The sequence below is a fragment of the Amblyomma americanum genome, chromosome 2 (assembly GCF_052857255.1).
Source record: "Amblyomma americanum isolate KBUSLIRL-KWMA chromosome 2, ASM5285725v1, whole genome shotgun sequence".
Classification (NCBI taxonomy): Eukaryota; Metazoa; Arthropoda; class Arachnida; order Ixodida; family Ixodidae; genus Amblyomma; species Amblyomma americanum.
In genome coordinates this window covers 38,323,972-38,384,919 of record NC_135498.1, presented here as the reverse complement: position 1 = coordinate 38,384,919, position 60,948 = coordinate 38,323,972, and the positions used below count along the sequence as shown (strand labels likewise).

At 49.5% G+C, this 60,948-nt stretch overlaps 2 protein-coding genes, 1 long non-coding RNA gene and 1 other non-coding gene across 4 annotated transcripts in view; 3 read left to right on the top strand and 1 right to left on the bottom strand.

Annotated features, from left to right (window-relative positions):
* The first annotated feature begins 1,383 nt into the window (after positions 1 to 1,383).
* On the top strand, positions 1,384 to 21,365 carry LOC144121033 (ribosomal RNA small subunit methyltransferase NEP1). Its single transcript, XM_077653937.1, has 6 exons — positions 1,384 to 1,551; positions 1,667 to 1,768; positions 2,187 to 2,328; positions 5,212 to 5,270; positions 11,154 to 11,306; positions 21,161 to 21,365. The coding sequence occupies exons 1-6, from the start codon at positions 1,417 to 1,419 to the stop codon at positions 21,272 to 21,274; spliced, it is 705 nt and encodes a 234-aa protein (XP_077510063.1). The 5' UTR covers positions 1,384 to 1,416; the 3' UTR covers positions 21,275 to 21,365.
* LOC144118490 (uncharacterized) lies at positions 12,894 to 16,034 on the top strand. The gene has a single exon (XM_077651416.1). It carries the CDS (start codon positions 13,014 to 13,016, stop codon positions 13,935 to 13,937), a length of 924 nt encoding a protein of 307 aa, XP_077507542.1. The 5' UTR covers positions 12,894 to 13,013; the 3' UTR covers positions 13,938 to 16,034.
* A 33,218-nt stretch (positions 21,366 to 54,583) lies between the features above and the next one.
* Positions 54,584 to 54,709, bottom strand: LOC144122265 (U5 spliceosomal RNA). Its single transcript, XR_013312872.1, has one exon. It is a non-coding gene; the product is annotated as a U5 spliceosomal RNA (small nuclear RNA).
* Positions 54,710 to 55,166: 457 nt separating this feature from the next.
* Positions 55,167 to 60,948, top strand: part of LOC144121032 (uncharacterized) — a 137,187-nt gene continuing 131,405 nt past the window's right edge. The window contains exon 1 of the long non-coding RNA XR_013312514.1: positions 55,167 to 55,419. This is a non-coding gene — a long non-coding RNA (uncharacterized LOC144121032). The remainder of the gene's footprint in view (positions 55,420 to 60,948) is intronic.

Below are 60,948 nucleotides of genomic sequence, written 5' to 3'. Positions count from 1 at the left end.
GCTCTTCCCAGGTGGCAAGGTCTGGGATGCTTTGTGATTTAGCCGCAGGAGAATCCTGACAATCCCAAATTAAATGATTTTGCAAAGTCATTCTGTATCAGCTACTGCAGAGCTCAGGCTCCCCAGTGTCTTCATCGTGTAGTATAGAGTACGAAAAGAATCTGTTGACCTGAAGCCTCCTCGAGGCCCTGCACTCCTTTGTAGTGAGTGACCTATCCGGAAGTTAAAGCGTTCTCCTATACAGTCTAGGAGTTTCGGTTACTTCTTTGTACGTTATGAGAGGGTCTTTATTCCCACTCAGGGGCACTTCAAGAGCAGCTCGGATGTACAATTCTCGAGCGAGGCTGTGAGCAGCCTCACTCCCCGGAACGCCCTCATGAGCAGGAACCCATATGAGGGAGACCCCTCTGCTTGAGGGGTATCTTCGTAGTAATTTGGCGGCTTGAGTGGAGACCCCCCCTACAAAAGTTGTGAACAGCTGCCTTACTGTCAGACAAGATGATATTGGCTTTGATACTGACACACGTTAGGACAATAGCAGCCTCTTCTACGACTAACGCACTCCTAGTATTAATCGATGCTACAGTCACTTTCTCCCCATTCCCAACAACTGCGTCAATGACGGAGGCGCCATCGGACCCACAAGCTGCGTCGCAACGGGCTATGTTACCCAGCGCGTCCCGGCCAAGATTGTTCATTATTGTTCGAGCTCTATGTCTTCTCCTTTCTTTATCATGCTCCCGGTGCATTTTCTTAGATATATTGGCAATTTTGAGATGCTTTCGTATGTCTAAGGGGATTAGCTCTGCAGTACACGGGGGCTTCCGCTCGCTCTCCCCTAGGTCATTGAGTATCTTCCTGCCTGCTATTGAGGAGCTAAGCCTCCAAATTTGCGCTTCTCTTACTGCCCTGGTGATCTCCGCACAGGTATCGTATGCTAAGCAGTTTCTGTGTTGAGGAAGGAGTTCGGTGGGATGCAGAGGTCTTTTGTATGCATTTCGTATTAACTTGTCTATTTTCTCCCCCTCTTGCAACTAAGAAGAAATGTAGTCGCGTATGAAATTCTACTCACTATGAATGCTTGTATTAACCCCGGGAGACAGTGCTCTCGCAGACCTTTGTTTCTGAGGGGGATCCGCCTAAAGATACCTATGATCTGTGTGACATAGGTACTGAGCTTCTTAATTGTGGTTGTGTTACGTCCGTTCGTCTGGAGAAAGTATCCAAGGACTCTTATAGTGTCAACCCTAGGTACTAACCTACCACCATCGACAACCTCTATCGGTAAGTCAAAACATGCGTTGAAATTCTTTTGAATTTACCGCTTCATGGCACGTAAATTGCTATTACAACGCTAAGGTTAGCGCATTTTTGTGCTTCGGTTGCTTCGGTCGGCAACAACAGCGCATTGTTGTCATGGCGGCGAAGAGGAAGCGTGAAGCCATCGACGATGACGGGGAATTCACTACATTTAATGTCCCCAAGCACATAAAAAGTCAGGAGAAACGTCTCATTGTTGTGCTAGAAAAGGCTAACCTCGAGTCTATTAAGGTAAGCAGTGGGCTGGCAGCTTCTGTGTCGTTGCCCGCTATACACGTGGGAACAGCATGGATTGATTGACGATGCTTGACGCCGGCATTGGCTTCCTTTTCTCCTGACCATTCAGGTTGGAAAGTCGTTCGAGTTGCTCAACTGCGATGACCACATACAGCAAATGCGAAAGTTCAAAAAAGACCCAGCCTTTTGCAGGCCGGACATTACTCACCAGGTCAGTCATTACTTCACGTCGTGGGCAAGACGTGGTTTTGTTTTGACCGAGGTTTCCATTGGTGTGGTTTTCGATGTGACGCTGGTCACTGTATGCATTATGCCTCGGACATGTGTAGTTGGGATAACCTTCCGATATCTGCATGGCACTTTTGTCGGCCTACCGTTCTGCTTGGAATGAACAGACTTTTAAAGCCCAGCTCCTAGGCGCCCGTTCCCGCGTTCCGTGTCGTAGTCGGCGGCGTAGTGCGCGTAACGTGCCACCTGCGACGGCGAGCACGGAGGGTGGCCAGCAGCGTAACACGCCGAAAATACGTGAAGAGCAGCGCTTAGATTTTGCATTAGGGACTGTCGTAGTTGTATGTCCTTTTTTTTTTTGTGCTTGACAGCCATTGGCGACGTTGATCTTCTCTTCGCAGTGCCTCCTGATGCTGTTCGACAGTCCGCTGAACAGAGCAGGGCTTCTCCAGGTCTACGTCCGCACAGAAAAGAACGTGCTCATTGAAATCAATCCTCAGACGCGGATACCAAGAACCTTCAAGCGGTTCTCCGGATTGATGGGCAAGTACAGAAAAAAATTGTCGCCACTTCAAGTGTAAAGGGGCTGGAATGCAGAAAAAGAAAGTTGTTTTATATATATATACACAGATCTCAAGTATGATATTTCAGGGTCATGGGCGTAATACTTGAACGAATGTGAAAATGCCAACAAGGTTACAATGTTGATAAAATGTTGGAAAGTTTGTTTGGCCTGGAAGCAATTGCGGATGCTAAATGTTATGCGATTGTGCTCAAAAAAGGTCAGACGTAGTTTTTCATCTCAAGCATGTGCAATTTTTTACCTTTATTCGGTGGTGGGTCCCGACAGGTCAATCTTTAAAGAGTGGAGGTACCAAATATGGTTGTTTACACTTTTGTAATGATGCATAAGGCATTAGTATGCACGGATCACTTTATACATGGATCACTGGTAGTGTTTTCTTGTGACCAGCAAACAATTTACAATTTAATTTTTACCGTTGTGCTTTTTTGAATTTAACAACTGAATGGTGACTGTAACATCGAAGTACAAGTCACGTGAGGCACACAAAATAATGTAATATAATCACTGCTTTATCATTTTAACTAAATACAATGTCAGCATGGCTCAAGAGCTAGGATGACAAAGAAGCAGCGATTGTGCCGCAGTTTTTTTTTAGCCCTCATGTGACGTATGCTGAACTTGCAGTTACCTCCATTGTTTGGCTGTTGAAACCAAAACTGAGACAGCATGAGAGAAAAAGTTCAGTCACTAATTTTTAACTAGTCATAGGCGAATGCCACATGGTGGTCCGTGTATGCTAATATTTTATGCATCATTATGCCGAAGAAGACAGGTAACCAAAGTTCGGTGATGTCTACACTTCAAAAAAATCATGGATTTGAGCAGAGGTGCTGCTCGCAGTGTTTATGTGCAGGTGAGATCAGCCTCAGAGTATATCTCATGGCAGCTGCTATGAGACACACTGTGCAAAAGTTCAAAAGTTGCAAAATTTCATCTCCTAATCTCCCATCAGGCCAGTGTCCTCTGTAAACTTCATGAGGCTGCATGAACGACTATGACCTCTCAGCCAATGTCAACAAGAAAATATACTCGATGTATGTTTCTATGTGAAGAACAAACAGTCCAGTTTCATAGATTTGACGTAAGGTTTGCAGCCTATTCCATAGCCAGAACTTGAACAATGAATTGGCTGGAAATTGCTGTAGAGATCTGCATTTATTTGTGCACCCACTGCTGTAATTACCACAACCTTTCTCACTACACATCCTGAAAACTTTCTTTGTGTTGGCCAGGATCATTAGCTTCTTTTATAGCGCATGCTGGTACTGATTGGCTCATGGTTCAATCAGCACAGCGCTGGTCTTAGAATCAAAAGGTTTGCATTTTGATTCCTTAATACTTCTTGAACTGTTGTGCATGGTTTTTCTTGCTTATTACTTAATTCATGAAAATGAAGTATTGTTGGGTGAGGCTTCGCAAGGATGGAGAGAATGCTCAAAGGCTGTTGTCATGATATGATGGGGCAGGCAGCATCTGTAATGAAGTAGACAGGCCGTGTGAGTAGTTCTAGACATAAGTCTCTTGCAGATGCAAAGACAGTCTCCACATGAAGTCTGGCAGGTGGAAAAAAATTTGTGCACGAAGGTGTGACCAGACTTGCAGCATCCACACTAACGTGCTGTTGGAGGTGACAGAGCTGCTATGAAGGCTTAGTCACTAATACCCGTGTCACCCGTGCACCGCAAAGGCCTTTAAGAATCATGTCCTTATATCCAAAGGCGTAAGGTTTAAGGCGTAAAGGCAAGGTGTGCAGCTACACGGCACAAATGTTGCACCTTTGCCACTAAGGGCCTTGGAGGCGAACGCGCTCGTCAGAGACCTTTGGAGCCCAAAGGCGCGGCCTTAGAGAACCTGCGATAGTGCCATACAACGTCAAAAAGTTAAAGCAGTAAAAAATATAGATACAGCCAGCAATGTTTGAAAACATTTTTTTTTTTTTTAATATGAAAGGTGTGTCTGGCTTTGCTTTTGGTGCGGGTGTTTATATTTTATGCCCAGATTTCAAGACAGTGAAAGTGTTGCAGTAACACCGAGTGCCCCTGGTGGCCAAGGCAATACACAAAACTTGCTGCTGATGATGAGAGTAGCTCTTGCATTACTTTTAAGGAAGCTGTCAGAATAAAAAAAATTGTTAACATTAATTAAAAGGCTAGCGCATAAAACTGGGACGCAGACAGAGAAGAAGACAGGACGAGCGCTGGAGCTCAACGAAAAAAAATTGTCTGAGCTCAACGAATGAACAGAATACCCCACTTTAATTTTAAAACACTCACTTCAGCCGCCTCGAGCACAGCAGCGGGTGCTAAGCCTGAATGACTGTTTTACCTTTGGGCTGCACCGTGTAGCTGCGTCGCTGCTTTGGTGAAAAAAAGTGCCTTTGCTGGAAAGGCCTTCGAGGATTGCCGTATGACAGGGGTACAAGTTCCTCTTCTTATGTCCAACTGCTTCATTGGTGCTGTTTTCATGGTAATGTGCACCATGCGGCCTTAAATGGCAGCGTATTTATATATTTTATGGCTGGAGCGTTAAGAATGAAGTTCCAAAGTTTCGTGATCTCGAATTCCGTCATGCGTTAGAATGGGGACCTCAACCACATGCAAATGCTGTGACGCCACACCCATGTGCAGTTACATTATGCTTTGGCATCAGGGCTATCAGAAATGGTGGGCAGAATGTGAAGACATTTTGCTTAGAGGGTACAGCTATAGCTACAAGTCGGAACATTCTGGGCAAAGAGGAAAGGGATTTTATGAACATGTTAAAAGCTGTCATTCTTTCACCTTGCCTGCAGTGACTACATGCACTAGAGCCATACATGAACATTGTTGCTGCCTTTTCAGTTCAGCTCCTGCACAAACTTTGCATCCGGGCCGGAAATGGATCTGTGAAGCTCCTAAAAGTGAGTAATCACCACTCCACATAATTTCTGTAGCCTTGTTAATCTGCATTTAGCAGTAGTGGTATTTGGTTGTAATGTTCCACAGAATTTTCCTTTCTTTTGTGCATCTACAGTGGTGGGAATGCTGCCAATTGCGCCAACCTGTGCAGTCACACGTTAATTTTTAAATCATGCAGGCTTTATTTAAGCTTTTAAAAAAAAAACAGGCTAAAGTGACATTGAAGAAACTACTTAAATGGGCGTTTCTCAACATTCTCTGCAACTTCTGTGCAGAAAAGTTTGTGCTGGTACAAAAAAAACACTCAAAAAACACAACCCTGCTTCATTGAAATCTTCATGCTGCATGCTGTCATTATTTAAACCATGGCACAAGTTAGTTCAAACACCCTTTATAATTGCATTTTTACCGATCTTACTGTTGAGCTTTTGCTGCAAAACACGAACAAGCTGCTCCAAATTCAATTTTTGCTTGCTACAAAGCCTGCTGCAGGTTTCTGATAACCGTTCCTGCCACTGCATCTATCATTGGCAGTGCCAGAGTCCTTAAGTACCTTTTTACTGGCCATGAAGCTTCTGAGGAAGTTTTATATGGGGACAGAAACTGCCGCTAGGTGCGCAGCTGCAAGTCAAGAGGCAACGAAGCGGCGGCGGCACTGAAGGGCTATGGCACAAGCTACTGCTGTAAAAGGCACTTGTATTCATTTATGACTATTTCCTAATTTTTGTCATGTGAATATAGGTAAGCCACTTCCATAGAACAAATATTTCATTGCGCTTTGAGCAGAAAAGAAATATGGGAGACAACTACGCACTCAAACAATGCTTAGACGCTTTTCATTACTCACTGCAGCTCCGAAGTGTTGTGGTCACTACTTAGCATACTTTTCAACTTTGTGCAGTATTTCTGGGGAAGAATATGTTCGGCAGAACCTGGTTGAATGGCTGCAAGGAGTGTAAAATTTTACCGCAGAGCTTTGAAGTCCTCCATCACATGAGCAAAATTAAAGCAGTACTGCACGACCGTTCTACGATGAATTTTGACAGCAGGTACGAAGCAATTGAATTTTTATACAGTTACAAATAATTACTTGTTCCCGACGAGCACAGGTGTTGAAAATATACTGACAAGTTATAAAACAAACACTTATGCAAGCATCAAATGTTAATGAATCATTTATTTTCACCCGACAGCGTGTTACAAAACATTCACAAATTATAAAAAAAAATTCCACACGTTGATTTTCTGCCATTGACAGTAAGTGACAGCTGCAGGCGTGCTCTCTTCCCGTTTTTGCCTTATCGCACAGTTATTTGTGAGAACAACACTTGGCAGAGTTGAAATGCTGCTTACGCAGTAGTGCTGTGTTATCCACTTATGCAGTACCATGTCACGCCACACCCATATCTTTTCTCGTTCTCACCTGTACCCATTCCCAGCAATAAAAAGCAAAGCTCAAGTACAAACATCTCCTGTGTCCAAAGCATGAACCTAATAAATAAATAAGTGAGCGGTAAACGAAGCGCGAAGCTGGTATTGCCTTGGTACATTCTAACGTTCATCGTTTACATCAGCTGCGCTGGAAACATTTGAGCACGGGATAGGCACCACTTTCCATTGTGTCCTGATCGTGTGGTGGATCTAGACGCCATTCTCTGAGTTGCTGGCATGTCAATGGGAAAGAAATCTATCCCTATTTCGACAAGCACACTGGGAGGGCACACCGATTAACAGTCAGAGCAGTCAGGACTGCGTGTGTCCATCCTGTATTCCTATAGGAGCAGCAAGTTTCGCCGGCTTCTGCACTGCGGCAGCCAGCAGCCTGGACATCAAAAATGATATCACTGATGTCAAAATGGTTTCTGTAGACGTGGACGTTCAGAGAGTCAAAAGAAACAACCACCATTTCCTGCCATGGCGTGGCCCATTACAGCGCACCATGCTGTTCGCAGTCCCACGGCAATATGGACGGCGACGCATTTTTGTGTGTTCTGCAGCCGAACTGGCAGTGCGGCGCACAGCACATCCTCAGTATTCATCATCACTATCTCACACAGCATTTCACAAGTTCAACGCAGAATGAACTGAAGAAATTGTCAGTTTGCCATGGTGCCACCACATCACCTCACTAGCGACGATGGGCACCTTCCTCGCTTGCCCTGCCACTCAACTGCTAGCACTGCACTGCGGCCATTCCTGGCAGCGCACAAAGCGTTACGCAGAAGCTTCATGACCAGAAAGCCATTGAAGGAATCTGGTAGCGCTTCCCAATGATGTAGGCTGTGGTACCTGACATCATGCCGATGTTTGCATGACCACACCCTTGCTGGCGTGCATGGTTATGAAAATTAAAATTAGTTTCCCCATTTGATGATGGGTAGCTTTGTTTAAAAACAATGAAAACTGCAGTGCCGTTGAGGCTACCTCTGTCATGGTGTCTGAGCTAGCATTCTTTTTGTGGATGCTGGTCAAACTGTAATAGTACAGCAAAATGCACGAGCACGGCAACACATTTGACATGAAAAAAAAAAAAAACGGAGAATAGCCATCTTGAATTGTCTTTTGCTTTCCCATCTCCTGTTGCTTTCATCTTGGTCATGACGAAACAAAATTAAAAACAAAACAAGGTGTTACTGAATATGGCCCCTGTGCAAATTCACCATCCAGCACTGTGCAATTGAAACTTTACTCTGAAAATGTACATAAGAGTGAATCGTCATCCGCCCTAAAAAGGCAGAGGTGAGAGGTCGGTAATTTTTGTTAGCTGGCGTATCAGTCTTGCAGTCGAATTGTAAGAAATATTGTAACGGGTAATCCCTGGGCAGACGACGTAGAGGAGGTGCCTGGGCGGTCAGTAGAGGGTTTGTGGTTTGAGTTGTTGATACAGCGTCACCTCCGGGAGCTGCATCATGTAGTTTTCCCAATGGGAGGGACAGTAGGAAGCAGCAGCCGAAAGACGAGGCGACTGCGGTGAGTGAGAGCGACAGACTAGCGGCGAAGGCAAGGGGGAGGATCGGTGCGGAGGTTGAGCGGCAGCCGCAGACATCTCGGACGGGCTTTGGGGTGAGAAGAGGCATGAAGAGTTTGACGGTAGTAGGAGGGGAAGGCATCGCGGGAGGTTCAAGTCTATGTGCTGCGGCAGTGGCGAGCTATGTGGCTGATGAGAGAACGTTGGAAACAGATGGGGCGGTCGTCTGCCGTGCGCCATTCATTTGGATTGCGGTGGCTCCGGGGTGAGTAATATGTTACCGAGCTTCCGATGGCGTACACCGCTGGAGGGAGGTTCAAACAGATGGGTTCTTGCCGCACGACGGCCTGTATAAGCAACACTGCGGGCAAAGTGGTACCTGGGGTGGTCGATGATGGTACCACAGGTGCTAGAGGCTCGAGTTCACATGGAACATTACGTGTGATTTTGTCGGTGACTGGAGGACAGCCTGAGGGCATTTGGGAAGGAAGTCACAGCTCTTCATAAGATGATGTGGCAGCTGTGTTCGGAAGATGGGAAAACTGTTGCGGAATGCGACGGCTCTTCACCTGCTCAAATCGACGGCACTCTTTGATGGTGGTGTCAACAGTAGTGCAGTCATTACAGACGAGTAAATGAAACGCATCGTCAGCTATGCCTTTCAGCACATGGCCCACCTTGTCGGACTCGCTCGTGGTGGCATCAACTTTGTGGCAGAGAGCCAGTATGTCGTGTATATAGGCCACATAACTCTCCATCGACTACTGAGCACGAGAAGCAAATCATTTTTTGGCGGTGAGTTGTCTATTGTCAGGTCTTCCAAACAGCGTTCGCAATTTCTCTTTGCACACATCCCAGCTTGCGAGTTCTTCTTCGTTGGTCTCATACGACACCCTCGTACCATTGAGATAGCAAATGACATTCGCGTGCATTAATGTAGGATCTCACAGGTGCTTACTCGCTCACAAAGGCTCAACCAGTTGTCGACATCGGTGCCGTCAGTGCCAGGAAAGGTACCGGGGTCATGGGGGGAAGCCATGACCACGAAAAGAGTGGCAGGAGTGGTCTGCGACTCGCCGGGTTGAGCTATGGTGATAGTGGTAGTAACCCCAGCCAGATGATCGCTGCAAATCTCTGTGGTGTGGAGATCGTTACCCGGCACTCTCCACCAAAGATGTTACGTTGCCCGAAGGCTCGTCAGACGCAAGGGCAACCAGGGCGCAAAGCACAGATCACAAGTAGCACTGTACAAAGCGCACGCACCACCCAGGGATTAAACTTTGCATGCTATATCACTTACGATGCTATATAGGTTTAGGCTATATCACTACAAGAACAAGAAATGCTGTCAGCAGTGCAGGCTTATATTGCCAAGTCTTGCAGTTGAATTTATATGGCCTTGTTGTAGGAAACGATTATTGCATGTATTAGATTGGATTATGGGGGTTTAACGACCCAAAACAACTCATGCTATGAGGGACGCCGTAGTGAAGAGCTCCAGAAATTTTGACCGCCTGCAGTTCTTTAACGTGTGCTAGCATTGCACAGTACACGGGCCTCTAGAATTTCGCCTCCATTGAAGTTTGACCGCCGCGGCCGAGATCGAACCTGCATCTTTCGGGTCAGCAGCCGAGCACTATAACCACTGAGCCATCGCAGCAGCTTTTTTGCGTGTTTTTGAAGCTGCTCTTTTGTGTTGAGTATTCCCCTGCATATAAGTTGGGATGTCCTGCTCATTGTCTTCGAGTACATTTTCTCGCTGTCTTATCTTGTTTTGGTGTTGGTGTGGAAGCTGAAAGTAAGAGTTACATGATGGGGACACTGAATGCCTAATATGATTCAAGTCACTGGTGCATTCACATGTCAGTATGGTCTGTGTTTTGGATCTACATTTAGTTTGTCTTAGCTCGGTGCTGTCTTGCTGTGATTACTACACACTGGTAATCCAGGCTGGGAAAGGAGGCAACAGAGCTGTAGTTTTTGCAAGAAGCCTTATAAAACTTGCAGGGAACTTGGTGAGACTGGAGAACAACATTTCTATCTGTAGTGTAGAGGACCCCAGGGTTATTCCAGAGAGTAGCATATGGATCAGAGGGGTACAGGCTGGGAGCTGGGCATTAATGCCTGCAGGGATTCTGCAAATTCAAAATACTTCAGCCGCACACGGCTTCGAGGGCGGTAAAAATGCCGCAGCTCTGTGTGTTCTGGTTGCAGAAGTAGCCAGCCATGCTGGTAAATCAGAACAGGATAACAAGTTTAAACTAGTCCCCAGGGGTTTGCTCATTGTAACATTCATTAAACTGCCATGGCCAGTGTAAAAGCTTGTTACACTTAACCTCAATAATTGTAGTGTGGTGTTCAGTTCAGGGGTCATCTTGCTACTGTTGGTGTTGAGAACTGTTGAGTCACGCATTCAAGTTCTTTTTTCCTACAGTTGAGTGAATGACTTGGTAGGGATGACCATTTATGTGATTCTCTGCGAAATTTATTTTGTAGCGATAGCTACATTACGGTAGCATTTCGAGCCTTCAGCGTGGCAGCCCGCCACCCTGTGGCTGCGCCGCCACACTGTCACGTGGTTGGTCATGTGGTGCAGAGCAGCTGCCGGCGGCGCGGCGCCGTGGCTGATCACGTGGTTCGTCACGTGGTTCGTCACGTGACCAAGTTCCACTCAGCCGGGTGTAGCTATCGCGTCACTACAGGTTTAACCAGAGCTAAACCACCGCTAATTTTTTCTTGTTTTCATCGTGATGCACAAGCTGCTATGGTTTTAACTTTTGCTGGCACTATTTTAGTCGTGGTTTATCAAAGCCTGGTGTCTTTCCATGTATCACAAGCAGTCAAGAGTGTGTGGCAGTTAGAAGAAAGAGCATAAATTTTCTAATGAATGGTAACTGTTTACATGTCACAATCACAGGTAATCAAGAACCCCATCACAGACTGGCTTCCTGTGGGCTGTCGGAAGATATCTATGTCTCTGCATGCAGATAAACTAGTCAGGCCACGAGAGCTTGTTCCTGAAACAGATGAGCCAATTGTTGTGGTCATTGGAGCCATGGCTCATGGTTCGGTAAGTCTGTTTGGCACTTCTTGCATAATCTTTGTCCTATTTTAGAGCCATTTTTCGCTCGAGGTTGATTTTACTTTCTTATTGTACATTCTGTCTACCAGTAATATAGGATTACTATTCATCGAAATTATTTTTTTTGCAAGTCTGTCGTACTAAGTAAAGCCAAAAGTTGGGTGAGTTGGTGAAGGTTTATGGTGTAAAAGAAATAGTGCAGAGGAAACACGAGAGACGTGTACAGGAAACACGTCTGTGTCGTCATGTTTCCTCCGCGCTTTTTTTTTAACATCTGTCATACTAGATGGAAAAAGGAAAAATTATGCTGCTTTCAGCAGGTATGACAAATGCCTGTAACTGATCATTCTGTGATGATGCATTAATGCAGCGGTGGCTTATGCAAGGGAAATGCATTGACTGCAAAAATTTGTCCTTCGTTTTGCAAGCCAAAACTGCAAGTCATGGTGAAATTGGTTTCGAAGAGCTCTAGTAAGACCTTCCTCAAGCGACTAATCACATAGTATTGTGGATTATGTAAAATATTCTACCTGCCATGGTAGCTTAATGCTGTTGGCTATGGTTGCTGAGGCCAAAGATTGGTTTCGAATTCCTGTTGCAGTGGCTGCATTTCAATGCCAGCTAAATGCTGAAAATGACCATATGCTCACTTTGCATTCTAATAAATACAGTACTATATCGTAAAATGTTCTCTTCAGCACAATCAAACCAACACTCACACCACCTGAGCACTTGTCCCTTTCGTAATTGCGATAAATGACCAATTTATGGACAAATTTTTTTGCCCTCAGACTTGAAAACCTTTTTTATTGATAATAATTATTCGTGCCACTGTAGAAGAAGTAGAAGCACCTACAGTCGTTGAGAAAGAAGATGGTTCTCTCTCGCTCGTGTGCTCGGACCACTTGAGGACCGCCGCAGTTTTACGTCTCTTCTCCGGAGGTTCTCCTTCGAATTGCTCGTAACATTTGGTGGAGGTGTTGGGTAGGCTTCCCGACCACCGTACTCCATACAGCATCACTACGGACCTCACACCTGTCCACCAGCGACCCAGTCGCTGTGTCTGCAGAGAGTCGCCTGAATTTGGGCCCCTTCCTCCGCCCACAAGAACGACACAGCCTCGGCCACCGAGTCTTAACTGACATGGCCACTGACACCAAGTCCCCGGCGCCGACCCAGCCTAGCCCGTTGAGTCCAACCGCCATGACCACTGACACCCGGCCCCTAGCGCCGATCCTTTGCCATCCACCGCAAACACCGGCATCCTTTCACGGTGACGTGTTCAAAGACGCTGAGGACTGGCTGCAGACCTTCGAGCGGGTCACCCGCTACAACGGCTGGAGCGACGAGCGCAAGATCCACAATGTATATTTTGCTCTGGAAGAGTCTGCCCGGACGTGGTTTGAAAACCACGAGACTACCCTTCCCACCTGGGAGACGTTTTGCCGGAAGCTCCTGGCTACATTCCCCAACACCGACCGCTGAAGCTGCGCTGCACTCCCAAAATCAGCGCATGAACGAAAGTGTGCACATGTACATCGAGGACACGGCCCGTCTATTTAAGCGTGCCGACCCCAATATGATGGAGGAGAAGAAGCTTCGCCATCTTATGCAAGGGGTTAAACAGGAGCTCTTCGCAGGCCTCTTACGCAGCCCACCCCGCACTGTAGCGGAATTCTCACCGAGGCGACCACCATGGAGACGACGCTCCAACAACGGGCCCGCCAGTACAATCAGGACATCAACAGCATTGTGCCCGAAACCTTTTCGTCGTGCCACGGTGGCAGTGCGGACACCCTGCGCGAGCTGATTCGGTCAATTGTCCGGGAGGAACTCCAACGGTTCCGTCTACCCCAGGTAGCGCCTGCGCTGCTGCCAGTACTGACAGAAGTCGTCAGGGACGAAGCGCCGCCTCAGTTCGATGCCAGACCCACATATGCATCCGTTGTATGTCGCACGGCTGATTACGGTCCCACTACTCTGACGCCTGCCATGAGCAGCATCGGCACACGGCACGCAACCGCACCTGGCTACGGTATCACCTCGATGTCTCCCGTCAGTAGCACCGCTCCATATTATGCAACTGCACCTGCTACAGTTGAGCCACGTCCTCGGAAGTCTGATTTGTGGCGTACACCGGACTGTGCGCCAGAACCATGTTCACTCTGGAAGGCGCGAGTCCCTTTCGCCTTCGCCTCTCCGCTATCGTGCTTCCACCACCGGCCGCCAGAGTTGCTCTGCTGGCCGTCGCTCGCCCAGTCCGCCTCGGGAAAACTAACACCAGCGACCTCTGCAGGCAAGGCTGCTGACGTCATGACGTGTCAAGATCCTGCATCGCAAAACCATCGAGCCGACGATACCTGGACAGAGAGTGGCAACGACAGTACCCGATACTCTGCATCCAATTTGTGGGTGACAATTGATGGCACTGAGATTACCGCGCTGCTCGATACCGGTGCTGATTATTCTGTTATGAGCCGTGCCTTTGATGGAGACCTTAAAAAGGTTCTGACACCGTGGACGGGGACCCACATGCGCACCGCTGGTGGCCACATAATTTCCCCTGTAGGCAAGTGCACGGCTAGAGTTGGAATTCATGGTTTCACCTACGTTGGTTAATTTGTCGTGCTCTTCTAGTGTTCCAGAGACTTGATTCTGGGGATCGACTTCCTGCAGGCGAACGGCGCTGTGATTGACTTTAAGGTCACACGTGTCACGTTCTCGACCAAACAGGCCGTGGCCCGCTCTAGCTCCTGAGATCCTTGCAGCAACGCTCTGCGCATTGTCGAGAATGATGTCATGGTGCCGCCGCAGTGCAGTGTCCTGGTGCTCATGTGGAACAACCTATTTGACGACTACAAGGGCCTGGCGGACGGCCATACCCCACTGCTGCATGAGTGGGGCCTTATCATTGCCCGAGGTCTCGTCCGACTACGTGACGGCCGTACCGATGTCCTCCTGACCAATTTTTCCAACGAATATCAGCACCTCATCAAAGGCACGGCTATTGCCTTCCTCCACGACGTTGCTGAGGTCCCAGGTTTGTGCACCGTGGGAGGACCCACTAATGCTAGCCCACACCATGTCCATCAGTCAGTCAAAATAAATCCGGCCCTGCCATCGGTTCAGAAGGATCTTCTGTCGGACCTCTTGGCAGACTTTGCGGACTGTTTCGCTATGTGCTCGAAGGTCGGCCGCACTCCACTCAGCAAGCACCGTATCAGCACTGATGCGACTATGCGACCCATCTGCCAGCGCCGCCCCTACTGTGTTTCCCCGATGCAGCGAGAAGCCATGCAGAATCAGGTTGCCGAAATGCTTGCTGACGACGTCATTCAGCCGTACACCAGCCCATGGGCATCGCCTGTGGTTCTTGTCAAAAAAAAAGGCAACACTCTACGTTTCTGTGTTGACTATAGAAAACTTAACATGGCCAAAAAGGACGTTTACCCACTGCCCAGGATAGACGACGCGCTCGTCTTCGGGTCATCAGTTATGCCAGCCAAACACACACGCACTCCGAGACCAATTACTCTACGACAGAGAAAGAGTGCCTTGCAATGATATGGGCCATCAGCAAGTTCCGAACGTACCTCTACAAGCGACCCTTCCGTGTGGTAAGCGACCACCACTCCTTATGCTGGCTGGCGAGCCTCAAAGACCCCTCAGGGCGCTTGGCTAGATGGAGCTTACGCTTGCAAGAATACGACTTAACAGTCGTCTACAAGTCGGGCCGCAAGCATCAGGATGCGGACTGTTTGTCGCGCGCACCTATCACAATCGGTCCCGAAGAACCCGCCAATGATTTTCCTTTCCTGGGCACTGTTGGTACCACCCGAATGGCGCAGCTTCAGCGGGCAGACTCGGAGTTCGCGCCGCTCATCGATTACATCGAAGGCGTCGACCCTCGCATCCCGCATGTTTTTCATCGTGGGCTCCACACCTTCACTTTACAATCTGGTGTTCTCTACAAGTGCAACTTTGCCAGCAACAAAGAAGCGTTCCTGCTTGCATACCATCGCAGTTGCGGCCAGAGATTTTGAGTGCCTGTCATGATGCACCCTCCGCCGGCCATCTCGGAGTAAGTCGTGCACTCGCGTGGATTAAACAAAAGTATTATTTGCCCAGGGTACTCCCATCGGTGCAGGCCTACATAAAAACATGCCGTGACTGCCAACGTCGGAAGTCTCCTTCATTGAAACCAGCCGGATTTCTTCACTCCGTCGATCCACCAAAGACCCCTTTTCACCAAGTGGGCATGGACCTCCTTGGCCCTTTTCCGAAGTCTTCGTCTGGAAAGCGTTGGATCGTCGTTGCCACTGACTACCTGACAAAGTATGCTGAGACCATGTCCCTTGTCAAAGGCACTGCGGCTGAAGCGGCGCAGTTCTTCGTCCACAACATTGTCCTGCATCATGGAGCCCCCGCCGTTGTTGTTACTGACCGGGGAACTGCTTTCATTGCCCCCTTGACCCAGTCCGTGATGACTCTGATGCACACCAGCTATCGACGTGCTACGGCCTATCACCCACAGACAAACGGGTTGGTAGAGCGACTCAACCGCTCACTAGCCGACATGCTTTCTATGTATGTTGACGTCGAGCATCGAACTTGGGACATCATTCTGCCATACGTAACGTTTGCGTACAACACCGCCCTGCAGAAGACAACCCGACTGACCCCCTTTCAGCTTGTCTTCGGTCGGCAAGTGACCACTGCGTTGGATGCTATGTTGCCCGTTGACCCCTACTGCGACTCTGACGCTGACCTCAATGCAGACACCTTCATTGAGCGCGCTGAGGAAGCGCGGCAATTGCTACGTCTGCGAATTAACCGTCAAGAGGAGAGTAATATAATATGGCAATGATGTAATATAATGATATATAATATAATATTGTGACGAAGAAGACGACGAACTGTGCAGTGGCGTGGGCAGGAGTGCTCGCGCTATGCCAGCAGCCATTAAATCATCTCATTGCCATCGATCATCGCGTCTCCTTCTTCGGCTGGCCGCCACGTAACATTTGGTGGAGCTTGCGGGGTACCATCGACATCCTGGTCCGGGGAGCTTCCGTGTCCTGCGTCAGCTGTGGTCGTCAGCTGGGAGTTCTTGGTGTGCTTCGCTCGGCCATGCCCCAGCCTTTCAGACCCGAACGTACCTCGCCGTTGTTCCCCCCCCCCCTGCCCAGACCACTCAACACGACGAACTGAACCTGACGCAAGGACCTGACTTATCGACCCCCTTCACCCGAGACGCCGCTTACATCTGAAGACACCGTTCCCCTGCCCAGGCCATTCGGTGCGTCCTGGGGCCTCGACCGTCGGCTCTTGGCGACCTGCGGCCTGGAAACTTCGTGGACCAGGAATCGTTCAGCCATCTCATTCATCGTGGTGGCCAGCACCTCACCCCTTTCTCATCCCTGTCCAACCGTCGTCTTAAGCCCGTGACCACTTCGCACGTCTCTTTGTCACCGATCGGGACGATCGCACGGTGGCCCCGGGTAGTGTGACGAAGAAGACGACGAACTGTGCAGTGGCGTGGGCAGGAGCGCTCGCGTTAGACCAGCAGCCATTAAATCATCTCATTGCCATCGATCATCATGTCTCCTTCTTCTGCTGGCCGCCACGTAACATTATAATATGGAGATATAATATGGCACCTACAGATTTATTCTTAATCTTCTTATCGAAAAAATGTTAAGCCTATGGCAGAATGCTGTCAGTATCACTTGGTGAATTTCTTATGCTTAGAGTTTACATACCCAGAAATGCAGCGGTTTGACTTGATGTGGAGCCACTCTGAAATAGCATCCCAGCTCACCAAATCTTCTGTAGCCATTGTTACCAGAGACTTTGCTTGAGGTGGTGTTGCACTGTGTTTCAAAACAGCTCTGTGCTACTTTCTTCCACTGAGAAAGAAATTGAAAAATATTGTTTCCTGGCACTTCCATTCACGACGGTGAGCAGACTGCATTTTTTGTTTTGCACCACCGTAACAGTCACCAACAGAGCAGCCAAAACTCACAAAATGGAGCACCTACTGTTCTCTAATGTGAAGAACTGTCATCAGTTGTTTTGCTATTTGTGCAGCCTAGTTTTTGGAGTCTGGTGACTTGCTGCTTTCTGAATACATTGCACATACAGTGATGCTTCACTTCTCTTCCGATCTGCGAGAGAAGCACAGACTTATGGGAACCAGTCTGTTATTCTGATGTATTTTGTAAAGTGGTGATGAACCACTTGGATGAAAGCCTGATAACGAGGGCATAATTTCGTGCCTCTACAGAATGAAAGAAAAGGTAGAAGACAAAGGAATGTGCCAGGGATGGCTTTAAAAGCACTTCGAACAAATTGGCAAAGCACCAGGCATATTTTACGATTGGCACTACACAAAGTTTAAATGACAATTTTTGAAAATGCCTTTTTTGGGTATTTAAGAGCATTTTCTCATCAACGTTGGTTGCAACGCACTGCAGCAAGCCGAAATGGCGATCATCGCCGCTGCAGTAGCGATTTGGGGATCTTCAGCTTATTTTTCTTGTTTTCCCAGCGCTTTCGATATGTAAGTGCCAGCGCACGTCGCTGCATGACACGATAAAATTCTTGCACGCGATTTTTTAAAATATTTTTTTTTATTTAACATACTGTTAGTCCCACTGGGACTGTTACAGGAGTGAATTTAAAAAGAAGAAGATACAAATTAACAGGCAATAACAGAAAGGCCAGCAATCAGGTTTAAAGAGACAAGGTAATGAAGCATTCATAAGCGGTCAAATCGAGTGCGGCATATTTGACGAAGATAGTCGGCAATTCTGGTCTTCAAAGCATGCGTTCAAACACATCTCAAAGAGTTCCTTCGTACAGTAATACACCGGGTACACATCGAGCGAGCAACAACAGAAAACCAATACAGACTGAACATGATCATCATGTCTGGCTTGTTGACAGGACTGATAAGGCTGCGAGCTCAGCGAACTTTTCCAAGGAACCCTGCGAAGTTATAGATTTATCTAGGCCGTTCCATTCTCTTAAGCGAACTTTTCCAAGGAACCCTGCGAAGTTATAGATTTATCTAGGCCGTTCCATTCTCTTATGGCTCAGGGCCTGTCATGGAAGCAACTGGTATCTTGAACGGCGTTCAGCACAGACCGCAATGACTTGTAGGATCACTGTCACAAAATATGTTGCCTGGTCGAATGTACGTATTAAAAGCTTTACCGAAGCATACCTGCCAACCCTCCCAATTTGCCCGGGAGACTCCCGATTTTTAACTGAACTTACCAATTGTACGACCACGTCCTTATATACCCCGAAAAGCAGTCTCTGCCCGGGCAAGAATGGTTTTTGGGAAACCGGCGCCACACTATCTGCAACCGCGCCGTAATCGCCAGCATCACCATCAACGGTCGCGCTAGCACCATCGGCATCATCGGCTAAGCAGCCAATCAAAGCCAAATCAAGCAAAGCTAAAGTACCTGTGGCTAGTTAAATTTTTCATGCATGATTTTGTGCTTGCTGTTGCTCACTGTACTGTTGCTGCTGCTTGTGTATATGTTTAGGGTTATCTAGGCCGTCTGTGTGCGGTGCGCAGCAAATTCTCCTGTGCTTGATGTCATGGCGCTATCAAATCCCAAGAAAAGATACCATATTTACTCGCATAATTTTTGCAGCCCCAATTTTTTACTCGGATTTAAAAAATTTTTACACGCATATTTTGTGCACTTTGTTGCTCCAGACCACCAACACGTACATGGCTGCGCGCAAGGCAGGTTTGGGAAGACTGGCGCAGCCGCGTCGCATAGTGTGGATGTGAAAAGTGCGACTGACGAGGGCACGGATTGTGTGCAGTTTAGCCAGCTCGCTCGCGTTGGCAGTCTCTTTCCCAGACGGTCAGTTGCGCGCACGCCCGAATCCGATACTACAGAGCAGTTTTCTGCTTGGTTTTCCGCTAGTGAGCTGGGTCGCTCGCGAGGGCGCCGTTTTATCGCACCCATTATCTCCTTTGCCTCCCACAGCTATCTTTGTGATTGTATTGTTGCTGGCGTATTGCTCTGAGCTGCACACGCACCATCATGCCATCCCATGGGGAACTATGTAACGTGGTGTGGGGAGGAGTATGTATGTTATATATGGAGTTAATTTTTTTTTTTTTTTTTTTGGCCAGTGAGGGATGTTAGATGGGGGCCAGGTCTACTTATACAGTATATGTTGCGCGTTATGACCACTGTAGCGTTTTTTTGAGGTCGTGTTCAGAAAATGCTACCTTAATTCAAAGCAATTTATGTGAGTTGCACAATTTTTTGCGATCTTTACTTCTGAATTTGGTATCAAGAAACAGTGAACATTCCCCCCCCCCCCCCCCCTGCTTTCTTTGGCGCGAATAAAAAAATCTTCCAATTTTTGATCTCGCCAGGTTGGCAGGTATGCTGAAGTCTTTTGTATTCACTTCCCCGCTTGATTGAAATGGCATTGATGGTGCCAGTGAACAGGAAACGGCTTGTTGTCGAGCTTAATATCGACTTCTTCGAGTGGGTTCCCTCTCTCGGTCTTCATGAACGTTGTTGCCCCAGTAAACCAACTCTGTTCCCATTTCGCGCAGCGCTCTGCCACCGCATGACCCGCAGTAGCGTTGCACAGTCTGGTATTGGTGGCATAATGTGGTGCGGACACGATTAAAGCTTGACTCTGGCTTGAATACAGTCCAATATTATCGCTTGAAAAGTGAATTTGGTAAACAGCGAAGTTCGAGATTTTTGGAGCCATTTGTCCACATTAAATTGATATTTTATATATTCACGATTTTCTTATATAGTTCGACACTAGCTTTGATGGCAAGTGACTCTTACTTGCACTGAGAGCATCTGGACAAAATAAATTTGTCTTCTGGCAGCAACAGTCTTGAAGGCTGACTTTTAAGGTTATATTCCAATGGCCGTGATGGATTGAGTGAAACTGGAATCTGTTAGCAGCACTTTTCACTGGCTTATGCCTCGGTCAGAGCAGTACAGCAATCTGTGTTAAGTTTCCTGAGTGATATGTCACTCCTCCAGTCACCTCTTTAAATAATGCGCAAGGTTTTAGAGATGTTCTCTTTGCATAACATAAAAAGAAACGATCCCAACGAAGTGTAGTTTAAATTAAACATGGCAAATACTGCTTCTGTTGACTTTTGGTCTGAGTTGAATTCACAGGAGCAATTTGCTGATGCGATTGGCACACCACTGTTGTTGAGTTGCAAGGCCTTTGTGTATATATACTCAGTATTGACAGGTAATTAGGCCACATCTTTCAAGTTGTTCGCAACTTTTTCCTTTCTGTCACATGTCTTTTTAGCATTTGTTTTGGTTTTTTTTTTCAAAAGATTTTTAACACTTGCTTGCCTATGAATTTTGTCTGCTTTTCATGAACAAAAAAAACTGATGATTTCAAAAGGCCACACTCCTATTTTTGCTTTATTGCTACTGTTGTTAAGAACATTTTGAGAGAGGGGTGGAAGGAACCTTATTTTGGTGTAGCACTGAGTAGTGTGGCTTACAAAGCACTGGGTATGCGTTACTTTTACCCACGTCCTTACACCCCTCCACAAAGTTAGGCTACCTGTGGCATTCTTTGCTTGAGGTACCCTTTTGTGTTTGTGTTTTATAAAGCAATGTTTTTTATTCTTATTTCAGTTACATTGAAATCTGGGATTGGTGCCATCTTGGCCTTAAAAGGAATTCATTAGTTGGATTGCTTTCTTGTTTGAATTGTTCTGTAACATAGCCCTGGCTTTTATTCAAATTCTGCCACCATGTACGATGTCTTTCATATGTGCTTATTTTTTGGTGCAAATATTGTTCCAGGTTGATCCTGACTACACGGAAGGCTCCTTCTCGATCAGCCAGTATCCCCTTTCAGCTGCACTTACATGCTCAAAGCTGTGTACGGCTTTTGAGGAGGCTTGGGGCGTGCATTGAGTGTACTTGTTAGAACTGGACTCATGCTGAACGTGGCCTTTTATTGGCACATGGTAATGGTGCGGATTAAAACATGCATTATTTTTCAGTGCTCCTGTACTCATCAATTTTTATGGCATTAGAACATTCATGTTTGCTAGAAATAATGTGGTTGTCATAGAAGAAATCAAAGGCCACTCAAGAATGCAGAAATGTAAAAATTATTGGCATCTACACTGTTACATCTGCGTAGTAATGCGCATGCCATAATAAACTGCATGTGGTCATGTTGGTTTCACCAATAGCCAATGCTCTTAGGTAAGCTGACCTAACTGAGCCAAACATACAGTATTTGTCACTAGTAATACTACCAAAGCTCACCCATGAAGTTACTTTTATATAGAAAAATGCATCTTGGCATGCATAAATGCAGTGAATGTGCTGCAAACTTCTAATGAATTCTTGGGCATTGATAGATTGCGTTCATAGCCTGTAGTGTTGCTTTGATCTGAAAAAAGTGTGCAAATGTCGCATTACTTTTTAGTAATATAGTTATAACGCAGGGTCAGTTTTATGAGGGATGCAGAGGGGATGCTCACTCCCCCAAGCGAGGAATTTTACATAGGAAAACTATGGTTAACCCCATTTTTTGTACGAAACAAAGGCAAGAAATGCATGGTCTAAATGGGGTCGCCCTCTCCGAATGTAACCCGTGGTCTTCCTATATAAACTTTCTTGCTTGGGATGGGGAATCGCCCCATCCCCTCCCCTAAATCTGCCCTAGGTAAGCATAATTTCATATGTGTTGTTGCCAGGTGCATTTTTGTAAGATTGGCATGGCAGGATCTCATTATGCCGTAATGGGGCAGTAAGGGCAGTAAGTATTCGATCTTCAAAAATTTGCTGGCATTTTTCTCTCTATGTGTATATAAATGACGAGAATAGTTGCGTGACATTAATGTACTTGGCCTTTTAAACACTATGTAGAAAAAAATGCAAAAAGGCCTATGCAGCCTTGTGTAAATGCCATGTATGTGCAGTGATGATGCAAGGGACTGGCAGTCCAAGAAATTCGCCGAGTAATGTTGAATGCTATGTTATCGTTGCCAAATTGGAGCGACGTGTCTCCGAACAGTTAAAAGAGCAGTCTACTCTGTTGGTATAGGCAGCAAGCATGATTCGTACCTGTTTGACAGGCATCTCAATTTAATTTTGACCACTTACTAAAGGCTGATATATGTCAGCTTGTGGATGGACTGCAAGCTTGGAGAGCTTTTCTTCTGTTTAATGCTTCATTGCTTGCAATCAATTTCAGTTTTCTCTCCTTTCTAATCTGTGTCTCGCACATTGAAGAAGATAAACTAAGTTCTTTCTTACTTGATGACAGCTATGTGTGCTTGTATTCCAGTCAGATTATTTCCCTCTTTACCACATATTTTTTATAGTGTACTGTCATTTTCTTTCTCTGTGGTGGCTCACCTTCAGCCATTCCGGAAGTTGTAATTTACTGCCTGATGTGTACTTCAGGCAAAGAAGTCTTGGCAGGATGAAAGCATACAATGAATGGTAAACATAAGTTTTGGAGGATTCAGAAATCAGTTTTAATTTCCTTTCACAGCGCATTAATTGTCAAACTAGTAACAATAAAATTGGTAGACATTGTTGAACCCTCAGTAAGTTAATGTTTTGATTGGCGGCGCAGCAGCCGCTAGCTAAGCTTTTCGCATTTCCATGGTGGTGCCATGCACTGTGTAATGTCCGGGCACAGTAGAGAACGCCAGGTGTTTAATCTTGTGCCCTTAACTACAGCCACCTATTTTATCTTTCAAACCAGTCTTCATCACTTGCTTCACTCCACGGTTGGGATATTCACTAAAAAGTGAGACACTTACTGCATGATGCGTGTCCAAACTGTTTATTTATAGGCTAATCTTTAAAACAGACATGGAGAGCAGCAGTCAGCGGCGTTTTCTTGAGTCACTGGATAAATTTTCCATTTTGCTGTTGTAAACCAATGCTCACGCACCAGGCCTGCTCTGTCATTCTTACGTACAACAAGAGAAGAGTGCAGCGCTGTTAGGTGTGGGGCTTCTCTCCCGTAGCAGGCCACCGGTGTTGGGGGATTGCGCTTCGATCCCACCGCTGCCACCAGTTGTTAGAGGTGGGGCTCCATCCCGTAGCAGGAAACCGGTGTTGGGAGATTGCGCTTCGATCCCACCGCTGCCATGGGACCCCCTTCGGGCTATTCATCACTGCTGCCTGGAGAGCGCGGAACATAACTTGCCTGAAGTGGCAAGGGTGTGTTGTTGGGGGCGTCCTGGAAGGCGGACCCTAAAGACTGGACACGTGATCTACATCACAGTGATTCGACGGATTTTTAATGAACTAGATTCCCCAACTAGGGACCTGGGGACAGCGGACCCTATTTAAGCAGCAATCTGGCGTGTGATCAGCCAGCTCCCGATTCACTCTTTCGAACTATGTAAAAATGTAAATAAATCCTTTCAGTCTCTCCTTCACCTCGAAGACCCTCTCATCTCTTCGTCACCCCCACAACAGCAGTCTCCCGATCCGGAACCCGGGGACACCGACCTTGGCGAGATACGGCACAGGCGAACCAGGGGCCCGCATCTAACAACTGGTGGCAGCGGTGGGATCGAAGCGCAATCTCCCAACACCGGTTTCCTGCTACGGGATGGAGCCCCACCTCTAACAACTGGTGGCAGCGGTGGGATCGAAGCGCAATCCCCCAACACTGGTGGCCTGCTACGGGACAGAAGCCCCACACCTAACAGCGCCTAGAGATTCCTAAGTTCGTAATAGATGGCTACATCTCCAAATAAGGAAAAACCATAGGAGGAGGAGGAGGGACTTTAATTGAACAGGAGAGGTCTGCCTGATTGTCGGCCAGGCATGCTGCACCAGCGAAAAACCCAAGATTTATGGATAAATCATCGGAGTTGGCATCACTGCACCGCTTTATGATTGCTATCGAGCGCCGCGTAGCTCCCTTGGCCTTGGCGGCGAGAGGCGAATCAGTCGGGATCGTGCGGAGACTTCTTCAGCCGTGTTGGGCTCGCTTCGTGCGTATTATTCTAGTGCTTGCAAGTTTACCGACTTGTCCATCTGTGTGAAAAGCTGGAAGTCGTCGTTGTTCTGTGGAGTGCCACTACAATTTTCACAACGCGAACTGGGAAGCACCCGTGAGACTACCACTTACCAGGAAAGTGATGCTAATTAGCAGAGGCGCGAAGCGTGGATGGAAGAAGCCCGCGGATCCAAGAATTCGCTTTGCGGTAGTATCGGCTTAATTGTATCGCGTAGCAGTGCTTTAGTCGTACTTACGACTCGACCGACTCGCTCACTCAAATGGTGGATAAGCCCTTTTTCCGTGCGAGCGAAGGCACTGCATGTTTTAGTAGGAAGGTTTGAAAGAATCTGGTAGTGGCCGCATACAATTAAGATTAACGGGATGGGAAGGAGCGAGTTTCTTTTATCCCTTTCTAATTAGCAGCTCGAGAACACAGGACCATTTCGTATTTCGTGGCTATTTCTCGTCTCTGCTGTAATTTGTACGAGTCTACGGCTGGTAAGCGGCGTCAACTGATTTATGAGGGCGTGCCGCGCGAAGCTTAAGTGGGTGCACGAATTAAGCGCTTCAAATCATGTTACAAATGCACCGCGCCATGCGTATTTACAGCCTTTGCCAAAGCATGGTTTGCCTCTGATTCGAATAGTAAAGCCCCTTCGGCTTTCCTAAAAATAAAAGAATTCTTGCAAGGTGAGGACAAGGGTTCTCGGTACCATAATGAGATTTAGAGCTTGAGGGCTGGCATAATAGCTTCAATATACGACTGAGAAGCAAACCGTCCAGCCTGGTTACTTTTGGCAAAGACTGTACATGCCCCCGCTGATTTTGCCCATTTTCAAAAACCACCGACGCGATCGCTTCATGCCTGTTAATTCGCCCAGGCTCACCAGACCACGGTCTTGTCATCCTCGCTCACCTATCGATAAGTGAACCACCCCGCTTGTAAACAATCACGGGACGCATTTAAATCGCTGAAGGGTGGTTCCAGATGAGATCAACCAAAGGGTGGCTGGTCGAGCTCTGAAGTTTGATTAATTTTTTATAAGTCGTTGCCTCGTCATGACCAGGATAACGAGTTCTGCAATTAGTTTTGCCCATTTTTTTATCACATCACAGAAAAATGCTCAGCATGCCGCGCTTACGCTCGCTGCTCTGACCAAACCGCCGCGGTGGCTCAGTGGTTAGGGCGCTCTGCTGCTGATCCGGAGTACCTGGGTTCAAACCCTACCGCGGCGGCCACGTTTCAATGGAGGCGAAACGCAAAGACGCCCGTGTGCTGTGCGATGTCTGCACGTTAAAGATCCCCTTTGCGGTTGAAGTTATTCCGGAGACCTTCACTAAGGCACCTTTACTCCTTCTTTATCCCTTCCCTTACGGCGCGGTTCAGGTGTCCGCCGAGATGTGAGACAGATACTGCGCAATTTCCTTTCCCCAAGAACCAATTTTCAACTTCAATTTTTTAACCAACTTTGATTATGAATAAATTAAATGTAACAGACGTAGGTGCCTGAAAACATTTATATCAAAACGATGGACGTTGTAGTGTGCGCCTTATTCTTTTTGTGTGTTTTAAGAGCTGAGTCATTTCCGTTTTAAATTCTTGAACATGGCCCAATTGAGTAGCGTGTATTTATGTAAACTTTGAAGGTCTATCTCAAGGCAGGATAGTGCCAGAGCTGCCGTAATTATATACACTGTTCTACACAAGAGTGTCTATCGATGTGAAGTTCTGTTCATATGATTTATGGATAACGAGAAATGGGCGCGCAAAGTTAAAAATAAAACAAAAACTTCTGACAAAAACATATTTTTTAACTTCGTGCACGTATTTTTCTGTGTACCAACTTTCAGAATCTTCAAAAGAAAAAAATCTAATGTTGACTGTAGCAGTTAGAGTGAGACGTAACCTTGAGCAGGGCTCGGCACACCATGACCCCTTGCGTGCGACTACTGTGGAATGTGGGCATGCAATACTAAGGCAGTAAATGGGTAGCGAAATGAGCAAACTATTCCAAAGTATTCGTTCATATCTAGGCTCAATAATTTGAATCACCGTCTGAAGTGAAGCCGCTAAAAGCGCGCGCAGGCGCCGTGCAAGATCGACGGAGGACAACGCGCTTTCAAGGGGAAGCTGGGAGGTTCTTATGCTTTGGATGCATGGGTGACACGGCAATGAGGGGTAGTTTACCTAATTTCAGTACTTTCCTTTGCCCACGTTGACTCTCCCTCTGCGCACCACGATAGCACCACAGGATGCTCCGCGCTCCGACCCCTCAACAAACGTGCCTTTGGGGCTGTTTCTGTCCCCAACGCTGCGTTGGTTTCGATAAGAGATAAGACAGGCGGCACCAGCCGTAACTAACAGGAAGTCGTGGGGGAAGTTTTTATCGCTTGATCTCGCGGATCTCCCCCCCCCCCCCAAGAACACACACACCCAGTGCTTTTCCCATAGCCCAAGGCGCCGCGTGCCTAAAGCCTAGCGTTACAAATTCCAAGTCACGCGCTCTTTTTTCCACCCGTTTTGTATGCATTTGTTGTGCCCTCGGTCATGAGTGTGTGTATATAGCGTTTTTGTTTGCAATGTCGAATAAACTTCTCTTTACGTTTTTTTTTGCGCCAAATTTGCGGGCGGCGGTGAGGTACGGCGTTGCAAGCTTCGTCCGTGGGTAATCACACGGCGATGTAATCCCTAAGTGACGGCGGCTGCGTACACGTCAAGCTAGAGATGGGTCGCTCAGGAGTGAGCCATATCTTCTGAGCCGCTCTCTCTGCACTTAGGTTGCACACAGGCGCACGAGCGGAAGAAACGCCGGCAACTTACAAGCAAAGCGAGACATTTCAGTATGCAGACGTGCGCGCTTGTCTATTCCAGTGCAGCGTGAATGCGTATGCGCGGTGGCGCTGCGGCACTGCGCACGGACTCGCGAGTCGAGAAAGCGAGAGCAGGCGCTGGTCGCATGGCTGGTCGCGAAAGATCGCTCAGGTCTCTCCTCAAATCCACGTACTAACCTACGTCGGTCGAGGAGACTCCGCCTGTCAGTGTAGTTCTTGAGCCCTTTATGGGCCTCCGGTCACGCCTTGTGCGCTTCCGGAGGACCGTCTTGCCGCTCTGATCTGCTGCTGCCCTTGGTCCCGGTTCTCCTGATCCTCCTGGTCCAGCTTGCTGCCCCGGTCTGCTGGAGACGCCGCCTGTCAGTGTAGTTCTTGAGCCCTTTATGGGCCTCCGGTCACGCCTTGTGCGCTTCCGGAGGACCGTCTTGCCGCTCCTGATCTGCTGCTGCCCTTGGTCCCGGTTCTCCTGATCCTCCTGGTCCAGCTTGCTGCCCCGGTCTGCTGGAGACTCCGCCTGTCAGTGTAGTTCTTGAGCCCTTTATGGGCCTCCGGTCACGCCTTGTGCGCTTCCGGAGGACCGTCTTGCCGCTCCTGATCTGCTGCTGCCCTTGGTCCCGGTTCTCCTGATCCCGCGGCTGCCCTTGGTCCTGAACCAGCTTGCTGCCCCCGGTCCTGCTGGACACGGCGGTGCGCTGCGAACTTCCGAGACAGCCATGGCAGCGCCCAGGTCCACCACGGATCTGCCTCCACCAGCTACGAGACCCACGAAAGCCCAGTGCTTTCAGTTCACCGTGCCGGTACTTACTCCGGCGGACGATTTAATCGATGCTCTCGAGGCGGTCGTCGGTGTCGGGGGGCTGCAATATCTGCAGCACCTCGGCGGAACCAAGTTCCTTGCAGCCTTTCCGTCCATGGCTCAGGCCACAAAAATTGTCGCGGCAGGCTCCGTGCTTGTCGCAGGAAATGAAGTGCCACTGGTGCAAATTGCCGCACCAGTGGTTTACGTGACGGTGTTTCGACTACCGCCATCAGTAAGCGACGACGCCCTCGCCGCCGCTCTCAGCCCCTACGGAAAGGTCCGAGCAGTCACGGAGCCGACTTTCAAGGGGAAGACCCATGTCCGGAATGGAGCCCGGATGGTGAAGCTCGACATGCAGCGGGCGCCGCCCAACTTCCTCATCGTGGCGGGTCACCGAACGATGCTCGAATATAGAGGAATGAAGAGGGTATGTTCCCGCTGTGGCGCTGCGGGCCATCTCGGCGCCAACTGTTCCGCCGTGCGATGCGGCCGGTGCTCAGCCTACGGCCACGAGACAACCGCGTGCCAAGCGGCTTGTCGGCGCTGTGGTGGGGCCCATGCTACATCAGACTGCGTGGCGCCGCGCTCTTACGCGGCCGCCCTGGCGACATTACCCGCACAGCCAGCTGCAAGCGTTGAACCACCCCCGGGGCGGCCAGTATCTCCTACAGAGCCCGTGGTCCTCAGGGTCGCGGAAAGCGATGACACCTCGCCCACGGCAGCAACAACGGGCGAACCAGCCGGAGCCATACCTGAAGTGGTATCAGAAGAGGAGGTAGCAGAGAAGTCACCTTCGCCCAGGGAGGATTCCGAGGCCTCCACCATGTCATCGGTCCCGTCCGGTGTGACGTACACAGAGCTGGATCGATTCCACTCCCAGCCCACGGCAGGCCAGTGAAACCAAGATGACTCGGAACCGGAGTCATCGGACACCCTGTCGGAGGCCTCTGCCTTCCTGTTCCCAAAAGGGGATCCCAGCTGGTCGAACCCGATCAGCCAAGTTGCCGACTTGCTACATCCGGTGACACAACAGTCCTGTAGCATCCCCGGCACCTTCCGCACAGCGAGCCCCGCTGCCCTGCAGAGGCAACGTTCAGCTCCTCGCCTATCAGGAACGCGCATGGTTTCCAAAGGGCATGGGATAGACGAGGCCAAACGGCAACTTTCGTCGTCGGACGGCGGCGCCGCGCCTGCGTACCCCACAGCTCCCAAGAAGAAAGCCAAAAGGATCGCCAAGGAGGGTACCGAGATGGTTGTCTCGTAATCCGAGGCGTAATCATCATGGCCCCGCCTACACGTGCAGCCGCCCCCCCCCCCCCCCCCGGGCCTCGTTACCTCCTTGGTGGTGGTTGAGCTGCCGCCGCTAGGCCGGTTCACGCCAGTGGCGGCTGGCTGCCATCACTACCACCTGCCGTTCGGCGCGACCCCTTCGTCTGCACGAGCGGCGACGGACCAATGCGTGAGCGGTGATCGGTGTTTGTGTGTGAACGACGTTGCGTGCTTTCGTGTGAGCCTGGGTGCGTACCCTCACCGGGTGCCTTTTCTACCCGAGCGTGGCCCGGCGTCGCCACGGTCGGTGCACGGCCGCTCAGACGACGGGGACATGCTCGGGGGTGCGGTAGACCGTCGGGAGGCGCGCCTACATCAGACTCTGGTTTCAGCAGTGCCGCTCCAACGCCCCCCCACGGACGGGTCGCCATCCCATGTCGGTGCCACAGCCTTCAACCAGCCGAGCCACCACCCTCACCCATGGACCGCATCGCCGTCTCCAGTGTTGTACGCACGACATGAACTCCTCGCATCCACTCGCCCCTTGGACGCCCGATCAGCCGCATGGTATGACAGCTGTTTTGTTTTCACTGATTTGAGACCCGTCTTTCATGTCACTGTTCCCTTTCCTGCTCGCGATGGCTGAACTCACTTTCGTTACTTTCAACGTTCGTGGCTTTCGAGACCCTGACAAACAGCGCGAGGTAGTCCACCTTGCGCGCGTTCTAGGGGCCGACGTCTTATTTCTTCAAGAATGTAACTAACTTTCGCACCCCTCTAGACGTGTTTACTTTCCGTGACCGCTTTTGTGTTGAAGCATTTTTTTCCCTTACTAACTCCGCGGCGTGCGGTGTTGGCGTCGTGTTCCTAAATCAGAACCTGCGCAGCAGAGCACATTGCACATTTGGGCTTGAGGGCCGCACCCTGGCTATGGACTTTAACCTCAACAACAGGAGAGTGCGGGCACTGATTGTGCATGGCCCCGCACAGCATTCCGATTCCTCCGCCTTTTACGACTCTCTCGATACGTTTCTACTTGACTGTTACCCCACATTTTTGGTAGGCGATTTTAACTGCGTGTTGGATCCATTGCGAGATGTTAGCGGACCGGGACAGGGTCGTCCCTATCCCGGCGCGCGAGCGCTTCGGGACCTGGTGACACAATTTCACTTGACAGATGCGTGGGTGCAGGTCCACGGTACGAATTTTGCAGCAACGTGGCAACGAGGTCGGTCCGCCTGTCGGCTGGATACTTTCTACTTCCCGAGCGAACTAAGCCCATACGTCACGGACTGCACCGTGCACGATTTTCCGCCGCGTTTTAATCCGCGTCTCTCGGATCACAGACCAGTGTCGGTTACGCTGAGGTTCGGAGATTCCGCCCCCCGCGCGCGCCTATGGCGTATGGACCTCACCCTTTTAGGAGACCACGACAGCGAGGCAGCACTTGCCGCGTTTTATTGGCCGCAGTTTCCGCTCCGGGCGCACGACCTTCGGAGTGGGACGATCTGAAGGCCGAGTGGCGGGAGGTACTCATAAGGGCAGGACGCGACAGAAGACGGCGCCTTACGCGCAGCCTAAACGAAACGCAGCGTCGACTAAGAATAGTTCAGGAGGGCGGCAGCCTCACCTTCGCGATGCTCGACTATATAAATCAGCTGCGAGTAAGGTATGACACCTTATTGCGGCAGTCGTCGCGAGCCGCGAGTCTGGCACAGACTAGGGGCAGGCCGGTGTCCGACCCCTCGGTACTCCGGCACGTACGGGCGGGGACCATGCCGGGCGAGTCCCCAGCACGCGTACCTTTTGTGACCTTGGACGACGGCTCAGAGTCCGCCGATCCGGGTCACATCGAGGAAACTTTCACAACATACTTCGAGTCTCTTTTCGCGACAGACAGAGTGCAGCGCAGGGACGATAGTTTCTGGAACGAGCTGCGCACCTTTTGTGCCGGCCTCCCTTCAGTAAAACCTGAAGCACACAGCATGCTGGGTGCACCCGCGACAGCAGATGAAATGCACAGCTTATTTTGCGGGGGCTGAAGACGAGTTCGGCCCCGGGCCCCGATGGCATTCCTACCTCCTTTTACGAAAAGTTTTTCGGTCAGATTAAGGATGCCCTTTTGGAAATGATTAATGAATTTCTAGAGTCGGGCAGACGCCCCCGGTCATTTTCAGATGGACGGGTTGTCCTCCTAAAAACAAACGGGCAGGGCTCCGACCCCGGGGCTTGGCGCCCAGTAACATTATTAAATGCCGACTATAAACTCGTCGCCGCCCTACTGGCCAAACGGCTCAGCGCGGTACTTCCTGACATCATAGGCCAGTCCCAGTTTTGCAGCATTCCTGGAAGGTCTATTTTTTCCGCACTCTCTCTTACGAGGGATGTTTTATTGTATACTCAGCGAACCGGCATTGCCGGCTGCCTTGTGTCCGTAGACCAAGCAAAGGCATTCGACCGTGTAGAACATGAGTACCTCTTCGCGGTGCTCACGCAATTTGCCTTCCCGGAGCCCTTCGTACGGTTGCTGCGCGCCCTGTACAGCGACCTTGAAGTAAGGGTAACGATCAACGGAGCCCTTAGTGACCACATAAATGTAACACGAGGCACCCGGCAGAGGTGCCCACTTTCACCGGCTTTTTTTGTACTTTGTTTAGAACCCCTCCTCAGCCGCATCATAGCCTTGCCCGCCATTAGGGGATTACCTCTCCCTCCCCAGGGGCAGCTGCGGGTGTTGGCGCATGCAGACGACGTGTCGCTCTTTCTGCGCGATGCGGACAGCTGCGTCGCCTTCCTTCAGCTGTTCAGGGCTTACAGCAATCTTTCCGGCGCACTTTTGAACCCCGCCAAATGTAGCGCAATGCGGTTGGGCCCGTTCTCGGGAGCACTTCCGAGCGGCATTCAGTGGGTAGAAAGGATGAAGGTCCCCGGCGTGACCTTTCTCCCCACAGGAGAGGTGTCGGCGCGAAATTGGGTAGAACTTCGCCGCACAGCGGCACAGCGCTTTACCGTTGCTTCTCAGTTCAGGCTTTCCCTGTCTGAGCGAGTTTTTATAATCAAGACAAGTGTGTCATCGGCACTTTTTTATGTGGGGCACATTGCTCGCCCCCCCCCCCCCCCCCGGCCGTTTTTTGCCTAGATTTGCCTCAATCTGCGGAGGTCGTGGCTCGCCAGCTGACGCGTTTGCCGCGAAGCATGGGCGGCTTGGGCCTTCCCTGCCCTGCCACCATATGCGAGGTGCTTGCAGTACGGGAAACATTAGCATTATTGCAAAACCAGGCATATACCGGATACCACTTAGTGCAGTACGCAGGCCCGAGAGCCGTGAACCCGCCGGCACACTATACCTACGTCTCAAGCGCTTTCAGGCGGCTCACGGCCGCCCTACCGGACGAAGACATCTGGCGTAAGCCCCCGGTCCGCGTTAGCGAGGCGCTGGCTGTGAGCCGCCTGACGGCCGATAACCTGAGGCGAAGCCAAGCGGCTAGGTGGAAGCAACTAACTTCTTCTCATCTGCCCGCTCATGTACGGGATTTCGGTTGGCTTCGGGGTTGGCGAGTATTGCCGACCGCGGATCGCCTGTCAGCATGGAGAGTGATACCGTCAAACACTTGCCCCCAGTGTCGGAGCGTTGAGACACTCGACCACGCACTCTTCGAGTGCGTCGTGGCGCGCGTGTTTTGGCGATTACTGTCAAGTATGTTTAAAATCCGGTTGCGTGCTCATTCGCGCAGACGAGACGCATTCAGAGACTTGCTTGCGTGTGATTTGGAAGCTGCGTGGTTTAGCTGCTTGGCGCAGGCGCCCGCAGCGAGCCATGCATCCCCTCCTACTTCGCTTCCGCCGTCAGATGGCTGAACATTTAAACAGTCAACTAGTTGAGCTAGGAGAGGCCGCCTTCCTTCGCAGGTGGCACACACGGTTCATTAAAATCAAAGAAGGCCGGTTGTCGCTAGTCGCGACAGCCTACTGACATCTGCAGGGTCCTACGCACATTCAGGCACTATATCATGCCCACAAAACTTTCTAGATTGTCACCCCCCCCACCCCTTTTTTTTGAGAGTGATTAACAGGTGAGCATAGTATTTGTGTATTCATGTTAGAGGTATTTGTGCAATGTATAACGATTCTGCTTGTCGTTTTTGTTTCTGCCGAGGCAGCAGGGTTGTCATTGTATATATGTGCATGTTAAAGTGTATATATACATATGTTGTGTATGGATGTACAGTACATGTATGCAGATGTGTATGACCTCTTTGTCCCCTCTGGATTTCCTGTCAGTTTTGTATCCATTGTTTCACAGTACAATAAACTTCTCTTGATTCGCCTTTTACTAAAGATTACCGTGGGGAGGGACACTCCAATGAGCCTATAGGCCAATTTTTGTGAGGCCTTGCCCGTTTGGGCGAGGCCTAATATTAAAATACAAAATCAGACTATACTTAACATTCTCATGCGGAGCAGTGAGGACGGCTCATCCTCGGTACTCGCCGCGTAATACCCGCCCACTATGCTTCGTTCGATACGTTAAACTTTCGGTGTTAATTTTTGCTTTAATTAAGACACCTTAAGCATATTCGCGCAATTAAAGTCCAACGTGCACAGCGCTGTAGCGCTACGCTGGTGTCAAGCCGCCTTCGCGAGTGCTCTGGGCGACGCAGCTTCCGGTTTTGCTCCGGCTGCCGCCGCCTCCGGCTGAAGAGGGGACCGTTCGTTCGGCCGGTACGTTCAGTCCCCGTTTCCCCGGGAGATGTGGCCTTCTGCGGTCTTTTCTTTTTTGGCTGTTCCCCTTCGGGTTTCTTTTCTTCCTTATCTCCCCTCCTTTCGCGCATCTATTCAGTTTCAGCCTTCGTCTTTTTTTTTTTTTCGCCTCCAGTGTCCCGACACAGACACAACCCCGCAAGGGGGCACTGTTTCGGCCCCCTTCTTTTCATGCCGACACTTCCCCGTCTGCCTCCAAAGCCCGGCGGCTTCACTTGTCCGTCTCGGCTGCTACCTGCTGCCCATGTGATTGATGTAAATCGTGAATGCAAGAGCAGGAGACCACACGACGGACCTCATCCATCTGCGCCGATGACCACGAAGGAAATAAAATATAAATCACATGAGCGACATGGCGCACCTTTCGCTAAAAGTACAAACTTACCCACACAGACATAGCGAATTGTGGCATGTTCAACATGCCGCACAATGTATGGTACACATAGCCTGGGAAACACGTTACTCCGTCTTTTAAATAAGTTTCATGGTGCAAATGTTGACGTGTCCCGAGTATGCTGCAAAGATATACAGAGTGTATGCGCTACATTTTAGATTGTAACATGCATATTTCACTGCTTCTTTCGAATTCTTTTCATGAAATGGCCTTCTTGAAGTAACCTCAGACGCGCTTTGTTTGCGATATTTTCTTTTTGTTCTTTTGTTTGTTATTATTGCTGTTTCATGCCCTATCTTGATTGCATATGTTGCTCTTCATATGTTGCCTGCTGCCCTGTGTGTAGGGGCCGAGGGGCACGTCAAGCCACATCTTACTGGCTTTTTTTCCCTCGACCCTCTCCACGTGTACATGGGAAATAAAGAATTGAATTGAATACCGGTTTATTACCAGCACTGTGACTCGCCATGGCGGGCGTCGTGTTAAAGGCATCTGACAGAGATATTCTTAGAAGAAATTTGTTGGATTTAAAGAAGCAAGGAAACGTGGACAGGATATGCATCGGCTCGCGAGGCGTTTGTGGACCTCCAACAGGACCTGCCTCCATCAGCATGACTTTCCGGACTAAGCACTCTTGCTGTCCAGAAGGTTTAAGCCTGGACTCCATGTACGCGAAAACTCACGCGAACGCGAAGGCGACGGCGGCAAGCGACGAGCGACGCCGTCGCGCGAAGCAAAATGCATGTGTCGCTTGCCGTGTCGCTCGGATCTGCACCCACAGAAAATTTCACTCGTCGACCGGAAGTCCCCCACGCGACTGGCCAATCAGAGCCCCCAAAGCCGTTTCCGGTTTGTCCACGGTTTCTCACGGGCACATCTCACGAAACCCTACCAGCCCGTCGTCTTGGTCATCGCCACCGCCGAGAAAATATTTGGTTTTGTAGCTGAGAGGCAGACCCGCATGATTTAAATAATTAAAACAATCTACTTGTTGGGTGCGGAGGGCTAACAGCATTTGGAGCGGGCTACGCGAGCGGGCGTACTGCAGGGAGAGATGCGTGTCGAGCCGCGGGTACCGGCGCTCGATCCACCGTGCCGGTGCGCTCCAACTGTGCAGAAACACTCGCGGCGCGCATTCTCAGTGGTATATTATAGTTTGCTCACTTACAATCAGGTTGCGGCGACAGTTTATGGGAGTGTTTTTACTAAGCCGGAGTGCACAGGCACCGAACGAAAGCACACCTCCCCCGTGAACCCGTGATGTGACTTCGTCTGCGCAAGCACGCCGTTGGTTATCTCCACTGCCGCTACACCGCTGCCGTAGAGGAAATATTCCTTTGGCCCTGACTATGAGGCACACTCACAAAATTTTAAGAGAGAGAACAGGTTACGGGCGTGTTTCTAAGCTTGAGTGCGCAAAGCACGGAATCCGCTGCGCACGTCGCGGGTTCGCGTCGCCTGCCGCCTTCGCTTGCATGGAGGTTGCCCACAAGCGACGGAGCGAACGCCAGCCGTCGCTGCCGCCGTCGCCTTCGCGTTCGCGTGAGTTTTCGCGTACATGGAGTCCAGGCTTTATGCATGTGAATTATCACGGCTGCATATGAGTCCGTATGTAACACACACGCGAAAGCACCGCGAGAGGATATGAAAGTATAATGTCACTGCGAAGCAAGGACACAATGGCGATGAAAAGAAATGCGAACATAGAGCGCGTGGGGGTCTTGCGGCACAATTGGCGAAGCCTCGAACTGCTAGTTCGAGGTTCCTATATCGCCGCTTCCAAAGCGTATCGAAATTCAACGCGAATCGTCAGCTATCACGCGGGTGCACCTTGTGTTTCGCCTGCATCGAAACGCGGCTGTTAAGAACTACTGTGTGTGACACAGGTGCTCGACTGCTCAACAGCGCCTATGAGGTCCACAAAGAGTAGCGATTATTTATTAAATGCGTAAGCATTGGATGAGTGCGCCAGCGGAAATGGCGAGCGCCGTCCGAGTCACTAGCCAGTGCCAGTGGCCCACCGGGATAACGAGCCTTATATTATGCCACCTCGGATACCTTTTGTGTTAACCTCGGATATAACAAAGCTCAGTATGCCACCTCGCATATAACGACATTTCGTGTGTTAACCTCGGATATGACAAACTTAGTATGCCACCTCGGATGAAACAAACTTTCGCATATTACCTTGGATATACTGAACAAAGTGTGCCACCTTGGATATAAAGAACTTTCGTATATTACCTCAGATATAGTATGAAGTATTAAGAAGCCCAGACTCTAGGGTGCAAAAGGAACTGACCCAACTGGCAGCTGCAGCATCACTTAAATTTAAGTGCTAGTCCTGTAGTGAATAAACCCCCTACTCCTCTCCCGGAGGCCTGCGTGCCGTGCAGGAGAGGGTAGGTCGGGGGGCCGGTTCAAACATTAAAAGTTATTCTGGATCTGACGTGTGCCACCTCGGATATAACCAACTTTCGTGTCTGGATCTTGAGTATAACGCACGTTTTGCTACCAACGAATTCAAACGGTCCACTGAAGATCGCTGTGGAGTTCGCTGACCTTTCCGCGAACTGATCGGTCTCGTGTTCGCAAAGAAGGCCGCAGCAGTGGGGTCGAAAGTCGCCAACAAAGGGAGCCCCTCCCATCCCTGCCTCCCCTTCATGCGGCGGACGTCCTCGTTGACTCCTCGCTGTCACGGACATAGCCAGTCTTAAGAAGCCTAACTATGTACAGCTGTCGACATGTGTGCGTTGTCAAGGGGTTGCCGAGGCTTCGGGAATGCACGAGATACGGCTGAGTAGGAGCCGAGTGACCGTGAAATCCGTTATTCCCGTAACGACTGACGTTTTCCCTTTCGATGTTCTGTAAAAAACTTTAGTGATCGTCTCGTTGGCATATGTTTGTCGCGTGTGCGAAAGAGATAGGAAAGTGGTAACGGCTGTGCCGTACGTGGGTGCCGTGGGAGAGGGTGGTCGCGTTTGTGCGGTTTGTGTATTCGATTGCAACCTCTCCTTTCCCAAATGTTTAATCCGTACTCTTTCCCCAATCTGTGATTAGTTGGCGGAAACCTTATTTTCCTTTCCCTGACCACGAATTGGTGAGGTGAGTCCCTTGTAATCTTATTGGTGGCTGTCCCCGCTAAGGGCGGAGACAGAGGGTTTAAAAACAAGCGCTCTGGGTTGAACGAGGGCTGAATTCGTCTGATCAACGGTTTAGTCATGTAAATAGTTTTATTTGTGTTGTAAATAAATAACCTTCTCCTTTCTTCGAGTAACGTGAATGTATGCGGGTTAGAACCACCGGGTTATCAAGAAACCCCGATTTCATCATCAACAAGGTGTTTCCTCTCATCGCCACCTGAAGGGGGAAACTCAACTGTCGCCTAAAGTTTTTTTTTTTTATCCAAAGTTCCTGCTATCCAGCGCGCTGCGCTGCACAGTAGCGGCCGAGTACTTGCCCTGCGTAAAGAAATGCAAATGTAAACAAAAAAATGCGCGCTCCATGGCGCCGAGAAGCAGGTGGACTCTGCTTAGACCTTCGTCACTGCTGCTGTGTTAAGAGGGGCGAAGCTTATCTCAAACGGCGCTTCTGGCATTTTCGGTGCAGAATTTCTTGCATAATTCACGCAATACATGTACAATTATTCCTTCCGTGCACAGTGAGTGCGCGTATATAACGTGCCCATCTTTGATTCTATGCCATCGAGCCCCGTAAATAAACCGCCTTTTGCAATCGGTGGAGATATGCGGCATACCGGAACCCGCGGGAGCAACCTGGAATTTCGCACCCGCAGTTGCCAGCGGCAGGGACCTCCACGAACACCCCGGACAAAGTGACAGCGGCCCCAGGGCCTTCCCAGTAAAAGAAAAAAAAAAGACGGTAGGTTTATCATGGGCATACCTTCAATTTCAACTGGTTCAATTTCGAACCATTTGGACCCAATAGGTCAGTCAATTGTGCTCATGACGATTTAGTTTCCTTAGTTCCAGCTCCTACCACGGCAGCGCACCGAATCAAGCTGTTGGCAGTGTGCAGAGCTAATAATAATAATAATAATAATAATTGTTTTTTGGGGAAAAAAAATGGCGCAATATCTGTCTCATATATCGTTGGAAACCTGAACCGCGCCATAAGGGAAGGGGGAAAGGAGAGAGCAGTGTGCAGAGCTCGTGTCTACATCCGGGACTTTCTGTACATCGTTGAATTTATTGGGCTGCCTTCTTTCACCTATGGCGTCGTCCTTGGCTGGGATTTTTTTTTGTTTCCACGTCACGCCGTTATCAACTCCGCCGAAGCCCCTGGAAGCCGCGGCGTCTGTTTGTGGGAAGCTGTACTGACGTGTCTGCGCACTCTTCTGTCGTCGTCACCATGTCTTGTGACTCCGTACCGGAGTTTGCCGTCCTGGTTTTGTTTCACGCAATTCCTTTCCCTTGCCATTTACTGTGCTCACAGTGAACCATTGTGACACCTGAATGACAGTTTCTAATTCATTTTCGTCTCATTTTACCTCGCTTGCTTGTACCTCCCTCGTACGCGCCGACTTCGATCTTTCCTTTATGTCTAGTGAACTGACGCTGAATGCTCTAAGCCCTCCTCGCCTTGCTTCCGTCACTTCATCGGTCTTCGCTAAAGCTATCGATGCTGGCTAGCCTGTATCCTGCTCAACAGACTCACGTTCTTACGCTGCTGAACCAGAATTCGTCCCTCATTATGCTGCCCCACAGCCGCTCCTGCAAACTGAGTCGTGGTCCGTTTGCTTGTCCGACTTATAGTACGTTACTTCCGATTACATTCGTGTTAATTTTTGGACCCACCAATATCCTGCTTCGCAGTTCAGCTATAGTCCAGCCTGTGAGTTCTTTCTGTGGCTATGTCAGGCAAACGGGCAAACTCCGGTTAGTTTCGATTTCGTAGAACTACTTAAGCGCACCTGGTGACTGGAAGCATTGTTGGAAGTAAACTGGTGCCTAAAATTGTGACCGGCGTAAGAAGCTGCAGGAATGTGAAGTTGAATACTATTGTTATGGCGACAGGAGTGGGCGCTGAGTATACGGGCTTCCTCCCCTTCCCTATCAACATTACTAGAACAACCAGTTTCGCAGCTTCCCATCCCGCGAGTTTCAATGGAGGCGAAACGCTAAGGCGCCCGTGTGCTGAGCGATATGTCAGTGCATGTTAAAGATCCCCAGGTGTTCGAAATTATTCCGGAGCCCGCCAATACGGCACCTCTTTTTTCCTTTCTTCCTTCACTCCCTCCTTTATCCCTTCCCTTACGGAGCGGTTCAGGTGTCCGCCGAAATGTGAGACAGATACTGCGCCATTTCCTCCCCCCCCCCCCCCCCCCCCAAAAAAAAATAATTTTCATTTTCAATCCCGGCCAGCGGCAGAAATTGCCCCAGTGGGGGTCACGAAATCTAAGCGCTGCAGTCGAGACTTGCTTCAGGTCGAGCGCTGTCGTCTGCTTCTGCCATAGCAAAACAGCAAAACACAGGAACGAGAGGCGGAGTAACCATGCTGGCGGGGCGGGGCGTTTTCTTTTCTAGTTTTTCATTTAGCTCACCTCTGTTCGACATTCAAGAGAAGTGTTTATATCGTAAGTCTCTGTACTCAGCTCTGGCTGTGAGCCTATCGTGTCCGTTTTCATTGCTTATCATTCAGGGTCAACGACGCGTTCTTTAGGCTGTTTGAAGGCGGAATTGGTTAGTTCAACCGCGAAACACTGAAACAATAACACGGTAGTGCTAATTGAGCCATAACGCTAATCAGTTCCTGCATACCACCTGGGAATGCGCGCTATGACCACCGCGGAAATCGCTAAGATTCAGAGAGCTACAGTTCGCGTAAGTGGAACGTGTGCACGAGAGAACTGCCGCTGTAGTGGTTTTGAAGCGTGCGCTCATTGTATGCACGCGGCTTAAATGTGTAGCTCTTTATCCAATTCTTACAAAACTGCACGAATAACGCTTCTATGCGGAACACGTGCCGAATTAGCTTTATGCAGGTGCCTAAGTCTTCACAAAAAGCTCTCAGGGCAACAAACCAATTGCATGACTATAATGGTGGTCGTATGTAGACAACTTCGGTAATTAGTTTGAGAGACTGTAAGGCCGCGCTTCATCGACGCGTCACTGCCCGCTTGACAGTACCGGGGTGACGGCCGAAGGCTCCTGGCTTTGTTAAGCACTACAAAAAAACAAAAAAACATGCGAGGCGCACACAGTGAGCACGGGGCGCCGCTTGGTCTTAGGCAGCATTCCCACGGCAGCAGATCCCAATGCTGCGCACCTTGGCAAATATGCGAATCGCCTCGCATTCCGCGATTCCCCCCCCCCCCCCCCCTTTTTTTTTTGCTAGCATTCTCGATGGTGCCGAAGCGTCGCGGGCTTCCGCCATCTCACATTCCTGCGACGAGCCAGTGGGTCACTGGTCCCGCCAATTAGCGGAAAAAAAACTTGTCATCCTTCGAGAGGCGACGCGCGGGTGCGGCAGGGAAGGGGAAAAGGAAAGCATCACGCGATAAGGGCGAGAACTCCCGCAGGGAGGGGGTTTTCAGAATGCTTTCGTCATGTTTCTTTTTATTTTTAGCCAAGACCTGGGCTCAAAGTTGGGCCCAACCTTCAGGGGCTGTGGCTACCTTCGTTGGTTTTCGAAGTTTAGGGCGGGCCTCGAAATATGACCGCCCTAACTTCTTTTGTTCGCAAAAGCTTTAACATTGCATGTAATGTCAATGGAGAGCAGTCCTGTCTAGTTGAGCTAGAGGCTCCGTGCAGTGGCACGTAATTCTACCGACCTAGACTTAAGCCTCGGGTCGATGAGTAAGGTCTTGTCGAGTTTCTTTGTGTGAGAGTTGGATGAGAGCCGGTTCTTTTGGAGAGCCGGTTTTCTATCGTTCAGTGAGCCGTGTCGAACCAGAACCGTTCAGTCAGAGCCGGGTCTTCTGGCAAAGTGCGTACTTCTCTGGGCGAGTTAGTTGAGATACATTGTGAGTAAAACAGCGCTCGCAGAGTGTTGTATGTGTTGTCCTGTGCTGTTGTGTCTTCCTCAATCTCGTCCGCTGTCTGCGAGCGCTGTTTCGCTCAGAACGTGTCTTCTGGCAAATCATTGGCAAAGGATGGCGCCGTTCGTTGACAGCCGCTGTTCGAGCGATGTCCCACGACTTCCACCGATCGTGCATCGTGAGCTGGTGCAACGCTTCCAAGGTATTAGTAAAACTACCTATAACACGGTTATTCTACTAATGTATATATCGTTTTTTTTTCAAAGCAAAATTACTAGACTGCATATCAGGTTAGAGTATAACCTGTGTTATGCAGTCTAGTTAATTGGCTTTGAAACAAAACGATATATGCATTAGTAAAATAGCCGTGTGGTAAATTTAGGCATGGTCTTTTCCTTTTCTTCGGAAGGGCACAGGACCTCTCCAGGCAGTGTTTGAAGTCGGGGACTATTGACGAATGCAGATGATGAAGAGAGGAAGTATATTTACATAAATGTACAAGGGCGAGCTGAGTTACAGAAGCAGAGTCACACAGACGGTCGACCTAACTAAAAAAAGGGAATTCTCACACAGAGAACACACTCTACAAGACCTTACTTATCGACCCACGGGTTAAAGCCCAGGTACTTGTAAAATTACAAGCCACTGCAAGGAGCCTCTAGCTAAACTAGACAAGACTGACTTGTGACATCCGATGCATTTGCTTGCGTTTTTGTAAGTTTTACAAACAAAGGAGTTAGGGCGGTCATATTTAGAGGCCCGCCCTATGCTTCGATAACCAGTGAAGGTAGCCACAGCCCCTGATGTTTTCCACAACCTCGAGCCCAGGGCTCGCCTAAAAGAAAAACAAACACATAACGATTCCGAAAGCCCTTGTCCTTATCGCGTGATGCTCTTTTCCTTCCCCGCCGCTCCTGCGCATCACCTCTCGAAGGATGACGAGATTTTTTTCAGCGAACTGGCAGGACCACTAACCCACTGGCTCGTCGTGGAAATGTCAGACGGCGGAGGCCCACGGCGTTTCGGCGCCATCAAGAATGCCAGCAAAGGAAAGGGACCATCCCGGAACAGGTGGCAGTTCGCATATTTCCACAGAAGCAGCATGGAGATCCGCTGCGGTGGGAATGAGCGCTGGTGGATGTGCGCGCTTAACAAAGCTAAGAGGCTTCCGCCGTCACAGGAGGAGGATTAACTGCCACAGCGACGCTGTCAAGGGGACAGTGACTCCTGCGCCTTTGTCAATGTTTGCGGGGTACAAGGAGGGGGGGGGGGCACACCGTTACCGTACACAGCCGAAGGACCGCAGCCGAAGGACCGAAGGAATGCAGCTGCTTTCTCGCACTGCTAATAGATGGCGAACAAATCGCACCCAGCTGAAGAGCGACTCTGACGGAACGGTTCGGCACGGCTCACTGCGGCTCACTGAACTAGAGAGAAGGGGCTCTCCAAAAGAACCGGCTCTCGGAAAGAACCGCCGCTCACTTTTACTGAGCCAAGTCTCACTCGTTCGTTTAAAATAGCGGCTCAAAAGATCCGGCTCGCTCCTGAGCGACCCATCTTTATGTGTGTCACAGTTAGTTTGACTGCCTGTGTGACGTGTGACTCAGCTCCTGTAACTAGCAGTTTGCCCTTGCACATCCTGTAAATATATTTCCTTTTCGACCTTCACCTGCACATCTCCCTTCATCACCGCCGAACAACAACGTTTGGAAGGGTCTGCGCCCTTCCGAAGAACCATCTTGAATTTACTGGCGCAGTCACGACAGGATTCGGCACCCTTGCAAAAGCAAGCAAGAAGACCTCGGGCGGCAGTAGCACCCAAGGGACGGCTCTGCGAGCCACCTTTGAAGACGACCAGCCAAGGCGTGACATCCGGGCTCTGAGCTACAACCTGCAGCGACACTGGTGCCGGGTGAGTGGGATTTCTCGAGTCTGGTCGAGGTTGGCTTGGCTTGTGTTAGGGATTTAAGGGTGTAGGCGTTTAAGATCTCGAGATGCATGCCGCAGTGAGCTCGACTTCCCAGTATGCTGTTACAGATAGACTCGAAATTGTAATGCGGCGCCTCGCATTAGAATTCGAGCGGCAGAAACTCGAGATCTTGCGGGACGAAGAGAGAATAATGGAGGAAATCAGGCGGCAGCAGGAGGGCGGCAGGCAGGCTTCCGCTGCGCCCGACTCAAAGGTGCAGCGCAGGTCAGACCTAGGCCCTGCTGCCGTGCGCTCTACCGTCGGCGACAACTTGTCTCGTTCCCAGACAGGGACACAGAACGAGCGCCGGCAGAACATTAGCATCTCATCCCAGAGAAGAGCAGTGGCTCGCGGCGCAAGGCCGCAGGCGCATTCGGAGAGCTTACCCAATGGGCACTGCAGCTCCCTTTGATGTCCCATGGACGTCTTGGACGTCTACAGGACGTCTTATAGAGTTTCAGTGCCCATTGGGTAGTGTCACAGAGAGAGGCCGTAACAGCACTCGAGACGCTGCATGGAGGCGGCGGGCAATCCGATGTTGCATCCGTAACTAAGGAGCAGCGCCGGCCAGACCATATCCCACTAGTACGGCAGGCAGGGCATAACCCACTAGTAGTGTAGTACCCCTCCCGGCATTCGACGAATGCACAAAGTCAGGACGAGCGGAGTACGTACGGCCAGCTCTTGGCAGCGATCGACGGAGACTTACAGCGTAGTTCCCCAGGCTCAGCTCGAGCAGCCGGCGTCACTAGAGGATGAGCTGAGCTGCGCAATCAGCACAGTGGCGCAAATGGCAAATCGCGAGGAACCGAAAGAGGTTTCGGAACTATTTCCAGTGATGCCGACCCGCCAGTTGCGGCCGTCCTTTACAAAGACAGTGGACGCTAATCTAACCGCGGTGATCGAGCCCGGAAGAGCAGAAGCCAGGAGTGAAAACGGGCACTCGGGAAGAGAGCCTCTTATACCCGGCGTGTCGCTGATCCCGCTGTCGGCGGCTATGTTTCTGCACAGCGAGCTGATACGCCGGAGGGAATGTGCGACGCGCCCCCATTTGAGATCCGCGCGAGAACCCCAGGAGAGCAGCTGTGGGTGAAAAGGAGTAATAGAGAAGGTGCAGATGATGCCCTTCCTGCCATTACAACAAGCCGGATCAGGATATCGGCCCAGCAGGGCTGGGGCCGAGTCAAAGAGAGATATTCGCGGCAAAATCGCTGGTCAGTCGCGAGAGCAGCTTCACAGTGCGCAGCCTTAACAACTCGCTACCGCTAGGGGGAAAGTTCGAGTGCGACCTAGTCTTGCCATCTGCGTCGCCATCAGAGCAGAGCCAGATCAGGCATGAATGCGGCACCGGGATACCACGTGCACCAGAACGCACAACTCTGCTGCAGCGCGAAAACGCGGTGAGTGTGCAAAGTCGGCGGGCCGCCTCTTTGCACGGGAAAGCCAGAACCCCTGCCGTGCACTATGCCAAACAGCTTTACCAGGCAGCATCGACTCGCGAGCTGCCGCGTATACCGCGCACGCCGTACCGCATCACTGGAAGCCTTGCGATACTGTTCAGCGCCGCCAAGAATTGGCGTAGAGACTTGTATGTCAGTGGACTTTGGTGTGCATGCTTCGTGCTCGTGGGTGTCTTGCGTGTAACTGTGCTGTGCGATTGTTAGCGGCCTTGTGCGCCGCTACCAAATTCGCGTTTTTTTTTATGCGTGTGTGTTGAGCGTCAGTCATTCTGGTGTGACATTTTTTCGGTACGTCCGGATTTGTATGCCGTCCGGTTCCAGTGTTGTGTATTTGTTTTTCTAGTGTGTGGGGCTATAACCACTTCACCAGCGGATTTGCGTGCCGCTGTGGCAAGTTGTTGTCACATGAGAAGCTAAGCTTGCAGGCTTAGATTATTGCGGCCATTATTTGGTTTTGCGTAAATGAGCGGACTCCAAGCTCATTTAGCATCTTAAGGGGGGGGGGGGGGGACGTGTAAGGCCGCGCTTCATCGACGCGTGCATTTTTTTTATTCCCTTAGATTGCGGTCACTGCGGGCCTCCGGTCTACGCGGAGAGCTCTCAGTGAAGCTCCGAGCTCCCCCCTACCCGCGTGTCCCCCCCCCCCCCCCGCAAACAGTAACAAAGGCACAGCAGTCACTGTCCGCGGTGATGGCCGAAGGCTCCTGGATTTGTTAAACCCACCAAGAAAGCATGGGAGGCGCACAGAGTGGGCACTTGGCGCCGCTTGGGCTTGGGCAGCATTCCCTCCCCCCCCCCCCCCTTTTTTTTTTTGCTGGCATTCTCGATGGCTTCGAAGCGTCGTGGGCTTCCGCCTTCTCACATTCCTGCGACGAGCCAGTGGGTTAGTGGTCCCGCCAATTAGCTGAAAAAAACACACTTGTCATCCTTCGAGAGGTGACGCGCGGGTGCGGCAGGGAAGGGGAAAAGAAAAGCATCACGCGATAAGGGCGAGAACTCCCGCAGGGAGGGGGGTTTCAGAATGCTTTCGTTATGTTTCTTTTTATTTTTAGCCAAGACCTGGGCTCAAAGTCTGGCCCAACCTTCAGGGGCTGTGGCTACCTTCGTTGGTTACCGAAGCTTAGGGCGGGCCTCGAAATATGACCGCCCTAACTTCTTTTCTTTGCAAAAGCTTTAAAATTGCATGTAAAGTCATTGGAGAGCAGTCCTGTCTAGTTGAGCTAGAGGCTCTGTGCGGCGGCGCGTAATGCTGCAGACATAGACTTTAACCTCGGGTCGATGGGTAAGGTCTTGTCGAGTTTCTCTGTGTGGGATCTTTCCTTTTAAGTTACAGTTAGCTTGACTGTCTGTGTGACTCAACTTGTACCGCAGTTTGCCCTTGTACATCCTGTAAATATATTTTCTCTTTGTCTTCATCATCTGGCATCAATCATCGTCTGCTCCTTCAACACCGTCGAATTCACGTTTGGAGAGGTCCTATGCCCCTCCGAAGAAACGCAAAGAACCATCTTGAATTTACTGCGACCAAATAGCGGAATTTCTCCTGGACACTTCCATTCCCAAAATCAGATGGTGCCAGATATCGACGTTGCGCGCCTGACTGTTGCAGCTTTCGCACGCGTATTTTAGGACCAATACCTCCTACCTTCTACTTCTTCCGTACACACTTTGCAACCATTAATTCCGGCACAAGACAAAAGCTATTTGATATCTTCCGTTCCTCTGAATGCGTGAAATGAACTGTAATAATTTTTTGAAATTACACATGCAAAACGACGGAAAATTTGCGCTACACAATTTTGTTTCTCTCATCTCACCTAGGCAGCAGATACCGATTTGAACATGTTCAAAAGGTGAAGGAAGGAAGCTATTATTGCTGTATAAAATCGGAACAAGCAGCCGCTTTCACCAGCTCCCAGCTGCAGTACGATCGTTTTCTACACAGCGCTTGCTATAATGATATACTTGTAATCGGCCAGTTTCTTTGCTGCTAAGCGTCAATACCAGAATTAGCGATCTCACGAATTGAAAGTGGTAACTCAACAATTATAAAAATCTAGTTTCGTCTTCTCGGTGGCAGGTCTGTGAGCGAAAATGAACCTATGACTGGAGATAAGGGCAATCGTTGGGCGCCAAGCACAGAAACACGTCATTATAACCATTCATATTTTCTGATACAAAACTAACCGCTGTCATACGAAGCTGGCTTTCGGGGTGAAATTGTATTGGGTAGCACTATCGAAAACGCGGTAGTCGTACAACATTAGGAGCTGAAGATAAATGTGAACGGACCATGCCTTCGGACCTCCGCGAGTTCCCAACTGCAGTTGCCAGCTACGGTATATGGATGAGGGTATATGGGCGTTTATTATATGTGCTTTCTCATGGGAAAACGATTAATGTTTTTTTTTTTTTCATTTTCAATAGGGAAGGCATAATTTCACTTGAAACGCTATAGCGTGCTCCGTTTACGTATGTCCGCACCTGTACAACCTGAAACTATTCTAATTTGTTAATTTTACGCAATAGTGCTTTCGAGAAGAACTTGAAAAGCTTCTGGTAAATCAACAATGACCGAATATCTTTTGCTTTCTCTCCAACATTCGCTCTTCGCACCTCGACCCTGCCGGAGCCGTTGTCGACCGCGCGCTGTGCCGGCTCTATGGCTACAAACTCCTTAATCTCATGTTCGCACACTTCTGTCGTCCAGAGACTCGCAAGGAAGAAAATGTGCCAAACGAATTCTCGCAAGCGCCGGAAAGAAATGTGCAATCGAAATCAATGAAGGTAATAGGTTTAGGGTAAGCAGCCTTACAGTGTCTTAATTCTGCTTTACGCCATGGCGATCACGATCAACTCGTAACTGAATTAAGACATCTACAACACCAGGCGCAGGAAGACGGTCATGACATCGTCTTCCAGTGGATACCGGGACACTCGGGCATTGTCGGAAACGACGCAGCTGACGCTGCAGCTCGAGCGGCTCACGGCAGTGCCAACATTGTCCAGATACTGTTGACAAGAGCCGACGCAGCAAGACACCTGCGAATGCTTGTCCGAGGAGATCTTTTAGCGTCATGGTCCTCTACTAGCAACTCCACATATTGTCTGCGCCTCCTAGACCCCTTACTCCAACTCAGTCCTCCTTCCGGCCTCTCCCGCTGCGATGCTACGCTGTTGTGTCGCCTGTGGCTGGGAGTGGCGTTCACAAATGCCTACTCCCACTTAATCGCAATGGCAGACTCTCCTGCGTGTGAGATCTGCGGGTGCGCCGAAACTGTAGAACACCTTCTTTGTAACTGCCCACGGTTTCAGCGTGAGCGTGCCCTCCTGGCTGCAACACTCCGCCGTTTAGATCCTCGGCCCCTTACTGAAGCCAAGATTCTGGGTCCTTGGAGTAAGCCTTCATCGCAGAAGACAGCTTTGAAGGCACTTTTCAAGTCCTTGAAAGACTCAGGACTGAGTCCAAGGTTGTGAACTATCAGGGTGTGCTCTGCGTACCCTGTAAGTAATAACCAACGGACATGTGGGAAAGCGATCATCTCCCTTTGTTCTCTCCCCTTTCTATCTCTCCCTCCGTTCCCCTTCCCACGTGTAGGGTAGCATACCGGGCGCTGCCTAGTTAACCTCCGTGCCTTTCCTTCTTTCTCTCTCTCTCTACTCGGGTAAAGTGCTCTGCCGCCGTTTTTTTGCGTGCCGCTTGGCACTTAAGACGCTAGCTACTGCCCTGTCACCTCTGATGAAGGAGCCGAGCCGGCTTCGAAACGTTGGGTTAAAATTAAAGATTTTGGTTGGAGATGGGCAGTTTATTATAACGCGAAAGCATTACTAGGCTATGTCGGCGGTTTTGTGTCAGCAAAACGTGTCCGCAGCCATTGTGGGGAACTAGAAACAGAGAACGCCTAAAAAGTGTTATAATCGAAGGAGGATGATCTGAAGATGCGGCGCAGAAAATTTGCTGACGATCGGATGAATAGTTCATTAGATGCCTTTAGCATACCGTGTTAGCGTTAACGTTACGGGAGTACGGGAACCCGCTCACCACCGCACAGCACGCGCAGCTGCCGGGTACGGCGCCGTGAAGGCGATTTGCACATACGCATTGGCTGCTGTCGGACTCCCGGTACTCCGGGGCCGGTAACGTTAACACGGTATGCTAAAGGTGTCTGGGAGCCAAATATGTGCAAAATGTGATCATGGCGCCAAATTTGAAACGCCGAAAGTTTAGTATCACGTGACTTTAAAGTATTGAACGAAGCGTGGTGGGAATTATGCGGCGAGTACCGAGGAGGCGTCAATGCTTTTGCATTCATCCAATGATCTCGAATTCTTTGACATCCGTACTGTCCCGAATTTCAGTGGTAAGTGCAGTCTGATTTTTGATTTCATCATTAGGCCTCGCCCAAACGGGCAAGGCCTCACAAAAATTGGCCTATAGGCTCATTGGAGTGTCTCTCTTCACGGTAATCTTTAGTAAAAGGCGAATCGAGAAGTTTATTGTACAGTGAAACAATGGTTACAAAATTGATAGGCGACCCAGAGGGGACAAAGAGGTCATGCACATCTGCATACATGTACTGTACATACATATATACACTCATATGCATACACACGTATCACGCACACACATACACAATGACAACCCTGTTGCCTCGGCTAGTTGGGTCGAAGCAAACAATAAAATGGCATTACAAACCACCCGCTGAACTTCTGCGCATCGCACAAATACCACTAACACAAATACACATATACCATGCTAACCCACAAACCACTCTCCAGAAGTGGAGGGGGCGGGGGGGGGGGGGGGGGGACGCGGACGCGGCGCCGCCGTCCGACGACGAAAGTTGTCGTTTGGTCTCGTCTATCCCGCGCACTTTGGAGACCAAGCGAGTTCCTGATAGGCGAGGAGCTGGGCGTTGTCTCTGCGGGGCAGCAGGGCTTGCTGTGCTGGGGGTGTCGGGGGATGCTACAGGACTGTCGTGTCCCCGGATGTAGCAAGTCGGCAACTTGGCTGATCGGATTCGCCCAGCTGGGATCGCCTTCTGGGAACTCAAAGGCCTCCGACGAGGTGTCCGGTGACTCCGGCTCCGAGTCGTCTTTGTCTCGCCGGGCTGCCGTGGGCTGGGAGTGGAAGTGATCAGTCTCTTGGTGTCAGTCGCACCGGACGGGAGAGGTTAAGTGGTGGAGGCTTCGGAATCCCCCTCGGGCGAAGATGACTTCTCTGCTTTCTCCTCGTCCGATACAACCTCAGGTATGACTCCGGCTGATTCGCCCGTTGTCGCTACCATGGACGAGGTGTCATCGCTTTCCGCGGCGTTGGGGACCACGGGCTCTGTAGGAGATTCTGGCTTCTCCGGGGGTGGTTCAACGCCTGCAGCGGGCTTTGTGGGTAATGTCGCCAGGGCGGCCGCGTAAGAACGCGGCGCCACGCAGTCCGATGTGGCGTGTGCTCCATCACAGCGCCGACAAGCCGCTTGGCACGCGGTTGTCTCGTGGCCGTAGGCTGAGCAACGGCCCCATCGCACGGCGGGAACACACCCTCTTCGTATACCTCTATATTCGAGCATCGCTCGGTGACCCGCCACGATGAGGAAGTTGGGCGGCGCCCGCTGCATGTCGAGCTTGACCATCCGGGCTCCATTCCGGACATGGGTCTCCCCTTTGAAAGTCGGCTCCGTGACTGCTCGGGCCTTTCCGTAGGGGCTGAGAGCAGCGGCGAGGGCGTCGTCGCTTACTGATGGCGGCAGTCGAAACACCGTCACGTAAACCGCCGGTGCGGCCATTTGCACCAGTGGCACTTCATTTCCTGCGGCATGCCCGGAGCCTTGATCTAGAAATGTTCTTTTGCGCAAATAAAACGAAATGCGACGCACACACACAAGCGCAAACTGTCAACTGGCTTCATTGGCGGAAGGCCACACCTTATAAAGGCCGAAGGGTGGAGTGATATACCATGAAAAAAGAAAAAAGAAAGAAAGAATGAGATAACAAAACAAGGTGCGAAAAAGCCACTAAAGCAGAACGCATGCGCGGGCAGACATGCGTAAGACATGAAATGAAACATTTGCGAAAATTAACAGTTAGCCGCTTTAAAAAAGGCGATCTCAGCCGCGAACAGAGATAAAGAAGGTTCGCTGATGCACTCACCACCAAGTTTCTTAATATGATAGGCTTCTAGGCTAATCCGTGCCGTCTTATCTCTACTCTTGCCTAGAACCTTCGTCTCTTCAAACCGGGCCACACATTCTTCACAGTTACTAACGTGCGCAACCAAATGCACGTATTTGTCCTCTCGGTTTTCTAAATTTAGGGCGTGTTCCCCCAGACGGTCATTCAGACAACGTCCAGTTTGACCGGCATAAAACTTTCCACAAGACATAGGAATGGAGTAAACCACTCCAGTGGAACACCGAACGAACGGTTTCTGGTGCTTCTTCAGACACCCACGTTTTTTTGCGTCACAAATGCGTGGGCAGAGCTTTCCCAATTTGTTGGGAGCCGAGAACACGACAGGTACACCGTGTCTGCTTGCAAATTTTTTGAGGTTGTGCGAAATTTTGTGGATATACGGCACGACCTCAGGCCTAGGGGCCTTTTGTTGAGTTTCAGCAATTTTTGGCCCTGCTCCACGTTTGGACTTCTGAAGAATGGCCTCGGAAACGGCAGTCAGAACCGACCAGGGGAACCCTGCAGCCAAAAGCCGGCTTATCTGATGATTAAAACTGTCAAACATTTGATGTGGACACGATTTTTGGAGAGAATATTCCATACAAAGCGAAGCTATTCCTCGTTTTATAGTCTTGGAGTGCGCCGAGTCATACGGCAGCAACTCCTTTTTTGCGCGTGGATAATAGCCCCAGCAGACGTGTCCTTCAGAGAACGTTAATCTGAGGTCTAAAAACTGTAAAAGCGAAACGTCGGGCAGTTCATGGGTAAAAGTCAAACCAAGACCATGTCCGTTAAAAGTATCTAAAACTTCACCTACTGTAGAGAGGTAGGTGAAGGTCTTCTGCTTTTTTAAAAGTACTAAAAAATCGTCTACATACCTAAAAACCTTCAAAACTGTCCCGCTCTCCTTAAAAGTCTGCTCCAGCCGCTTATCTACCTTAGCTAAAAAAATATCGCACAGAATAGGAGCTACGCAAGACCCTATACAGATGCCATTTCGCTGCAAGAAAGGCTGGTCGTTAAAAACAATAAAAGTAGCATTCAAGTAAAACTGCAAAAGTGCTAAAAAGTTATCTACAGACAAGCCTGCTGAGTTCTGGAACGACACGTCGCCGTTTTCTTCAATGCATTCCTTAACAGACAGTAGAATTTGATCTTTAGGCACGGAATAAAAAAGGTCTTGTATGTCTATGGAAAAACCAAAGCCAATGTCTTCATTAGACTTAACAAACTGTGCTACATCGACTGACTTTTTGGTAAGAAAGGGATCGTCCAAGACAAGGCATTTTAGCTTCTTTAGCAAGAACTGGCTGACGTTTACCTGCCACGATCCCTGTTCACTAACAATTGTCCTGAACGGAATCTCCGGTTTGTGGGTCTTAGCTGTGAAAAAAGGGTTTAGGCTGTTTCCCCTGCTATTAGTAATGTCCCTGGCGAGTGCATTCAGATTTAACCTCTCACAAAGTTCGGTGAACTTCGTCTTAATTCTCACTTCCCTTTTTTTGACAGGGACAAAGTTCTTATGTACTGCTACCTGCGCTTTCTCACTGTAAAGTCCCTGCGCTAAAACAACAAACCCGCCCTCCTTATCCGCTTGTACAAGCATCAGGTTCTTGCTCTTAAAGCCTGCCGCAATAATTTTTGTGGCCTGAGACATAGACGAAAAAGCTGTTAGGAACTTGATTCCGCTGAGCTGCTGCAGATATTAAGCCCCCCGACGACCGCCTCGATTAAACGTCGTCCGCCGGAGTAGGCACCGGCACGGTGAACTGGAAGCACTGGGCTTTCGTTGGTCTGGTTGATGGCGGAGGAAGATCTGTGGTTGTCCTGGGGGTTGCCATGGTTGTCCTGGACGTTCGGAGGCGCGCCACCGGGGCTCGGTCTCAGCAGGACCTCCGGACGCGCTCGGGGCGGAACCGAAGGCCCACCAAGGGCTCAGGAACGACTACTCTTACGGGCAGAGTCTCCTAAAACGACGTAGATTATTAGTACGTGGGGTGAGAAGAGGCCTGAGCGAACAGAAGGCGAAGCATCGGTCTCTCCACGTGTGTAGGGTGGGGTGAGTTGTTCCCGTGGAGAGAGCGCCTGCGGTTTCGCCGCAAGTGATGGACTAGTAACGCCAGAGCAAGTTTCTGTCGCGCGGATAACACCCTAGCCATGTTTCAAGTATAGTAGCCGCAATGCCGTGGATGGAACGAAACGGAGGAGGCGACGCAGGAAAGGCGCGAACGGAATTCAAACTGCCCGCGTGTCGACGATCGGCGCGCGAGGTAGCGGCCGCTCGAGGCGCATCGAAGTATACAGTATTGTGCGTTTTTATAGCTGACACATTCAAAAATTTCCCCGCCTCAACCGCTGGCTCATTTGCGGTGAAACTGCACACAGAGCTTGCGTATTATGGTAACTTTCGTATCGTAGCAAGTTTGACAACTTATGGTGTCTTCGGCTGAGCCGCACTGCCTGCGTGCCGGTGCTTAGGAAGTGACGTCAAATACTACACTAGTGGCACGTCCACTTGCACCTCAGCCGAACGTGCGAAACATTCGCAGAGTGCCGTTGCTCTTTCTGCCCTCTGTTCACCGTGGCCTTTGAGACTCTCACAGAACTCACAGAGTCTCAGAGGCCACCTTTACGAGCGGTCGACGCCGACTGCTGTTAGCAATTTGTACAGTTATGGTGTCTTCGGCTGAGCCGCACTGCCTGCGTGCCGGTGCTTAGGAAGTGACGTCAAATACTACACGAGTGGCACGTCCACTTGCACCCCAGCCGAACGTGCGAAACATTCACTGAGTGCCGTTGCTCTTTCTGCCCTCTGTTCACCGTGGCCTCTGAGACTCGAACAGATGTCAGAGGCCATTTTTACGAGCTGCCTACGCCGACTGCAGTCAGCAATTTGTACAGTTAGCAACAACCCCCTCAGTAACAGCGCACAGGACCGGCGCTCATAACAACGGTGGGCAATGCGGGAACCACGACCATGCTCATGAAATACTGCGACTGTGCTTGTGCAGGTTTGTCAGACACACCACGGCGTTATGCTTGCTGGTTTTGACGCATACGCTTTAGAGCAGCTATAGTGACTTCCGAAAATATCTGCCGACGATTCTCAATCCAATCTCAGCTCCCCACATTGTCACTGTATTGATATATCTTTTAACCTACGCTCACGCTGACAAAAAGTATGATATCATAAAGTGCAGGCGTGCCAGATGAACCGCATTTGCCGTTCGCCGCACTAAAAATATTGACGAACCTTTAATTTTTTCAAACGGTCAAGGCACAGCCGGCCGGTGGCTGCATGATTGCAGCGCGAATAAATGCATCGCAATCGCTACAATATTGAACATTTCTTTAAAATATGCCCACTTGTGATGCTTCGCGTTTTTTCTTCTTCGTCGATGCTTCCTATCGGCCACTGTGTAGTGATATTGTCTACGCCAGCAGCATCGGCGCGCGCTCGTGTCGTGCTCGTCCCAGCCGAACGCAAGGCACTGCACGAGTGGCATCCACCGCATTAGTGGGTGGTAAACTCTACGAGTGCCGTCAACCGAAGAGATACATAGTCTGATTTTGTATTTAAATATTAGGCCTCACCCAAACGGGCAAGGCCTCACAAAAATTGGCCTATAGGCTCATTGGAGTGTCCCTCCCCACGGTAATCTTTAGTAAAAGGCGAAAGATTAGTACGTGGATTTGAGGAGAGACCTGAGCGATGATCCTAAACTGCTGAGGACGAGAGGTGGTTCAGTACGAACAACTTACAAGGATTAGTGTTGGGTTCAAACATAACACTAATATTTGTTAGAAGCAAAATCCTCTAGGGTTTTGTTTTGAAGAGAGACACGAATATCTTCTTCTAAATAGATTCTTTAGTTGAAATTACCGTTCTATTGCTTATAACCCGTGCCTGCTTTGTTTAACGTGCTAAAATACAGGTATGTTTGGCCACTCAACGCACATAATCTCGATTCCAGCGCGTTGCTCTGCTGATTTTTTTTTTTTAAAACGTGCTGGTGTGACGTTGGGTTTCACTAATTTCACCTATGTTTAAAAATAAGTAATTTATTTCATGCACATTTTGAGTAGAGTATCATAAGTGCTTTATTTTAAACACTACAGTGCGGCGCGGCTGCATCTGCGGACGCATGGCCGGCATGGCGGACGCGGTATTTCTCGACCAGCCATGCGACCAGCACCTGCTCTCTCTCGACTCGCGAGTCCTGCCGCAGCGCCACCGCGCATACGCATTCACGCTGCACTGGAATAGACAAGCGCGCACGTCTGCATACTGAAATGTCTCGCTTTGCTTGTAAGTTGCCGGCGTTTCTTCCGCTCGTGCGCCTGTGTGCAACCTAAGTGCAGAGTTGTTGACGGGCCGCATGCGGACTACGGAGTGCGCCTAAGTAGTACGCCAAGTAGCGAGGTAAGTATGTATGCTTTTTCTGCCTAACTTAACTAATCGTTACCTTGCCTATATTAATGTCTAATGAAACTTTTTCTAATCGCAACTCACGGAACCAAGTTTCGGGGGAATTTTACTACGTGTTGACTAGCGGCGTTTGGAGCTTCCCCGTGTTGCGCCGCGGGAAGCTTCCTTTGTGTGCCGAACAGTTTAGTTTCACAGTGTGCATGGTACTATCGCGCTCAGTACGAGCTACATACACCGCGCGAGCGTGTGGCTGGGCGCTCGGCACGGTTGTATGTACAGCGCCGGGCCGTGTTTTCTAACTATCTGGACTCTGGAGAGGGTGTAGCTGTTCCGTCAAGCGCGCTGTAACCCCTTGGCCCCGTTTATCTGAAGGGCACATCATTTTTTTCTTGTTCACTTTGTTTTCACTGGGGAAGAAACTGCAAGATCATGCAGCGCCTTTTCCACCGGCGGGGCACTGCGTGCGGAAGTTGGTTATCACAGACTGAGTGCTTCCATCATCCGCGAATGGCTGTGCGTTTAGACATGATATCAGCACTGTCAGAGAGCGTTAGCGTCCAGCGTAAATGCAGAAGCAGCCGCGACGTGGGCAACGCAGTGTTTTCAACAGAGCGTTTGCATGGTCCGGGTGCTAATGCGACAAAGCTTTGCCGTTGCTACCACCGCCGTTCTCCATTGTAGCAACATTTCGCATTTGGCCATAGCAACCTACTTTGTTCACTTGTGGCAACATCTGGGACCACGCGTCGGGTCGCCTTCACAAACTTCCCTCATGTGTAATTGCTCCAGAACACACCGCGCCTTCTTAAGGTGTGTTAAATGATATCGAAATTTTACAGTGCTCTATAACTAAGGGCCGATCATTACAGGCATTACGAGAATACATTAGTCCCCAGTCAGGTCATGCAAAGTAGCACCAGGAGAGACGTTTCCAAGGTGCGTGATCGCAAGGTCTTGTGAAGGGTATTGTTAACCATGGTAATTAATTGGCGTTCCGAAGGGTCGTGTGCTCACTGAAAGATGTATTCAGTCTGAATGAAAAAGTTGTTGTTGTTAGCCTATCAAAAGATGGCACATACCCACACTGGTGGATCGGCCAAGAATGGGGTGGCTATTCACCTGAACGCAGTTAACAAAAAGGAAAAGCACGTGGGAGCGCAACACCGGTGAATTTTTCGTCATGATCAGAAAAGGGAAGAATGTTTTGATTTTAAAATTTTAAGAATAATAATAGAGGGATTAAATATTAATGATTTAGTCAAAATGTAATAATTGATAGAAAAGAAAAGGTTGAAACACTTAGCAAGGCAGTCGGTGAGATTCTATCAGGAAATTTAGAACGGCGGTACAAACAGATCTGTGGCTGAACCCAAATGTGGTGGCGCCAAATGATAGCAAGAGCGGGCTGCTCAAACTAAGGCCAAGATGCTGCAAGGGTTCCTCCAGCAACCGTTTTCTCAGAGAGTTGAATCGGCGACAATACAGCCAAAAATGTTCAATAGATTCAGGCTCACGGCAAAATGCACAAAGGGGAGAGAGCGCCAAACCCGACTTGTGTAAATAGAAATTTAGAGGGCGAATGCGGCAGCGCAGCCTCGTCAGTGATACTTCAAGCTGCCGAGAGCAACAAATTTTCCTGTTCCAATAATATTTAAGGTGCTCATAATCCGCCGATGTTAAAAGTGATGTCTTGCGTGCTTAAAAACGCACGTCGCCGAAATCTAGATGCTGTAATATAGGCTGTAGCCGGGATGATTGGCAACACGGGGCCGCTGAGGGAAGCCTTTGCGAGATTATCAGCAATCTCATTTACTGTCACACTGCTGTGACCGGGAACCCATACTAAATGAACAAGGCTCAAATGCGGAGGAAGTAGGGATAAGAAAGTTGATAAAATGGGACCGTCAACATGTGCAGCGAGGGACGAACACAAAGATAAAGAATCAGTAATTACTGCAACTGCTGTAATAGAGGGGTCTAGCTTGCGTAGAGCAAGTACAACTGCTAGAAACTCTGCTTGAAAAATAGAGGTGAAATCTGGAAGGCGCAGAGAAAAGGACCAGTCTAAATGCGAGAAAAATATTCCCACACCTGCTTTTTCATTGCATTGCGATGCATCAGTGGCTATTGCTATATCTGTAGGTAGGGTCCTCAGATGATCTTCTAGAAGACCATTTAGAATACTCGGTGGCAAAAGTTTTGCATTTTTTGGGTATATGTCGTCGAAAACAATGTGGATAGCGGGCCCATTGCGAAGCGCAGGAAGGATATCATAAATGTTTACATCTAAAGGCTGAAGTAATCTTTGCACAAACACTACCTGAGGGGAATTGAAACGAGACCAGGGGACACCAAAAAAGGAGGTCGGCTGAGAACAGAAAATGCTTTGGGAACGGTGGAAATGGGATTCATAGATCCTGAGGTAAGTTTGCACAGTTAAAAATTGAAGTCGTGATAAGAGAGACGGAATGCGGGCTTCAAGGTACAGCACATTGATAGCTACAAATTTTGGAAGGCCGAGGCACATGCGAAGTGCTTCCCTCTCTAAAAGGACGAAGTTTATATGTAGCCGAGCCTGAAAACAACACTGATCCAAATTCTAAAATTGGCCTGACATACATTATGTAGATCATTAATAGCGCGTCTCTGCGCATGCCGTACCGGTGATGACATAATCTCCGTAACATGCCCACGGCACGAGCCCCTTTCGCCGCGACATGGTCAATGTGAGGTCGCCAGGTGAGTTTGTTGTCATAAATGACCCCTAGGTATTTTAGGGATTGAACCTGCGGTATTACTTTTAACTGGCAAGTGAGAGAGACCACTACAGGAGTGAATAGAGGGAAAACAAGAGTGGCGCACTTACCAACATTTAACTTCAGGTGTAATGCGCTCAACCAGTGCTGAAGTGTATTCAAATATGACTGCAACAGACCATACAGAGAATGTATATCCGGCGCAGCAGCAAAAAATGCAATGTCGTCCGCATAGACGTAAGTGCGTACATGGCGGTGGAGAGGAATTGAGCTTAACAGAATATTAAAGAGCACAGGAGAAAGAACAGCTCCTTGCGGTACACCTCGCGTTTGTCTATACCTCTCTGAATGAACACCATTATGGACGCAAAAGAATTCTCTGTTATGAAGAAATGCAGATATCCATGCAACTATATAATCTGGAAATTGAAGAGACTGTAGCCTATGTATCAGGATGGAGTGTTCTACACTGTCGTAAGCTTTGGCGACATCTAACGTAACCAAAGCCGCGACCAGGCGTTGACGACGAGCAAGGAGAATTCTGCTCTCAAGATCAGCATGTACATTCCATATCGAACACCGTGGCCGGAAACCGAGTTAGCACGGGCTGAGTATACTTTTGCGGTCCACAATGGCTGACACCCGAATTAGTAACACCCTTTCTATCAACTTTACCACGTTTGATGTTAAAGAAATTGGCCTAATATTATCCAATTCATAGCCTCCACCCTGATTTTTAAGTAAAGGGATCACCTTGGACAGCTTCCACTCAGAAGGTATCCAAGCGTGTTTGAGAGAGTAGTTTATTAGGTGCAATAAGGAGTTGGGAGACTCTTCAAATAGAATCTTGAGCACCTTTGTGGTAACACCATCAGGACCAGGAGCAGCAGCTGGCAATCTCTGGACAACTTGTGAAAGCTCTGATAGATTTACTTGTGAGGCATTATCATTTGGCACGACTGGTGCAAACAACAATGGTTGCAAAGGTAGTAAAGACGAGAACCGCTTTTGCAGGCCTGTGGCTATTAATTCAACCGCCTGGATAGCTTCTACAGGTGACATAACTAATGACTGAAAGTTATGAGAGGACGTGAGCTGTTTCCTAGACTGTAGAAAACCGAATAGTGCACGTCGGTTGCCCGCCTTTGAAAGATAATCGAAGTGTTCTGAGTCATATTTTTCCTTTGCGCGAGAAACTGTGCGTTTAAAGGTGGCTGCAATAAATTTATAATCACTCCAGTTATTCGGACATTGGTTATGAAGAAGCTTTTTCCATGCTGCCTTCCTCCGCCTGTAATCTCTTGTACAGTCCGCATTCCACCAGTTAGAAGAATTCCCTTTTGTTGGCCTCACCAGGAACTCTGACTTTTTACGGCTTTCCTCAATAGCCAGACATATGCTTGCTGACTGGTGGACCTCGGCGATGTTAGACACTGGAGCAAGGGCAGAGCGCAATGCCGTCTGAAATCTGTCATAATTTACATGTGACCGCAACTGAGAAGACGCTGGAGTAACACGACATATGATATCAAAATGAATAGGTATATGATCACTCGAGGTGCCGCTATCAACTGTCGACCAATTCGTTACGCCAATTCCAGGACTAATGAACGTGAGATCTAAAACAGGTTGAGTGTGTGAGCGAAGATAAGTGGCCGATCCTGAATTTAAGCACATCAGGTTGTGATCAGAAACCCAGTCCCAAAGGCGCTTGCCGCATGTATTAGTCCTAAAACCCCAAGACACATGGTGAGAATTGAAGTCCCCAGCCACGAGAACTGGGTTTTTACAGTTTACGAGTAAAAAGTCCAGAGGTCTAACATCCTGGACTCCATTGGGGAAATAACAATTTGCTATTGAAAATGGAGAGCACCCAGGAAGTACAAAGTCTATTGCCAAAATCTCACAGTCAGGAGACATTTGTTGAAAAGATACCGCAGCCCTGTGGCAAAATTTTGAAGACTGCCTCTTGACTGGCGGTCTAGGCGAAATGAACGGTAATTTTTGATATGAAAATGTTTGTCGGTTGAAAGCCACGTTTCTTGCAGAATTATGACATCCAGATTAAGCTGAGTAGAAAGGCAGTGTAAATCTGTGGAAGCGGAAAAAATAGAGCGACAGTTCCACTGCAGAACTCGCAACGACGCTATGGTTGCGAAAGTCTAGCAGCAGCAACTGCCTGCTCCAAAATAGTATCCTTGCGTTTAGTGCCAAGCTGCTTCTTTGATTTGGGCTGGGTGCCCAGAGAAGACAACGAATGAGACATGGGGGACCCACTGCGCTTAAGAAGCCGCGCATCAGGCTCCACCATCTCGGAATCATACATTATATCAACATCTCTCGAAGTACCCGAGGTAGGTACAGCGGAAGGGACAGAAGTTTGTTCCTGGGGTTGTGATGCTACTGGAATTGGAGACCGGATAAGAGGAGAGGGAATTGCTGTCGAAAGAGGTGCCAAACTAGCGTGCACGGCATGTGTAATCTGAGTCGCTAGAACATTTGTAAGGCACTCTGACACACTTGCGACAATCTTTTCTACCATTTTAGACATCGAAGCCTCCACAGCAGCCGCAATTGCCTGGGACAGCGTTGAGTCTAACATGACACCTTGCCAAGCGGTCACACCGGCATAACCGTGGGCACGTTCTTTGACCTCTGAAATAGCGTCACTGCGCGAACAGCGTTTCCTGTCAATTATTTCCAGAATTTGAATTTCCTGAGCTCGAGAGGGACAATTTGAGTAGTTTGCAGAGTGAGCACCACCGCA

What these genes read in the sequence shown, in the direction of transcription:
- LOC144121033 (XM_077653937.1), top strand. Translation starts at nt 1,417, where the DNA reads ATGGCGGCGAAGAGGAAGCGTGAAGCCATCGACGATGACGGGGAATTC. An exon ending in CTAACCTCGAGTCTATTAAG is followed by an intron (nt 1,552 to 1,666) that starts GTAAGCAGTGGG and finishes CTGACCATTCAG; the next exon opens with GTTGGAAAGTCGTTCGAGTT. An exon ending in GCGGTTCTCCGGATTGATGG is followed by an intron (nt 2,329 to 5,211) that starts GCAAGTACAGAA and finishes CTGCCTTTTCAG; the next exon opens with TTCAGCTCCTGCACAAACTT.
- LOC144118490 (XM_077651416.1), top strand. Translation starts at nt 13,014, where the DNA reads ATGGAGACGACGCTCCAACAACGGGCCCGCCAGTACAATCAGGACATC.